Source organism: Pleurodeles waltl, chromosome 6, assembly GCF_031143425.1.
Source record: "Pleurodeles waltl isolate 20211129_DDA chromosome 6, aPleWal1.hap1.20221129, whole genome shotgun sequence".
Lineage (NCBI taxonomy): Eukaryota > Metazoa > Chordata > Amphibia > Caudata > Salamandridae > Pleurodeles > Pleurodeles waltl.
The window spans coordinates 560,865,498-560,937,586 of NC_090445.1; positions in this window are offsets into that span (position 1 = coordinate 560,865,498).

Genomic DNA, 72,089 nt, shown 5'->3' on the forward strand with positions numbered 1-72,089 from the left:
CTTTGCTGGGCCTGCGATAGGCTGGCACAGTCCACACAGTCCCGTGGAAGCCCATGAATGGGCCTCGAGGAGACTCCTGCTTGATGGAGGTCTGGCACAAGAGGGAAGGCTACCGCTGCTCTGCCGCTGGACTCCCAGGTGCCCCAGGCCGTCACGTCATCTGCAGTCTTAGGAGGTAGACAATCCAGAGCCAGAATGCCATCCAGAACTGTGTACAGTGGACTCCCCACTGCTCCAGATGCACCCGCATCAGAAACTGTAAATAGACTTTGACAACATGAGCCCAGGCGGGACTGGATCGACAATATCCAGCGAACTGTGAGGTCGTGGACAAGCGACTGAAGTATCCGGACTTCGTCCACACAGTGTTGGTGCCCAGCTGTACCTGGTGAAATCATGGACTCGTGCGGAGGTGCCCGGGTGCTCCCAGCTGCACCATGTCCACTGCAATTCTGCGGTCTGCCCTTTCGAGGCCGAGAGACTGATTGTGGTGCTTTGTTATTGCTTTCTTTTACAGGTTGGACTTTGTTTGGTTCCTCAATAAGGTTTGGGGGGATGTAGAGTCCAGCTTGACTCGTTCTAGTGTTTCTGCCAGCCACTCTGCTGAGGGCTGGTCTTACATGTACACCCCACACCCACCCAACACAGACGTCACCAGTCAGGTGACCCTGCCAATAAAAGGGGCCGGGCGCATGTGCCTGAGGCCAGTTCATACCATCTAGCTACTGAGTCTGTGTTGCTTATTTCCGTAGCATGAGGGCCTAGGGCCCCCAACACTACAAATACTATGAATGAGCCACAGTTATCTTTTTGTCAGGTCTGGGTTAAGGAAATTGGACAAGGTAGACAATGTTGGACCAGATGGGCATGAGGCATGTGCATTTGTTAATAGTTAATAGTTCACCAATGACATTCTGCTAAGAAAAAACGTCTTGAGCGTGCAGATCAATTCGTTATTTAAACTCAACGAAACAATTTGCCCTCATGCCACAAAAAGAAATGTGAGTAGTTGATTGTGTAATTTAGTCTATACGTAATCTGTCATTAGTGAGTTTATTAGAATGATTTTGGTACTTTTATTTGGGAGTAATAATACAGGAATAGCTTTGAACAGCTTCAGAATATTTCTATCGACTGCACTCCTGTTGGCTTGCGTACATTGGAGGAAACTATTCTGGCGAGTATATTTGAATTCACCCGTTTGTGAGAAATAGTGAAGGGACTGTTTTAGCTAAAGCTCTGATTGTTGTGGCCCTGAGCTGTCACCTCACTTACCACATTTTTTTGGCAACTGAATTAGAGATAGGACATCCCCGGCAATGTTTAAGTCCATTGTTCCTTTTCATAAGGGTGAAGCTGAAGTATCCTTTTGCTTCTTGGTGGTTGCGGCATTACTGTGTGAAGAAGCTGAAACTTCTTCGTAAGTTAGTGCGCATTTGTTTGTCATCTTCTTGCTTGATATCCATCAACTCCTTCTTTGTGAAGCTTAGTTGTGTCGGCCTCTGAGTTCGCTCGATTCCTGAAAAGGCATCTGAGGACTGTGATCTAAAACTTAAGCTATCATCATTTGTAGCATGCACACGTTTAGATGTCGATTTGTCGAGGCTTTATGAGTGCGTAGGTGTCTGTGAGCATTTGCCAGTTCTTGAATAACTTGGTTACTTGGCCTGAGGGCTGCCGGGTTAAAGAGTGAAATGTCGGATATAGATCCGGTTAGGACTTTGCTGTTGTACATCCATCGTTTAAAGCTTCTGTATAGGTTCAGCAGCATTAGACAAGTTTACATTTTGTTTGTTTAACTTCCAGAGTTGCTTCGAGTTTGTTTATGTTTTATTCCAAAATGTGATTTAGATGCCAATGTGGATGCCTTGTTTTCCCCATTACTGGACTGGCCAGCGACTGAAACAGTCTGTTTATTGAAGCAGCCCGGAGGATGATATTACATGGTCTTGGGACATACTAGCAGGATCTATTGCAATCTTTCCTGTGGAAAGTAGTGGAAGAGGAATCTCAGCTTTTTTGTTTGCAGTGGCTTTCTGTGGGGGTTCACATTTGGCAAAGTAGCTCTGGATGCTGAGGGCCTTATTGATGATCTTTGGTCTCAGTTACTACTGATGATAATATGGTTGGATTGTTAGATAGTTTATCAAGTATGACAGCACTTAATGTGCTTGAGTTTCCTGCTTAGGTTTCAGCCCATTTTAAGAAAGAATTTACATCCTCATTTTTTGTTGATACCTGTTAAAGATTTCCCAATGCAGGTTTGTGAGTAATTTTTGGCCATATGTGCAAAACGGTTGCAAATCAGTATTCAGTCGAAAACTAAACTAAACACTGGTTGCAGAACTATGAAAGCGGTATGTAAGCAATGCATTTGAAGCCCTAAATTTAGCATAGCAAATGTTTAACGGTTTGGTAATTTACTGACTTCAAACAGCAATTTGCAAATAAGAAATCACTATTTGTGAATCGCTATTCATATGTTCATCACAGTCGCAAAAAGCAAATAGTTGCAACAACAGCAAATTGCATATGCAATTCACCACCACCTCAACCCAGGTGGTAATTGTAAGGAAATGGCTCCCTGTTGCAGTTACCCCCCACTTTTTGCCTGATACTGATGCTGACTTGACTGAGAAGTGTGCTGGGACCCTGCTACCTAGGCCCCAGCACCAGTGTTCTTTCACCTAAAATGTACAATTGTTTCCACAATTGGCACACCCCTGGCACACAGATAAGTCCCTTGTAAAAGGTACCAGTGGAATTAAGGGCCCTGTGACGAGGGAAGGTCCCTAAGGGCTGCAGCATATGTTGTGCCACCCTAAGGGACCCCTCACCTAACACATGCACACTGCCATTGCAGATTGTGTGTGTTGGTGGGGAGAAAAAGGCAAAGTCGACATGGCATCCCCCACAGGATGCCATGCACACAAAATACTGCCTGTGGCATAGGTAAATCACCCCTCTAACTGGCCTTACAGCCCTAAGGCAGGGTGCACTATACCACAAATGAGGGCATAGCTGCATGAGCAATATGCCCCTACAGTGTCTAAGTCTATTCTTAGACATTGTAAGTACAGTTGTGGCCATATTAAGTATATGCTCTGGGAGTTTGTCAAAACAGAACCCCACAGCTCCATAATGGCTACACTGAATACTGGGAAGTTTGGTATCAAACTTCTCAGAATAATAAACCCACACTTATGCCAGTGTTGAATTTATTACAAAATGCACACAGAGGGCATCTTAGAGATGCCCCCGGTATTTTACCCAATTGTTCAGTGCAGGACTGACTGGTCTGTGCCAGCCTGTGGTGAGGGCCTTTGTGCTCTCTGAGGACAGAAACAAAAGCCTGCTCTGGGTGGACGTGCTTCACACCACCCCCCTGCAGGAACTGTAACACCTAGCAGTGAGCCTCAAAGGCTCAGGCTTCGTGTTACAATCCCCCAGTGCACTCCAGCTAAGGGAGATGCCCGCCCCCTGGACACAGCCCCCACTTTTGGCGGCAAGTCCAGGGGAGATAATGAGAAAAACAAGGAGGAGTCACCAACCATTCAGGATAGCCCCTAAGGTGTCCTGAGCTGAGGTGACCCCTGCCTTTAGAAATCCACCATCTTGGTTTTGGAGGATTTCCCCAGTAGGAATAGGGATGTGCTCCTCCCCTCAGGGAGGAGGCACAAGGAGGGTGTAGCCACCCTCAAGGACAGCAACCATTGGCTACTGCCCTACCAGACCTAAACACCCCCCTAAATTCAATATTTAGTGGCACCCCAGAATCTAGGAAAGTAGATTCCTGCAACAAGAAGACGAAGAAGGACTGCTGACCAGAAGCCCTGCAGAGAAGATGGAGACACCAACTGCTTTGGACCCAGCCCTACCGGCCTGTCTCCCCACTTCGAGAAAAACTGCAACAGCAACGCATCCTCCAGGGTCCAGCGACCTCTGAAGCCTCAGAGGACTACCCTGCATCTAAAAGGACCAAGAAGCTCCAGAGGACAGCAGCCCTGTTCACCAACACTGCAACTTTGCAACAAGGAAGCGACTTTTAAAGACCACACGTTTCCCGTCGGAAGCGTGAGACTTTCCACTCTGCACCCGACGCCCCCGGCTCGACCTGCGGAAAACGAACTCTACAGGGAGGACTCCCCGGCGACTGAGAGCCCGTGAGAAGCCAGATTTGACCCCCCTGAGCCCTCACAGCGACGCCTGCAGAGGGAATCCAGAGGCTCCCCCTGACCGCGACTGCCTGCTTCAAGGAACCCGACGCCTGGAAAACACATTGCACCCGCAGCCCCCAGGACTCAGGCGGCCCTCTTCCTAGCCCAGGTGGAGGGCTACCCCGAGGAGCCCCCACTTGCCTGCCTGCATCGCTGAAGAGACCCCCGGGTCTCCCCATTGAATCCTATTACAAACCCGACGCCTGTTTGCACTCTGCACCCGGCTGCCCCTGTGCCACTGAGGGTGTACTTTCTGTGCCTGCTTGTGTCCCCCCCAGTGCCCTACAAAACCCCCCTGGTCTGCCCTCCGAAGTCGCGGGTACTTACCTGCTGGCAGACTGGAACCGGAGCACCCCTATTTCCATTGAAGCCTATGCGTTTTGGGCACCACTTTGACCTCTGCACCTGACCGGCCCTGAGCTGCTGATGTGGTAACTTTGGGGTTGCCTTGAACCCCCAACGGTGGGCTACCTTGGACCCAACTTTGAACCCTGTAAGTGCTGTACTTACCTGTGAAACTAACATTTACTTACCTCCCCCAGGAACTGTTGATTTTTGCAGTGTCCATTTTCAAAATAGCTTATTGCCATTTTTGACAAAACTGTACATGCTATTGTGATGATTCAAAGTTCCTAAGATACCTGAGTGAAATACCTTTCATTTAAAGTATTGTTTGTAAATCTTGAACCTGTGGTTCTTAAAATAAACTAAGAAAATATATTTTTCTATAGAAAAACCTATTGGCCTGGAATTGTCTTTGAGTGTGTGTTCCGCATTTATTGCCTGTGTGTGTACAACAAATGCTTAACACTACCCTCTGATAAGCCTACTGCTCGACCACACTACCACAAAATAGAGCATTAGAATTATCTCTTTTTGCCACTATCTTACCTCTAAGGGGAACCCTTGGACTCTGCATGTTATTTCTTACTTTGAAGTAGTACATACAGAGCCAACTTCCTACATTGGTGGATCAGCGGTGGGGTACAAGACTTTGCATTTGCTGGACTACTCAGCCAATACCTGATCACACAACTAAATTCCAAAAATTGTCATTAGAAACAGATTTTTGAAATTTGAGCTATTTTTCTAAATTTTTAAAAGTCCTGCTAGGGCCTTGTGTTAGTCCCTGTTAGCATTTCTTTTAGAGTTTAAAAGTTTTGTAAACGTTTGGATTAAGTTTTAGAAGTCGTTTTTAGATTCTTAAAAAGTAATCCCAACTTTTAGAGAAATAATGTCTAGCACAGATAAGATGGTGGTGGAACTCAACCTGACCCCTTACCTGCATCTAAGGATGTCAGAGTTAAGGTCTCTCTGTAAGCTAAAAAAGATAAAAACTGTGTCCAGCGCTACCAAAGTACAGCTCCAGGAGCTTTTGGCAGAGTTCAAAAGGGACCACCCCTCTGAGGATAATCCTTCAGATGGGGAAATTAGTGAACAGGAGAATGACTTCCCCCCTCCTGTCCTAAATAGGGAGAACAGGGTCCCTCAAAACCTGACTTCTCAAATCCTAGTCAGAGAAATTGGTTCTTCCATAGGGGAGTCCAGTACTTCTGAAAACATTGAGGGCAGCCTCAATGAAGATGACCTCCTGTTAGCCAGGATGGCCAAAAGATTGGCTTTGGAGGAACAGCTCCTAGCCATAGAAAGGAAAAGAAAAGATATGGGTTTAGCTCCCAGCAATGGTGGAAGCAACATAAATAGGGTCAGAGAGAATACTGACATGCTAAAAATCCCCAAAGGGATTGTAACAAAATATTAAGATGGTGATGACATCACCAAATAGTTCACAGCTTTTGAGAGGGCTTGTGCAACCAGAAAAGTAAATAGATCTCACTGGGGTGCTCTCCTTTGGGAAATGTTCACTGGAAAGTGCAGGGATAGACTCCTCACACTCTCTTGGAAAGATGCAGAATCTTATGACCTCATGAAGACTACCCTGGTTGAGGGCTTTGGATTCTCCACTGAGGAGTACAGGATTAGGTTCATGGGGGCTCAAAAATCCTTGAGCCAGACCTGGGTTAATTTTGTAGACTACTCAGTGAAAACACTGGATGATTGGGTAACTGGAAATGAAGTGCATGACTATGTTGGGCTTTATAATTTGTTTATGAAAGAACAAATCTTAAGTAACTGCTTCAATGAAAAGTTGCATCAGTATCTGGTAGACCTAGGTCCAATTTCTCCCCAAGAATTGGGAAAGAAGGCAGACCACTGGGTCAAGACGAGGGTAACCAAAACTTCCACTGGGGGTGACCAAAAGAAAGGGGTTACAAAGCCTCCCCAGGAGAAAGTGGGAGACACTAGAAACAAAGAAAAAGAGTCCTCTGTAGGCCCCCAAAAACCAGCCCAGGTGGGTGGGCCCCAAGACACAACCCGAAACAAAGATGGGTACCAGGGTAAGAACTGGGATGCCAATAAGGCATGGTGCCAAAATTGGAGACCGACAGGGCACCACACCAAGGACACTTCTTGTCCCAAAAACAACCCCCCTAGCAAAATCCCTGGGGTGACCAGTGTAGCCATTGGGGATGACTCCTCAGATGAGGAGGTCTTCATAGCCTTCAACTGGAAAAAGGGCCCAACAGGTGAGTTGGAGATTCCAGAGGAAAGTAGACACTTCCACCACCTACTGGTGAATGGAATCCCAGCCACTGACCTGAGAGACACTAGTGCCAGTCACACTATTGTGCATGACAGGCTGGTGTTCTCAAACCAGTGCATCCCAGGGGAGACTGCCAGAGTAAGAGTTAGCCCAGACAGGGTCACTGATAGGCCTGTGGCTTTTGTGCCCATAGAAGTGGGTGGGACTTTTAGCTGGGGAAGGGTGGTAGTCAGTACAGACCTCCCCCTTGATTGTCTCCTTGGAAATGACTACCCAGAGGTTAGTCAGAGCCCAAGAGAGGAACTGGTCCAGTGCCAGTCCACTCCCAAGGTTTCTGGAGGTGCTACCCCTGCAGTAACTGCAAGTAGGCCCCAAAAGAAAAAGAAAGGAAAACAGAGTAGGAAAGGTGGACCACCTTTAGCCAAGGTTCCAGCAAGCCAAGGAGATTCTGCCCCAGTAGGGGAGAACTCCAAAAATGGCACTGATAAAGTCCAACCTGACCCACAAGAAGTCCTGGCCAGTCAGGCAACTGTTAAACCTGAGTGGGTGGCTCCTCAGTTAACAGAAGAAAGAGTGGAAGAAGGGTGTTTACTAGAAGATGTAGTAACCCCCTACTCTAACACAGCAGAACAGACACCCTGAACCCAAAGAAGCCTGTAACTTAGCCCCTTACCTTGTTGGTGAAGAGCTAAAGGTGTGGTTCTGGGCATTGACAGCTGTCAGTGGCCTCTGCTGGGTGTTAGCCTTTATGGCTGCACTATCCTTGGCATGGTGGTCTGACCCCTTGCCAAATAGCAAGTTAGGCCCCCTGACCCTGTTGGTCATGGTGGGGTTACTCCAGCTCTGGGTAACCTCTTTGGGTAAGCTAGGGGTGACCCTGGCTAAGATAAGATTAGAAGAGGTGGATACCTCTAACCCCAAACTAGAGAAAAGGAATAGTTTCTTACCTGTAACTCCAGTTCTCTTGTAGGGGTATTTCCATGATAGTCATAAGCACTGAATAGTTCTGCATGCCTGCGGGGACCCCGGAGCACTGTTCTGAAGTGTCTACTGGGCCTAAGTAGTGCAACCTCTGTACAGGTGATGTCGTGGACTTGGAGAGACTGACCTGAAGGCCCAGTCTCCGGAGTAGTTGGTAGGTCCAATTGAAATGCTGTTGGGTCTCTTGGTATGTGGATGCTTTTATTAGCCAATCGTCTAGGTAGGGATAGACGAAGATCCGATGTTTCCTTAAATGGGCCACCACCACCGCTATGCATTTGGAAAACGTCCTTGGTGCTGACTTGAGGCCGAAGGGTAGCACTGTATATTGGTAATGGCTTTTTCCGACGAGAAATCTTAAGAACTTCCGATGTTTTTTGACCACTGGAATGTGGAAGTAAGCGTCGCGGAGATCTATTGAACAGAGCCAATCGCCTTGATGAAGTTGGGGATAGATTTGTTGTAAGGATAGCATTCTGAATTTTTCTTTGCAAATCCATTTGTTGACTATTCTTAGATCTAGAATGGGTTGGAACTCGTGCTTGTCTTTTTTTGGTACCAGGAAGTACTTTGAGTAGATTCCCTTTCCTTGCTGGTTCATAGGAACAGGTTCTATCGCCTTCTTTTGTAATAGGGTTCTGACCTCTACTTTGAGAGCGTCGAGGTGGGATTTCACCGCTTTGGGTGGAATAGAAGGCGGAGCGTTTATGAACCTGAGACAATAGCCATTTTGTACAATATTCAAAACCAAGGCGTCTGATGTTATGCGTTGCCACTCTTCCAGATGATGCGAAATACTTCCCCCTACCGGAGTGGGTAACGGAAGAGGGGGAAGTAAGGATTCAGGGTTTAGATGCTGGTGTGTGATGTCCTGTTTGGGCGGTTTGTGGTGTGGAGCGACCCCTTGTTTGTTTCCGCTGGGTCGAAAAAGGTCTCTGGTGTTGCTGGTGCTGGGATCTAGGTGGCACCCACTGCGGAGTTTGAAGCCTTTGAGCGAAAAATCTACGGTGGTAGGGACGGAAAGTTTTCCACTGTTCTCTTGGCTTCTCGATGCCCACTGCCTTAAAAGTGTCTAATTCTTCTTCATCCTAGACATCTCATCGTCAGCATGAGACCCAAACAAAGTGGAACCTGAAAAGGGAAGGTTCTGTATCCTCTCTTGCGCTTCTGGCTTGAGTGAAGTAAGACGTAGCCAGGAATGTCTTCTTAAGGATATGCCATGACAATAACTATGAGCAGATAATATGGAGGAGTCCGCAGCCACGCTAATCACCTGGTTGGAGACCATGGCGCCTTCGTTTACAATTTCCAATAAATCCTCCTTTTTGTCTTTGGCAAGGTAATCAGCAAATTGTAGCATAGAATCCCAAAGGGCGCAATCATACCTGCCCAAAAGGGCAGTGGCACTAGCCGCTTTCATGGTGATGGCTGATGTTGAGCAAACTTTGCGGCCTGCGGCATCAATCTTTCTACTCTCCTTGTCTGGTGGAAAAGAGGTCGACGGAGATGTTGAATGTAACTTTTTAGCAGCCATGATTACCACTGAATCGGGCACTGGATCCGTTCTCAGAAATAAAGGGTCCTGCTCAGGAGGACGGTATTTCTTTATGAGTCTGGAAGGAGCAGTCTTGGTTGTGGAAGGTGCAAGGAAAATGTCCATTGCCGGTTCATGTAACCCTGGGACCAGCGGTAGTAATGGTCTAGCTAAAGATCGCTGGTGCAATGTCTCGCATATGACAGAAGTTGTTGGAGTGGGTACTGCCAGAGGGATGTTCAGCTTGGTAGCACCGCAAATTAATACCTCCTGAAAAGTATTCACATCATCTATGGGCGAAACTCTCGGAGACGGGGAGTCCGATAACGTCGGAGAGTAATCTCTTGTGGATGAAGAGGAGTGCCTACGGTGGGAGCGAGGAGACCTGTGATCCGAGTCTAGAGAGGAACGTCTCAAGGAATGACACAATTGTCTTGTGGATTCTGCAGGAATCACCGGGGCGGTCACAGAAAGAGGTACCGGCGGAGGAGCTGTAGGTGCCAGGGGTGTCGGTGGTAAAGGATATGGCTGAGGAGAAGGTGGCAAGAGAATCAGAGAAGCCGAGGATTCCGTGGTGGTATAGACTCTCCTTGGTCTCTTTGAATGCCTTCTCAACACCGACAAGCTTCTCGACGTCGAAGTATGATGCCGACGTGTACCTCTTGATGTTGACTCCTTTCGCCGTTGAGAGCCCCTCGCCGGCGATCTGCCTCGACGTCAGTGGGATGACGTCGATCGTCTACGACGGCGAGCACTGTCTCTCGATGTCGATCTTCCCCTTTGCGTTGACGGTGACCTCGACAGGGAACTTCTCGACAGCGAATGTCTGCGCCGTCTCGTCGATGATAACGCTCTCGACGGCGAGCGATGCCTCTTCCTCGACGGCGAGCTGGTTCTCAACGGCGAGCATGTCGGTGCTGTTCCATGTCTTGACGTCGATGCTCTCGACGTCGTCGGAGACCAGTGACATTTTTTAGCAGATCTGGAAGCTGCTCCAGAGGACAAAGTCAGAGCCCTGGTGGAAGACTGACCTTCCCCTCGCTCTGTGGTGGATTGTGCCCTCCGTCTACTGTTCTCCTTGGCTTGAAGACACATTTTCTCCCTGTCACGAAGGGTGCGCCTGGAGAAAGTTTTGCAAATGTCACAGGCATCAGGTTTATGAGATGACGGCAGGCAAATAATACAGACTTGATGTGGGTCTGTTTTGGCCTTCTTCCTGCCACAGCTAGGGCACTTATCAAAAAGTGAAGTCATGTTGGTGGAATAAAGCCTTAAATTTCTGTCAGAATTTGACAAAAAAAGACAGAAAACATTCACTCTGGTTGAAAAACGTCGAGTGAAAATGAAATCCAAAGGATTTGTGTTGATTTTTAGTCAAAAAAACTATAAATAGGTGGAGCTCAATGCTTCAGGGTCCCGTCAGAAGGAGCCGGAAAAAAGAACTGAGGCAACTGCCTTTTGCTATGCATGATGGGATACAGGAAGTCTTTCTCCTCTTAAAGGCACAGCTCTATTTACATTCTTTATAATGGCAGCCTTTGGGCTACACTGATCTGCATTGTTTCATCCTTATTTTAAAGTTGTAAAAAACTTTGTGAAAGATTTTTTCTACTTAATCTCTAGAATAAACATGTTTTTTAAATGTATATCTTTACTACAATATCCTTTGTAGCCTTTCTTCTAGGCTGCACATTGACATTCTTAAGTGACTTTGTTGAGCCTTCCTCAAGAAAGGCGATCATCTACACTTAAGAAGACACTTCAGAACAGTGCTCCGGGGTCCCCGCAGGCGTGCGGAACTATTCAGTGCTTATGACTATACATGGAAATCCCCTACGAGAGAATGGGTGGAGACATTAAAAGCACAGACAAGAGGCAATTCAGACTAGGTCCTATCACTGTGGAAGTGGGTTAGTTCCCCAGGGGGAATGACCTCAACAGGAGGATGTAAGGCAGAGTAGGCCCTGCACCAAACCAGCCTATTTCCCCTACTCTTCCTCGCCTGACAGACTAGGAAGACTCTCCCAGCTTTGGCTGAGTCTCCTGGCCTGTGGGCTGAGGGGGAGCTTGTGTAAGGAAATGGCTCCCTGTTGCAGTTACCTCCCACTTTTTGCCTGATACTGATGCTGATTTGACTCAGAAGAGTGCTGGGACCCTGCTAACCAGGCCGCAGCACCAGTGTTCTTTCACCTAAAATGTACTATTGTTTCCACAATTGGCACACCCCTGGCACACAGATAAGTCCCTTGTAAAAGGTACCAGTGGTACCAAGGGCCCTGTGACCAAGGAAGGTCCCTAAGGGCTGCAGCATATGTTGTGCCACCCTAAGGGACCCCTCACCTAACACAGGTACACTGCCATTGCAGATTGTGTGTGTTGGTGGGGAGAAAAAGGCAAAGTCGACATGGCATCCCCCTCAGGATGCCATGCACACAAAATACTGCATGTTGCATAGGTAAGTCACCCCTCTAGCAGGCCTTAGAGCCCTAAGGCAGGGTGCACTATACCACAAGTGAGGGCATAGCTGCATGAGCAATATGCCCCTACAGTGTCTAAGTCTATTCTTGACATTGTAAGTACAGTTGTGGCCATTTAAGTATATGGTCTGGGAGTTTGTCAAAAACGAACTCCACAGCTCCATAATGGCTACACTGAATACTGGGAAGTTTGGTATCAAACTTCTCAGAATAAGAAACCCACACTTATGCCAGTGTTGGATTTATTAACAAAATTCACACAGAGGTCATCTTAGAGATGCCCCCTGTATTTTACCCAATTGTTCGGTGCAGGACTGACTGGTCTGTGCCTGCATGCTGAGAGATGAGTTTCTGACCCCATGTGGTGAGGGCCTTTGTGCTCTCTGAGGACAGAAACAAAAGCCTGCTCTGGGTGGAGGTGCTTCACACCTCCCCCCTGCATGAACTGTAACACCTAGCAGTGAGCCTCAAAGGCTCAGGCTTTGTGTTACAATGCCTCAGGGCACTCCAGCTGGTGGAGATGCCCGCCCCCTGGACACAGCCCTGACTTTTGGTGGCAAATCCAGGGGAGATAATGAGAAAAACAAGGAGGAGTCACCCACCATTCAGGACAGCCCCTAAGGTGTCCTGAGCTGAGGTGACCCCTGCCTTTAGAAATCCTCCATCTTGATTTTGGAGGTTTCCCCCAGTAGGAATAGGGATGTGCCCCCCTCCCCTCAGGGAGGAGGCACAAGGAGGGTGTAGCCACCCTCAAGGACAGTAGCCATTGGCTACTGCCCTCCCAGACCTAAACACACCCATAAATTCAGTATTAAGGGGCACCCCAGAACCTAGGAAAGTAGATTCCTGCAACCTGAAGATGAACAAGGACTGCTGACCTGAAGCCCTGCAGAGAAGACGGAGACACCAACTGCTTTGGCCCCAGCCCTACCGGCCTGTCTCCCCACTTCGAGAAAAACTGCAACAGCAACGCATCCTCCAGGGTCCAGCGACCTCTGAAGCCTCAGAGGACTACCTTGCATCTAAAAGGACCAAGAAGCTCCCAAGGACAGCACCCCTGTTCACCAACACTGCAACTTTGCAACAAAGAAGCGACTTTTAAAGACCACACGTTTCCCACCGGAAGCGTGAGACTTTCCACTCTGCAACCGACGCCCCCCCGCTCTACCTGCGGAAAACTAACTCTACAGGGAGGACTCCCCAGCGACTGCGAGCCCGTGAGTAGCCAGAGTTGACCCCCCGAGCCCCCACAGCGACGCCTGCAGAGGGAATCCAGAGGCTCCCTCTGACCGCAACTGCCTGCTTCAAGGAACCCGACGCCTGGCAAACACACTGCACCCGCAGCCCCCAGGACCTGAAGGAACCAAACTCCAGTGCAGGAGCGACCCCCAGGCGGCCATCTTGCTAGCCCAGGTGGTGGCTACCCCGAGGAGCCCCCCCTTGCCTGCCTGCATCGCTGAAGAGACCCCCGGGTCTCCCCATTGAATCCTATTACAAACCCGACGCCTGTTTGCACTCTGCACCCTGCCCCCCCTGTGCCGCTGAGGGTGTACTTTCTGTGCCTGCTTGTGTGTCCCCCCGGTGCCCTAAAAAAAAAACCTGGTCTGCCCTCCGAAGACGCGGGTACTTACCTGCTGGCAGATTGGAACCGGGGCACCCCTATTTCCATTGAAGCCTATGCGTTTTGGGCACCACTTTGGTCTCTGCACCTGACCGGCCCTGAGCTGCTGATGTGGTAACTTTGGGGTTGCCTTGAACCCCCAACGGTGGGCTACCTTGGACCCAACTTTGAACCCTGTAAGTGCTGTACTTACCTGTGAAACTAACATTTACTTACCTCCCCCAGGAACTGTTGATTTTTGCAGTGTGTCCATTTTCAAAATAGCTTATTGCAATTTTTTCCAAAACTGTACATGCTATTGTGATGATTCAAAGTTCCTAAGATACCTGAGTGAAATACATCTCTTTTAAAGTATTGTTTGTAAATCTTGAGCATGTGGTTCTCAAAATAAACTAAGAAAATATATTTTTCTATAGAAAAACCTATTGGCCTGGAATTGTCTTTGAGTGTGTGTTCCTCATTTATTGCCTGTGTGTGTACAACAAATGCTTAACACTACCCTCTGATAAGCCTACTGCTCGACCACACTACCACAAAATAGAGCATTAGAATTATCTCTTTTTGCCACTATCTTACCTCTAAGGGGATCCCTTGGACTCTGTGCATGCTATTTCTTACTTTGAAATAGTACATACAGAACCAACATCCTACAGTAATCATGTGCAAACTATATAAAGAGCGTGAGAATGCATCTGATGTTTCCAAAATGGCTACTCTGTATGTTATGGCAAGGAGAATGAGGATTTTGGCTGGTTTACAGAGAAGGCCGATGTTGGACCTGGCCCTTTTACGGGGTCATTCCCCAGACTTTTTGCCTTTTGCCTCCAAATTTTTTGACCTTTGTTGGCTGACGTTATGACTCTGTGCACTTTTTCACTACAATCAGTGCTAAAGTGCATGTGCTCTCCCTTGTAAAATTGGTATGATTGGCTTATACCTAATTGTCATTTTTACTTTACCTATAAGTCCCTTGTAAATTGGTATCCCTGTACCCAGGGCCTGTAAATTAAATGCTGCTAGTGGGCCTGCAGTGCTGCTTGCGCCTCCCACTGAAGTATCCTTTCAAACCTATCTCAGGCCTGCTAGCGAAGGGCCTGTGTGTGCAGTTCTCTGCAACAGGGACCTGGCATCTAAATTTACTTGCCAGGCCCCGAACTCCCCTTTTACTACCCGTAAGTCACCCCTAAGGTATGCCCTAGCTAGCCGTATGAGCAGGGTGCCATGTATGTAGAAGGCAGGACATGTGCCGGGTTGCGTGGCCTGTCCTGGTAGTGACAAACAGCCTAACTTGGTGTCTCACTGCTGTGAGTGCTGCCTTCTCATAGGATTGCATTAGAAATGCCCTGCCTTATGTGTAAGGGTTATTGTCTGATTTGTGAGGGGTAGCGTAGGCATTTTTGGTATGGTTGTAATGGTGGTAAGAAATGCTGCTTACTGGTGTAGGTGTATTTTTTATTACTATTACAGAAATGCTACTTCTAGAAAGTGAGCATTTCTCTGTGCTTATGATTCTGGTGTTTTGCAGCTTGACTCCAATCCCCGTCTGGACAGACTGACAGTTGGGGCTTGGTGCATACTTTTCAGACAGCCTGTACACAGGAAGAGTGGAGGTGTCACAGAGGTGCATCTACATATTGTATGGTCTTCCTGGGCTGAGAGAAGGGAGAGGCTGGGCACACCTGCATTTGTAAAGGCTGTGCCCTGGCCTCGCACAAAAGGGTCGTTTACCCCCCACTGATGTTTGGAGCCTGTGCTGGAGGAGAGAAGGGGCACTCCCAGAACCAGGGAATTTTCCCCACAATTTGGACATTCTTGAGGACTTACCTGAAACTGGACACTGGATGCTGCTGAGAGGACTCACTAGGACCCACCTTGGACTGATGCTGCTGTGCTGACCTGTGAGCTGCCTGGTTCCTAAGAGGAAGGGCCACCATCTGCAACCCTTGTCGTGGACTGTAGCTGGGTTCGCCAGCCCTGTGCTCCTTTTTAATTTCTGTCCCCAGGGGCAGGGTCCTGTGGCCCCTGACCTCTGCCACTAGGAGTGATGCTTGTAAAAGAAAAGCACCTAGAAGAGCGTTTCCTTGGGCCCCCTTGCACCTCCTGCACACAGTTGCGGGGAAAAAGAATCACCACTGCAGCCCGAGATCCAAGTGGTGCCACTCGCGCTTTTTAAATCGCTTCACGTGCTGCACGAATCACCACCACAGCCCAATTGCATTTTTAATTGTCAGAGCGCGTCGCGCTCTATCCAGTGCCCCCGGGGCACCAAAAGCAGGAAAAGAGGAGCGAGCGTGCTCCAGGCATCCCCCCGGGGCAAAGCACGCTTACAGACGCTCCCCCGGGGCACCAGCAGGCACCGTCCTTGGTGTCTGCTCTGGAGAAACGCAGAGGAAGCCAGGAGAGCGGCTCGCGCACCGTGTTTGGTGCAGCTGCCCTTCAAAGCAGGAGGAAAACCTCATCGGAGGCCCCTGATCCAACTTACCATTGTTTTGACAGCCTCCCCGAGGACGCGGGCAGCTGTCTACAAGACGCAGGGCACGGGAGCGGAAAGGGAGTTCCTTTCCCCCTGGCCACTGCCTTAGGGGCGCGATCACCCGGTAACTTACCTGGCATTGTTTGGTGCCCCCCCCTTGGTGGTAGGGCCAGTGGAGGCCAGGGGGCCCCCAGTGATCACGGGCACCAGGAGGGGCCTGTTGAGTGCACCAAAGAGGGTGCTGACTGCCCCTATCCCCTAGGAGCGCCAGGAGCCCCTACATCGATCTTCCAGGCACTAGGAGTGCCTTGTTCTACAGAATAAGGTATGTTTGGGGACACTGGGAGGGGGGTATGATCCAGGTTTAAGTTTCTAAGGATATATATCTGCTACAAGTTCCTGTTATGGGCACGATAGGCTGATGTATGTTTTCTTTTTTATGACTTGTCATATAATTTTATAAAGTTCCTGATGAACGAGTTACTTACCTTCGGTAACGACTTTTCTGGTGGATACATTAGCTACCTGTGGATTCCTCACCTAATGAATACTCCCATGGCGCCAGCATTCGACGGAAATCTTCTTCCTAGCTTCTGCAAGTCGACGAGGACGTCACTCTAGCCCGCGCGACGCCGTCTGACGTTGTACAGGCAATAAGAGGCCCTCGCCAACGTGCCGACGTCAGTACCAACATTTTTTTACGTGCATGAGAATAATAACCCAATGCAATGAAAGAGCAAGGCAACATCCCATAACATTGTAAATCACACAACATTGCAATAAAATGGCTGTAGATTTAATATGTCTCCCTTTTTTTTTTTTTTCTTTTTTTTTTTATCAAACAAACAAATATATGCAAATCATGTATATACAAAAAGATATATACATATATATATATAAATATACAAGTATCCATATATACAAAATCTATTGCAGCCTTGAAGACCAAGAGGAGCGCACTCAAGGATTACTTGGTAAGACCAGAAAGGCAACGGGGAGGCGGGTGGGACCGTGAGGAATCCACAGGTAGCTATTGTATCCACCAGAAAAAGCGTTACCAAAGGTAAGTAACTTGTTCTTCTGATGGATACAAACTACCTGTGGATTCCTCACCTTATGAATAGAGTCCCAAAGCAGTACGGCACTTGCTGGTGGGTGCCCGTCTAATTACACCAAGAAATCCTGTAAAACAGATTGTGCAAAATGGCCATCCTTCCAAACCTCACCATCCAAGCAGTAATGCTTAGCGAAAGTGTGGAGGGACGCCCAAGTTGCCGCCTTACAAATGTCCATCACCGGGACTCCCCTTGCCAAGGCCGAAGTGGCCGACTTAACCCTGGTGGACTGAGCCCTGATTCCCTCAGGAGGAACTTTCTTTGCCACTGAGTAGCAAACTTTTATACAAAGAATGACCCACCTGGAGATTGTTCTTTTATGGACTGCTCTGCCCTTCCGCTGACCAACATACCCCACGAACAGCTGAGCTTCTAGGAGAAAGTCTTCCGTACTCTCAATATAAAAACTGAGAGCCCTTCTAGGGTCCAATCGGTGGAGTCTCTCTTCCTCTTTAGAGGAGTGGGGAGGAGGGTAGAAAGAGGGAAGGGTAATAGCCTGTCCCATATGAAAAGGAGTGACAACTTTTGGCAAGAAAGCCGCCCTGGTTTTCAGTACCACTTTATCAGGAAAAAACAAGGTAAAGGGGGGGTTTACGGAAAGGGCTTGAAGCTCCCCAATCCTCCTAGCAGAGGTTATACCAATAAGGAATACCGTCTTAAGAACCATATACCTTAAAGGACATGAATGCATGGGCTCGAACGGTGAACCCATCAGAAATGTTATCACAAGATTTAAATCCCACTGAGGCATGTGAAAAGGCGTGGGGGGAAACTTATTAAGCCCTTAATAAACCTATTTACAATCGGAGTTTTGAATAAAGAGGGCTGATCCTGGAGACAAAGAAAATCCGATAGAGCAGCCAAATAACCTTTCACTGTAGCTACTGAACAGCCTTTCTTCGCTAAAGTAGGGGCAAATAACAAAACATTGGAAAGGTGGGCCTTCAAGGGATCTTTCTGCTTCTCTTCACAACAACTAACAAATTTAGCCCACCTGTTGGCATAAATGTATTTAGTGGAGTGTCGCCTGGACGATAGAATAACATCCACTACATCCAGTGGGAAAGAAAAAGAACTCAGGTTGCCCAGTTCAATCTCCAGGCATGTAGGTGTAAGCTCTGTAGGTGGGGGTGTAGAACCTGCCCCTCGGACTGCGAGAGGAGGTCTGCCATGAGTGGGAGATGGAGCGGAGGGCACTTTGAGAGTTGTAGAAGGTGTGTGTACCACACCCTTCTCGGCCAATCCGGTGCCATTAAGATGACTTGGGCCCTGTCTTGGCGAATCTTCCTCAGGACCCGAGAAATCAAGGGTATGGGGGAAACGCGTAAAGCAACTGGCTGCCCCAGGGTATTTGAAACGCGTCCCCCATCGCTCCATGTAACGGATACTGGAGACTGCAGAACGACAGGCAGTGCGCATTCCCCTGAGTGGCGAATAGATCTACCTGCGGAGACCCCCACATCTCGAAGACGTACAGGACTAGATCTGGATGGAAACGCCACTTGTGATCGGCCAAGAAGCGCCGACTAAGACTGTCCGCATGTACGTTCAGAACCCCGGCCAAATATTTTGCTATCAAGCAAATCTAATGGTCCTGAACCCAGGACCAGAGCCGCAGAGCCTCTCTGCAGAGAAGGTACGACCCTACTCCTCCCAAGAGTGGAGGCATCCGTAACAACTGTGGCCACTGGAGGTGGTAGTGAGAACGGCCTTCCTTGGGGGGTTGCCATCTACTGCCCACCATTGGAGATCCACTGCTGTGTCCCTGGAGATCCTTATCGAGTTCTCGAGATCCCGTTTGTGCTGAAACCACTGCCTGCGGAGGCACCACTGAAGAGCACTCATATGCCAGCGCGCCTGAGTGACCAACAGAATGCAAGAAGCGAACAGACCAAGCAGGCGTAAGACCTTGAGGACCGGAACAACCGCTCCATTTCGAAACATTGGAATCAGCGTCTGAATGTCCCGAATCCGCCGAGGCGGAGGGTAGGCCTGATACAATGTTGTATCCAGTACTGCCCCTATGAACAGGAGGCGTTGAGACGGCTCCAGGTGAGACTTGGGCACGTTTACCGAAAACCCCAGGTCGAACAACAACTGGGTTGTCACCTCCAGGTGACGCAGCACCAACTCCATAGACTTGGCTTTGATCAACCAATCGTCCAGGTAAAGGAATACCGCTATTCATTTCCACCTGAGATGTGCTGCAACCACCAACATCACCTTTGTGAAGACTCGAGGTGCTGAAGTAAGCCCAAACGGAAGGACTGCAAACTGGTAGTGTTGCGACCCCACCACAAACCGGAGATACTTCCTGTGCAACTTGAGTATAGGGATGTGAAAGTACACATCCTGCAAGTCAACAGACACCATCCAATCCTCCTTGTTCAACGCCAGAAGTACCTGTGCCAGAGTCAGCATTTTGAATTTCTCCTGCTTGAGGAACCAATTCAAAATCCTCAGGTCTAGGATCAGCCTCAGACGACCATCCTTCTTGGGGATCAGGAAATATCTTGAATAACAACCCTGACCCCTTTCCTGCTCCGGAACCAACTCTATTGCACCCTTTGATACCATGGTCAGAACATCCTGTTGCAACAACAGAAGATGTTCCTCCGAACAAAACGAGGGACAGAGGGAGGGAGGAGGGAACTCCTGAAAGGGGAGAGCATATCCTTTTTCCACAATATTCAACACCCAGGAGTCTCCCACTTGTGGAGAAAAAGATGATGCCTCCCACCTACAGAAGAAGCATGTTCGATAAAGTGGGGAAAACTAGGGCTGCCTTCCTTGCTGTTGTCCACCAGAGGAAGAGGATGACGAAGAAGGGTGTTGCAGGACTGCCCCTCTAGCTCTCCCACACCCTCTAAAGGGTCGATAAGATGGATTGGCAGGCTGTTGGGCCGAGTACTGGCCCCACGATCAAACCCTCTGAATCTGCGAAAAGACCTATATGAAGCACCAGGGGTAGCTTGTAAACCTAAGGACTTTGCAGTCGCTCGGCTCTCCTTAAAACGTTCAAGGGCAGAGTCAGCTTTCTCTCCAAACAGCTGTTCACCATCGAAGGGCAAGTCAAGTAAGGTGGTCTGTACGTCCGAGGAGAATCCGGAGGACCTCAGCCACCCATGCCTCCTTGTAGCAACAGATGTCCCCATCACCCTAACAACCGAGTCAGTGGTATCAAGGCCAGATTGAATAATCTGTTGCGCCGCAGCCCGCGCATCCGAAAAGAGTGTTCCAAAAGGCTTCTGCGCCTCCTGTGGCAGATCCCCGACCATAGCCTTGGCTGAATCCATATGGACATACCTGCCCAGCACACAGGTAGCGTTCACAGCCTTAAGCGCCATGCTGCAAGACGAAAATATCTTTTTTTAAGACTGCTCCATTCGTTTGGACTCCCTACCAGACGGGGCCACAGGGAACGAACCAGGAGCAGATTTGGTGGAGCAAGACGCTTGAACCACTAAACTCTCCGGGTCTGGATGACGTGAGAGGAACCCAGGATCCTCAGGGTGCCCCCCTATGTCTCCTTGCCACCGCTCTATTAACAGCTGGAGCCAAAACTGTTTTCCTCCACAAGTCCATAATAGGCTCCAACAATGCCTCGTTGAAGGGCAGCAAAGGATCAGCTGAGGATGTAGAAGGATGCAGCACCTCAGGGAGCAGATTTGTCTTTACCTCTGCTGCAGATAAAGGCAGGTCTAAATAGTCCGCTGCCTTCATAATGACCGAGTGGAATATTGCTGCCTCCTCCGTAAAGTCCCCCGGAGATGAAATGTCCCATTCCGGGGAAGTATCCAATCCACTGGCCGACCCCAATCCTTAGAATTCCTCCGAAGGCTCCATAAGCTCCCCTTCTTCCAATTGTCGGTATTCTTCTTCTTCAAGAAGACGCAAGGCCTCTCTCCGAGATCTCAAGCGGGATTCTAACCTCGGCGTCGACATCGACTCCATCGACGCCGAATCCCGACCAGGAACAGAAGAAGATGCATGGATCCGAACATCACTCGGACCCGGTGCCGACACGGACTCCAACGGCGCCTACTTCGGAGTCGGCTGGCACGCATTTATTGGAGCCGGCTGGCCAGGGGAGAGCATCGGCTTCGGGTGACGCGGAGATGGCAACGGCGCCACGGATCTAGATGGGAACGCCATACCTCGAGGTGTCTCACTGCTGCGCGTGGCACGAGCCGAACATTCGGCTCGGGCCGCACCACGTGGTCATAAGACACGCCGCACCCCCAGTCTGCTCTGTACCTTACGAGGCCCCAAATTGGGCATGGGGCCTCGTTCTTTCTTAGCGCACCGCGTGTCTCGGCAGGTCTAACACCCCCCACTCACCTGTTCTTTTCTTTTCTTCTTTTTTCTGGACATCTGGTTGTGCCTTCTTTTATGTTTTTCCCCCTTTCCCATAGGACCCTTCTCTTCCCAGCATTCCTTGTTCCCTACTCTCTATGGTTCCTAGTTCATTCTGTTCTATGTGCTTTTCCCTATCTAAGATGGTGTCCTTTTACTTCCTGTTGGTCGTTTCCTGTTTGTTGGTATTTAAGGGCTGTGTTTCTTTCTCTCCTTGCGCTGCAACACTTTCTGTTTGCATGGTGTCTTCGCTCCTGCTTCCTTGTATTCCTGTGCTGGTTCTCAGCGGTTCCAGTGTATTTTCCTGTATTGTGTTCCTGCTGTTACCTATTCTTTTTGTTCCTGTTGCAGGATTCTATCTTTTTGGAGGTTTTTTCCCCCTTTCAGGGTTTTTTTCCCTCTGGCACTACTTCTGAGGGACATGGCCTGCTCTTGGCGTACCCATTGCCTGCAGCACCGTGGCTACCAGAAAGAGTCACCCCTACTTGGGCCAAGGCCGAACATTCCAGAACAGGATCCACGCCACTCGCTCTGTGGCCTCCAGGGTAAAGCAGCACGTAAGTCATGACAGATTGCAGCGCCTAATACTCCCGACGTCGTCTAACATCATGGATGATACAGTGGTGGCTGCTGCAGATCCTGACCAATCTCTTCTGGCAACAAGCTCAGGAACTGCAACAATTACGCAATGAGAATGCTGCTTTACGACAAGCTTTGGCCTTTCGCAGTGCGGATGTTCCGGCCTTCTCCACCTCTACTCCTCGTTTCTCCGGTGAACCAACTAAGCTGCGAGAGTTCCTCGATGCATTGACTGTGTATTTCGCCTTCCGACCTACCCAATTCTCCCACGACAAGACAAAGGTGGGATATCTTATCAGTGCGTTATCCGGTCCTGCCTTGGCCTGGGCAACCCCGAAGGTATCCTCCAATGACCCAGTATTATCGGACTATTCCGCTTTCGTGAATCGGTTTAAACAGATGTTCAGTCGTCCAGGATTGGAGGCCTCTGCGGAAGAAGCCTTATGTGGCATCCAACAAGGCTCACAAGATGTCCTCCAATATATTACCCGCTTTCGACAGCTAGCAGCTGAGACCACTTGGGGGGAACAAACTCTGGTGACTTTATTCCGTAGAGGACTGAAAGAGGAGATTAAAGATGAGTTAGTACACTCCACCCGAGGTGAATATCTTCGTGGTCTGATGGATCAGGTTCTTTCCATTGAATACCGTCTCCAAGAACGACGTATGGAGAAGAGAAAGAGTAGAGGATCTTCTCAGCCAAGCACTTCACGTGTCTTTATGCCTCGTCCAGAGGAACCTCATCCTCCCGCCAGAGACACCAAAGGCGAACCTATGCAAGTGGATAACACTTGAGGCCCACTTTCCGTTAACGAGCTGGAAGACAGACGTAGGAAAGGATTGTGCCTGTATTGTGGTGCTGCCGGCCACATGCTTCGTACCTGCCCCGTTGGTCCTCAAAGGGCATCGGGAAAACACCATTCCCGTCCTCTGTAAGAAGGGAGGGGACGGGATCATCGGCTATACCTTCCATCAGTTCATTCAAGGACAATGCCACAACTTTGTTTATGTTACCTGTGATGCTACATTTACCGGACGGCCGTCAGGAGAGAACAATGGCTTTACTTGACTGTGGTGCCAGTGGCATATATATGGATAAAACTTGGGCCACGACTCAACAAATACCAACACGACCCAAAGAAACCCCAGAACAAGTTCACACAGTGGATGGGTCCTTAATATCCTCTGGTCCAGTTGATACCACCACCATGACACTGAGTTTACAATTCGGAAACCACCAAGAACACATCTCATTTGATTTAATATCATCCCCCAATCATCCTATCATTTTGGGAATTCCGTGGTTCATAAGACATAACCCTTATGTAAACTGGGAAACCCGGACTATTTCCTTGTCCTCACAGTTTTGTCATGAGAACTGCTTTGCTTCAGACACTTATTGGTCACCCAAGAGGTTTATGCCTACGGAAATTATTACCAGATGTTCCATCAATACAGTTCAAGGTGTCCCCGATCACTATCTAGAATTTCAAGATGTGTTCCGGAGCTATTGTTCCCTTTGGGAGGATGTATTCACTCACAGAACCTGAAAGGGAAGTTCTAAAGGAATATCTGCAAGAAAACTTACATAGCGGGCTTATTGTACCATTGTCCTCTCTGGCAGGGTCTTTTTGTACCCAAGAAGACGAAGGGATCTTTGTCCCTGCCTGGATTTTTGAGGTCTAAATAAAATTACTATAAAAGACCGTTATCCTTTGCCCCTCATCAAGGATATACTAGAGGCAATCAGAGGGGCTCAACAATTTACCAAATTGGATCTTCTTGGAGCCTACCACCTTTTGCGTATTAAAGAAGGAGACGAGTGGAAGACTGCCTTCCGGACCCATTTTGGTCATTATGGGTACAGAGTTATGCCTTTTGGTCTCACTAATGCCCCCTCCATTTTCCAAAGATTTATGGACTCTGTGTTCTCTGATCTCTTGAACCATACGGTCGTCATCTATTTAGATGATATCCTTATTTATTCTAGACGTCCTGAACTTCATTCCTCTCACATGAAACAAGTCCTCCAAAGGCTCCGGGAACATCAACTGTCCTGTAAACCGGAAAAGTGTGAGTTTGACAAGACAAAGTCAAATATTTGAGATATCACCTTAGTCCCACTGGAATAGCAATGGAGCAAGGTACAAGCCATCCTAGACTGGCCATCTCCTTCCTCTATTAAGGAAACGCAATGTTTTCTAGGATTGGCTAACTTTTATCGGCAGTTCATCTTAGACTTTGCAGAACAAACCAGCCACATAACTCAAACATTAAAAAAGGAAAATTTAAAGAAAGGCTTTGTCTGGACAATGGCGGCTGAAAAGGCTTTTCAGAGTCTAAAAAAGGCCTTCACTCAAGCACCGATATTGAGACACCCAGATACTAACAAACAATTTATTGTTGTTACTGATGCTTCCGAAAGAGCCATCGGAGCTGCCTTACCCCAACAACAAGAAGATGACGGTCTTGAACATCCTGTGTTCTATTTGTCCCATGTTCTCTCTGCATCGGAACAACATTACTCAGTACTTGAAAGGGAGTTGATAGCTCTGAAAACAGCCTGCCTACAGTGGAGACAGTTTCTTATGGGTTCCAAAGAGCCATTCGAGGTGAGAACAGACCATCGTAATCTACAATGTTTACGTAATTTTTTATGCCAGAACAGTCGTCAGGCTCATTGGGCCTTTTTCTTCAGTCAGTATGACTTTTATGTCACCTATATTCCTGGATCCCAAAACATTCTGGCTGATGCTCTGTCTCGCCGTTATCCAGATTGTACTTCTACCCCATCTCAGTATCTACTTGAGCCCAGTAAAATCATCGGAGTAGCTCAGTCTTTCCTAGATGAGGTACAACTGGAATATTCTAACCTGACTGATCAAGAATTAAAGAAACTGAACATTTGTAAAATGCAAGGGTATTATTATTATAAGAACTTGTTGTTTCTCCCTACTAATGGAGTAAGAGAAAAGGCACTACAAATGTGCCATGATTCGCCGGTCGCTGGTCATAGAGGCATTAAAGCCACTCAGGAACTACTCTTGCGATCTTTCTGGTGGCCTACCTGGAAATCGTATGTCGAAAAATACGTGCAGGCTTGTCCCATGTGTGCTCAAGTAAAGATCCCCCGAACCAGACCTGCAGGATTACTACAACCATTACCTCTTCCACCGGCTCCCTGGCACACCATTTCTACAGATTTTATGTGTTCATTACCTCCATCAGCAGGAAACCAGGTTATCATGGTCACCATAGATTCCTTTACTAAGATGGCTCACTTCACTGCCCTGAAAAAACTAGCTACGTCCCCAGAACTAAGTCAGATATTTATCCATCATATTTTCCGTCTCCATGGACTTCCGCACAGCATTGTATCTGACAGGGGACCTCAGTACATCTCCCGGTTTTGGAAACATTTTTGTAGGACACTGAATATCAACATAGCACTATCATCGGGTTTCCATCCTCAAACCAATGGACAGACTGACACGTCTCAACCAAGGATTGGAGCAGTACCTTTGCTGCTTTTGTAATTCTACCCAGAGCAACTGGAACACTTACCTTCCTATCGCTGAATTGTCTTACAATAACACTGTCCATAGTGCCTCCAAGGTCACTCCTTTTTTCTGGTCTTATGGCTATCATTCTACCTCTTTTCCTACTACTCCTCAGTCTGCCTCTTCTCTTCCTGCTGTTACTTCATTCTCCAGACGACTTTTACAGATCCATAAATTGATTCGAGCTAACTTGTTGAACACCAAGAGATATATGAAGAGAATAGCAGACAAGAAGCGTAGGGATGCTCCAGAATATCACCTTCAGGATAAAGTCTGGCTTTCGTCAAAATATTTACCTTTATGCCTTTCTCAAAATAAGTTCACACCTCGTTACTATGGTCCTTTCCGTATTCTTCAGCTGATTAATCCTGTCACTGTCCGTCTTCACCTGCCTCGTACCTGGAGAATTCACCCGGTCTTTCATGTTTCTCAGCTCAAACCCTATGTCCCTGATCCTTAATCTCGTCAGTTTTCCTGTCCTCCTCCTGTGTTAGTGGATGATGTACCTGAATATGAGGTACAAGAGATTTGTGACTCTCGTATCTTTCACAAACGTCTTCAGTATTTGATTCATTGGAAGGGTTACCCTCTCAGTGAATGCTCATGGGAAGATGCATCTTCTGTTCACGCACCTCTTCTGATTCACCATTTTCACTGCTTGTTTCCGCACAAACCTGGACCTTCGGGGGGGGACCTACTGTTGCGTCGCTGCGCGTGGCACGAGCCGAACATTCGGCTCAGGCCGCAGCACGCGGTCAGAAGACGCGACGCGCCCCCAGCCTGCTCTGTACCTTACGAGGCCCCAAATTGGGCATGGGGCCTTGTTCTTTTTTAGCGCACCGCGTGTCTCAGCAGGTCTGACCCCCCCACTCACCTGTTCTTTTCTTTTCTTCTTTTTTTCTGGACATCTGGTTGTGCCTTCTTTTATGTTTTCCCCCTTTCCCATATTACCCTTCTCTTCCCAGCATTCCTTGTTCCCTACTCTCTATGGTCCCTAGTCCATTCTGTTCTATGTGCTTTTCCCTAAGATGGTGTCCTTTTACTTCCTGTTGGTCGTTTCCTGTTTGTTGGTATTTAAGGGCTGTGTTTCTTTCTCTCCTTGCGCTGCAACACTTTCTGTTTGGATGGTGTCTTCGCTCCTGCTTCCTTGTATTCCTGTGCTGGTTCTCGTCGGTTCCAGTGTATTTTCCTGTACTTTGTTCCTGCTGTTACCTATTCTTTTTGTTCCTGTTGCAGGATTCTATCTTTTTGGAGGTTTTTTCCCCCTTTCAGGTTTTTTTTCCCTCTGGCACTACTTCTGAGGGACACGGCCTGCTCTTGGCGTACCCATTGCCGGCAGCACCGTGGCTACCAGAAAGAGTCGCCCCTACTTGGGCCAAGGCCGAACATTCCAGAACAGGATCCACGCCACTCGCTCTGCGGCCTCCAGGGTAAAGCAGCACGTAAGTCGTGACACGAGGAGACATCATCGACGTCGACCCGGCACCCTCAACCGGGCAGAACGGCATAAACGGATTTGTCTGATATGGAGCCGGGGAGCCCAAAGAAAAAGCTAATGGCCCCATGGGATCCAGCAGTGCACCAGCAGGGGCCACAGCCTGGAAAACACCATACATGGCATTCAGAAATGCTGCCGGATCCGCTCCCAGAGCCGGGAAGGCAAGATAAGGCTGTTCTTGATCCTGCTGCTGCACATCAGGCTCTTGCGGCGCCGGAGAAAAGTGAGAGCTATGAGGAGCCACCTCATAGACTGACGGCGCCGGAGATACTTCTGGGCTCTGGGGCTGCGGAGTCACAGTAGGGCTCACCTCCCAATTACTTCAACGTCGAGTTGATGGAGACCTTGTCCCAGATCGGCTCCGTGTCGATCAGCGCCATGAACCATGGCGGCGCCGAATGTCAGGCCGACGCCTCTTCTTATGCCTCCTGGAAGAGGTGTGAAAAGAAGCCTTCTTGTGGTCCTCCTTCTTAGCCTTCGCTAAGAAAAGCTTGGCCTCTCTTTCCTTAAGTGCCTTAGGATCCATTCTCTGGCACGAACCACACCCCTCGACATTGTGTTCAGAGCTAAGACACCAAAGGCAGTTCTCATGCGGATCCGTGACTGACATCCTACCGCCACACTCACTACAAGGCTTGAAACACGAGGCAGGAAAAAATAATTTGGCGTCGAAGGCACGGAAAAAAGGCAACTGACGTCAGCACTCCTTAGAGGACCTCTTATTAGCACAGTGATGTCAAACAGAGTCGCGCGGAGCCGTGCAATTGTGACGTCCTCAGCGACGTGGAGAGCTAGGAAGAGAACTTTCAGTCGGATGCTGGCGCAAGGATGAATTCCTAAGGTGAGGAATCCGCAGGTAGGTTGTATCCATCAGAAGATATGGTGCCTAGTGATGCAGTGGGAGATGGCATTGGCAAGTGGTTTGCTGCTTATGAAGTTGCACTAAGGGCTCATGGGGTCCCTGAAGAGTAAAGGGGGGCAGGCTTGTGGAAACACATGACAATATTTGGGAGTGACACACTTCTCACTTTAGAAGCTAAGGACCAGAACACGTACCCGCTCATGAAAGCCATTTTAATTGCCAAGTTTGGACTAAGCCTTGAAAAGTATCGGGACAGTACCAAATTCTCCAACCAAACTTGGGTAGACTTTTATGATTCTTCTATCAAGGCACTGAATGGATGGGTGCAGAGCAGTAAAGTAAATGATTATATTAGTTTATATAATTTGATCCTGAGAGAGCATATTTGCTTTTCAGAGTTGTGCTGGCACTTGATTAAAAATAAGCTGAATGGTCACAGGAAGCTTGCAAAGGAGCCGGACCTCTGGGCTAGCACCAGTGTCTAAAAAGGTATGTGGGGGGGAGGGGACACCCACAAAGGTGGTCAGGGTTCCCACCATAAGAAAGAAGGAGCAGAAAAACTCAAAATAAGGAGTTCTCAAAAGGCCTCCAAAATAATTCCCAGGGGAATAGTGGTAACCAGTCACAGTCTGAGTCTAAAAAGAAAGGGTTCTTTGACAGCAAGACAGGGAGGTTTGTACCCCAGTGCATAGAGTGCACTAAGTACGGACACTCTAAGGGCAACTCCAAGCGTAAAAAGAGGGCACAGCCCCCCACTGGAGGACAGACACCTGGGCTGGCTAGTGTAGCGCTCAGGGAAGAGGTAGTCCCAGTTAGTTTTGGGGAACAGATAGACGTAACCCTAGTGTCCCTGAGGATGCAGATATAGGGGGTGATTCCGACTGGGGCGGGCGGCGGTAGCCGCCCGCCCCGCGGGAACCGCCAAATGGCCGCGGAGGCCATTCAGGCTTTCCCGCTGGGCTGGCGGGCGACCGCCAGGAGGCCGCCCGCCAGCCGAGCGGGAAACCCCTCCCCACGAGGAAGCCGGCTCCGAATGGAGCCGGCGGAGTGGGTATGTGCGACGGGTGCAGTTTGCACCGTCGCGTATTTCAGTGTCTGCATTGCAGACACTGAAATACACAGTGGGGCCCTCTTACGGGGGCCCCTGCAGTGCCCATGCCATTGGCATGGGCACTGCAGGGGCCCCCAGGGGCCCCGCGGCACCCCCTACCGCCATCCTGTTCCTGGCGGTAGGGGGTGTCAGAATCCCCCATGGCGGCGCAGCAAGCTGCGCCGCAATGGGGGATTCCAAGGGCAGTGGAAAACCGGCGGGAGACCGCCAGCCTGTTGGCGGTGCTCCCGCATCCCCGGCCGCCGGGGTCGGAATGACCCCCATAGTGCCAAAAGCCCACATGCCTGCAAATACTTCCAAGTATAGGCAGTGGGTCACCATTAATGGGCAACGGGTGGAGGCTCTGCGTGACACAGGAGCCAGCATGACTACTGTCAGGGGTCAGCTGGTGTCAGCAGAGCAGGTCCTCCCAAACACATTCCTCAAAGTCATAGTTGCTGACAATCGTGAGAGACACCTACCGGTAGCTCTGGTACTCTAAAAGTAGCTGTGAGTTCTGCCATGCCTGTAGATTTTGTCTGTTAGGCAATGACCTTGAGAACACTGCCTGGAAGGAGGAAGAGCTAAGGTCTCACTTGGAAATGTTGGGATTGCCTGAGTGGGTCTGCATGACCACAAGGTCCATGGCTGCCCAGGAGGGCATTCAAGGGCGGCTGAAGCCTGGAAAATTGGCCCAGACAGCTGCCAAGGAGATGGACAAGAGGTGTGAGAAACCAGTCCTAGAAGTTCCCGCAGTGGTTGATGGGGTCCCTGAGGAGGAGGCCCCTTAGCCAACCGGGGAGGACATTGTTGCCCTAGGTGACATACCTCAGCTTGTTGGCTGGCAAGTTGAGGGTGGGCCCACCAGGGAAGAATTCTGAAAGGCACAGAAAGAGTGCCCGACTCTTGAAGGTTTGAGGCAACTGGCCTCAGACCATGCAGCAGGTGAAGCCTCTTGTGATTGCCTGATCTCCTCTACAGTGAGCCTAAGGTACCTGAGGCTGGGGGAGCACGTGTGCTGGTGGTCCCCCAGTGTTACCTGGCCTTCTTATAGGGCATGGCTCTTGACATTCCTCTGGCAGGACATTTAGGGCAAGACAAGACCATTGCCAGGCTTGTCACCCACTTCTATTGGCCCCGAATGCGGCTAGCCTCGGATGCATTCTGTAGGTCCTGTCCCACCTGCCAGGCCAGTGGGAAGACAGGGAAAAGGCTCAAGGCCCCCCTGATCCAACTCCCTGTCATTGGCACCCCCTTTGAAAGCACGGGTATCAACATCATTGGTCCATTGGTCCCCAAAACTGTCCCAGGCAACAGTTTAGCCTGGTTTTGGTGGACCATGCCACCCGCTAACCAGAGACAATCACCCTGAGAACGGTAACTGCACCAGTGGAGACCATAACTCTAATGGGGATCTTTAACCATGTGGGGTTCCCAAAGGAGATAGTGTCTGACAGAGGCACAAACTTCATGTCTGCATACATGAAGTCCATGTGGAATGCCTGTGGGTTGACCTACAAGTTCACCACACCCTATCATCCTCAGTCCAATGGTCTTGTAGAAAGATTCAACAAGACCTTGAAAGGCAAGATCAGAGGCCTCCCTGAGGCCAGGCGGCGTAAGGTGGGACGTCCTCTAGTCATGCCTTCTCTTTGCTTACAGAAAGTTACCCCAGAAAGGGGTAGGGTTCAGTCCCTTTGAACTTCTCTATGGGTACCCTGTCGGGGTCAGCTACATGTTGGACCTCCGCAACCAGATGCAATGTTTCTGGAAAAAGGCCAAGAGCAACCTCGAGGCCATTCAAGAAGTGACCAGAAGGCACCCTGGTGGAGTTTCAGCCTGGAGACAAAGTTTGGGTGAGGGAGCCAGTAGAGCGTAGGGCTCTCCAGGAGCGCTGGACTGGCCCAGTTGAGATCAAGGAGCGTAAGGGGGAGGCCACTTACTTAATGGACATCCAGTCCCCTAGGAACACTCTAAGGGAGCTCCATGTGAACTGACTGAAGCCTCATTTTGAGAGGAGTGAGATCAATATGCTTCTGGTGACAGATGAGGGTGTGGAGGAGGAGAGTGAACCTCTCCCCCATCTCCTCTCTGCCAAAGAAGGCGATGGGTTAGTGGAGGGTGTCAATCTCTCTGACTCCCTGACCCTGGACTAGCAAGGGGACTGCTACCAGTTACTGGAGCAGTACTCCTCCCTGTTTTCCCTCACCCCTGGACTCACACACTTGTGTGTCCATGACATTGCCACAGGAGACAGTCCCCCTGTAAAGAACAACATTTACAGGTTGTCAGGCAGGGGGAAGGCCAGCATCAAGGAGGAAGTTGCCAAGATGCTGGCTCTTACGGTGACTGAGAAGTCCAGCAGTCCCTGGTCCAGCCCTGTGGTGCTGGTATCCAAGGCTGCTGCACCCGGTGCCAAGCCAGAACTTAGGTTCTGAGTGAACTACCGGGGTCTCAATTCTGTCACAAAGACAGATGCTCACCCAATTTCCCCGAGCTGATGAGTTCGTAGACAGGCAAGGCGCTGGCAAATTCCTCAGTATTTTTGATCTCGCATCAGGGTACTGGCAGGTCGCCTTGACTGAGGGGGGCAAAGAGAGATCTGCTTTTTCCATTGCTCAGGGACATTACCAGTTCAGAGTGTTTCTATCTATGCAAAGGGAATTCATAGCTTCATCAAAATTGTCAAACTTTGAATTCATGTTATGTAGCTTATCAGATAGGTTTGCTGCAATGTTTTCTAATCCTATAGTGACACTTTTTTCAATGTTTGTAAGTTTTTGGTTGACCAGATTTATTTCCCTCTGTTGCAGACACTGACCTTTTAGCATTGATACCTCCAAGCCACCAAACACCAGCACATTTTGGAGATGTCATCATTTTCAATGTTTGCATGAGATGTAGTACTGGACGCACAGTGAGTGCGACGTCTATGTCTTCCCCACAGTTCTCGTAGCCTGACTACAGTTCCTGGCTCATAGTATGTGTTTTTCCTGCACCACTACAATTGCTGGCCGTAGGTGTAGTTGCAGTGTGGGACTCATGGGTTTGAATTAGGAGTTTGTGTTATGGTTCCCGTTGCGCAGTGGCTCATCAAGCTGCATTTGTGAGTCCTCAAGCCCCTCACCTTCAGATACGTCACTTCCATGGGCATGGACATCTTTTTGAAAAAGGAATCATTATTTATTCTGAACCGTGGCTAAGTAATGTGTGTTGTGTTGTAAAAATTTCCTTTGAGTAAATCACATTAGCCTTTAGTGAATGTACTATATCTCCCATGATACACTGTGTATGTGCAAGGGTAATTTAGTTACACTCCCCTATTTTATAGGTATTTGCTGTTTGATATACACTCATTTACACAATCCTATGATATATATAATGTGTTTATGAAAAGCCTAATAAGGAATTGGTGTAGCTATTAGATCTCTGTAGCTAACTTACCTTGAAAGGTACCAGAAATCTCTGATGTGTCAATTGTGCTGCAGGCTTCCACTGGCTCTGGTTCTAAAGTTGATTCCACTAGTTCCTCAAGAACACTGGCACCTCCTTCAGTTGCTCTGGCATCAGTAAGACAGCTTGCTACCTTTTCCTTGGCCCTGGATCTGAGGTCATACCACCTATTACGGAATTCCTCAGTGGATCTCTGTGTGACTCCCACTGCATTCGTTTTCAGCTGTATTGCCTTGCATATTTTTTTGAGACTCTGCCACTGCAAGTGAAGCTTTTCCAAATAATTTGTCATGGTGGGAGACATATTTCTTGGTAAGTACCTTCAGTTCTTTTTCTAAAAAATGGCATGTTTTGTTTTCTGGCCCCTGCCTTGCTCTCTTTATTTTTGTCTATACGTAATCTGTCACGAGTGAATTCATTAGAACTATTTTGGTATTTTAATTCTGAAGTAATAATACAGGAATCGCTTTGAACAGCTTCAGAATAGTTCTATCGACTGCATTCCTATCAGTTTGCATACATAGGAGGAAACTATTCGGATGAGTCACTATATTTGAATTCACCCGTTTGTGGGAAATAGTTGAGGGATTGTTATAGTTAAAGCTCTGTTTGTTATGGCCCTGGACTGTCACATCACTTACTACATTTTTTGGAAATTGGATTAGGGATGGGACATCCCCTCAATGTTTAGGTCCACTGATCTTTTAGATAAGGGTGAGGCCGAAGTATCCTGTCTTGAAATTTTCTGTGACTTTAGGGGTGGATGGCTCACCCTCAGGGAGATGGAGAGTTATCTGAACACTTATTAGGTTGGGAGGCACTAAGTTAGACAAGGGTATTTAATTGAGTACTATTAAGATCTCTAGTGTTGTTAAAGGTCAGAGACCTAGTAGGTATTGCAAGACTTTTGGTTAGTGCTCTCAAGCCTAGTGGACTTTGGACTAATATTTTCCTTTGATGGTGACTCTATTGTAGGCAAGTTCTTAATTAACAGTGGTTATATCATAATATAAGGGTCCCAGGTTTGTACTTGAAGGCTAGTCGCTTGTAGGTTTTTCATGTTACTGATCGATGGTAGGCTTGTACTTTTATTATTTGGGTATAAGCTGGGAGCCTGTAAATCCATGCTTTATAAACTTGCCACAGGCTTGGTGTTCGAGGTGAATGATCAAGTGACCTTCTCAGTTTTGGCATAATTAATACTTTATGGGAATTCCTCAAGATGGTGGCTAGTAGGGCCTGCTTAAGTCCATGCCTATTTCGTAATATTCTCCGGTTTACTATTGCTTTGTCAAAGTGTTTAAGGGCTTGCTTATGTCTTTGGTTATTTTCTAATATTCTCCTGTTTGCTATTGCTTTGTAGCAGTGTGTAAGAGCGTAACCTCTGGAACTGGGAGTTGTTGCAAAACCATTTTTAATTGAATGAGAAAACTTTATTTAAAAAAAAGAGGTTATTAGAGCAAGTTTGCTTGTGTCTTGCGAGGTATAAAAGTACAGAAGAGTAGATAGCAAATGAGGATACATCATGAGTCAGACTCTAGATCAGGTGTCTCCAACCAGTCGATTGTGAGCTACCAGTAGCTCCCAGACACCTTCAGAGTAGCTCGCAGCCTTGAGTTCATTTTTGAATTAGTACATGGTCATATTTTCCTTTTAAAGTTAACAGAAGGCTGTGTTTATTTTACATTATTATCATCAGGCTGCAGATAGCGAGGCCTGCTAATGAACAGTGCTCAGTCAGATCTTTGACAAATGAATACTGACTCGCTAATTAAACCACAACTTACTTCATACATTCCAAATTGCAATTATCGATTTGCAAATAGGTAGTTGCAATTCAAGAATTTCATACACATGCCCCTTTGTTTCTCTAGCTCTGGGGCTGCAGCACAGTGGTGAACAACTGAAACACTGAGGTATTTAAATCTTAAATAAAAGTTGTTGTCAACTCAATATTGGAGCTGTGAACAAATTGATGCTTCTGAATGCTTTTAAATGGGAGAAAATTAAACAGCAGGCCACTTGCTCCCAGTGGCCAGTAGACACCGTCTAAGTGAAAAATACAGCCATTTTTTTAAACAATAGAAAATTTAAGTGCAGAAAAATGTTCCATATAATGATCATTTTTGAAGAACCTTTTTCTACACATTACCTCTCATTTAAAACAATGGAGTGTATGTTAGTGCAATACACACAACAGTGCCACGTATGCAAAAGGTATGTCTTGGGCTGCAAGTACATACAACACAGGCTGTCACTCACCCATACAAATATATCCCATTCAAACGCACACATGTTCATACATCCCCAAAGACCACGCTTTCACTGACACACATGGCAGCCCTGTCATAGTGCCGCTAGTCAAAGTATGTTGTTTAAACCATAGTACCTGGCTCTTTGCACATTATTCTTAAAGTCAGTGAAGCTGTGTATGGGGTTGTCTTGTAACAGTGCACAAGTTGTTCAGCCTTCAGTAGCTCATGATGATTTCCACTAATCAGAAGTAGCTCTCATTACAGAAAAGGTTGGAGAACCCTGATCTAGTATATGCCGTACCAGAATGTTCAAATGAAACCTTGTCCAAGGTAAAGGAATGTTGTGGCTGCCAAATACCCTTGAATCTGCAACCACACCACTACTATTGGTTTCTCTGTCATTATTAAGGACTGTAGATGGCCAAAGAATTTGTGGGCTACCTTCACTGGCAGAATCAGTAGTCCTAAGACTGCCAGACTCGTATTTAGGCCCTTAGTTAGTTCTTTATGAAGAGCAGTCGTCTGTTCACATGCAATGTGAATGAGACAATTGTCCAAGCAAGGAAGTAGTCACCCCTCAAAGATGTTACACTGCAACTACCTTGCTAAGAAGTCTCTAGCTGAAAAAAACATAATGATTTGTTAAAGAGTAATTCTGTAACAAATAGCCTTCATATACTTCTGAGACCTAGTACAGGTCTATACTCCTGACACCGCTGATTCTAAGGCACTAGTACAGTTGTGTTTTTTTCTGAAAGGGCTTGAATCCCGAACCACAAACAATGGTATTTTAATTGGGTCAGCTGGCATGACTGTTGGAAGAACCCCGGACTCTGAAGGAAGAGCAGTGCATTCTAAGATAAATCCTTTTCAAATATTACTAAGAACCCACTGGTCTGTGATGCTTGTCCTCCATTTCTTGAAATATTTTTATAAACACCCGCCTACTGGGAACTTTTTCTGGAGAGGAAGTTGATTGTGTGGAGCACTGTTTGTACGAACCAGCCTAACTGGCTCACTCAGGGCTTTTGAATGATTGTTTAGATTGAAATCTATACCTATCCAAATGGAAAGACTTCACATCCTTTTTGTAGTCCTCCTTAGTGTCCTTCTTCCATGATTCCTAAGAGCTTACGGAAGACCCCTTGTGAAGATGAGTATACTTATGATCTGTATGTGACTTAGTGAGCAGGGCACCAATCTGTCTTTACAAAGTTTACTATCTCCGAATAGAATTTTGAGGATAACAGCTTTCTCAGCAAAATCCACTTTTCTCTCTCTTGTAACCATAAGTTTTGAATTGATGCTACTGATGCCAGAGCTGTAGGTCAAATGATGTCTGCTGAGATATCAGTAAGATATTTAGCTTGTTGCTCCATTTGTGCTGACAGCTATGAAATGTTTATGTCCTCCTGGACTGTCTCAGACAGTTTTTCCAAATCATGTAACAAAGACTGATCCGCAAAAGCAGCATATGTGGAGGCCCTCAAAGACAACCTATCAGCTGCAAAAAATCTCTTGATCGCACTATCCATCTTTGATCAACAGCAATGAAGGGGGTGCAATCATCAGGATTAAGAGTTGCTCTCCCAACCAGGGGAGCTAATATTGAATTCTGCAACGCCAAAAATTCCAGTTGCAGTCCGGTACTATGGATAACCCAGTGGCAAACACGGAACCTACTAACCAGGACCTACTGGCGACGATACAACAACAGGCTCAAGAACTCCAGCAATTACGTACTGAGAATACTGTTTATCGACAAGCCTTTGCCTCCAGGACCACAGATGTCCCTGCAGTAGCCGCCTCTACACCTCGATTTTCCGGGGATCCCACCACATTAAAAGAATTCCTGGACGCCTTGACGGTGTACTTTGCCTTTCGCCCCTCGCAATTTGTACAAGATAAGACCAAGGTGGGGTATTTGATTAGTGCCTTATCAGGGCCAGCCTTGGCTTGGGCCACACCTCTAGTAACCAGAAACAATCCCTGTCTATCTAATTATTCCACCTTTATCACTACTTTTAAACAGATGTTTGAACGCCCTGGACTCAAGGCATCAGCAGAAGAGGCTCTTTGCGAAGTCCAACAAGGGAGTCAAGATGTATTACAATACATCACCCGTTTCAGACAATTAGCAGCAGAAACAACCTGGGTGGAACGTACCTTGGTGACACTCTTCCGTAGAGGTCTCAGAGAGGACATCAAATATGAACTAGTGCATTCTGCCAGAATAGAAAACCTCAAAGGATTGATGGACCAGGCACTAACGATAGAATATCGGTTGAATGAACGAAGAATGGAGAAAAAGAAGAGTCGTTTGCCTTCTCACTCAGTACCATCTCGCCCCTTCGCCCATCGTACCGAGGAAGTCCATCCTGAATCCAAAGGGAATACCGAGGAAGAGCCCATGCAGATTGACACAGCCCGCGGACCTTTATCCGCCAGTGAAAGGGAACATAGACGAAGGAAGGGGCTTTGTCTATATTGTGGTGCAGCTGGTCACCTAATTCGCGCTTGCCCCATTCGTCCAACCAAGCCCTTGGGAAATGCCAACTCCCGTCCTCAGTAAGAAGGGTGAGGACGGGATATCGTGATATACCTTCTATTTGCTCTTCCAGGGAGGAAGGAACTGCTCTTTTTCTCTTACCAGTTACCCTCCATTTAACTGATGGCCGGGAAGAAAGAACTTTGGCCTTATTGGACTGCGGAGCCAGTGGCCTCTATTTAGATGAAACCTGGGCCAAAGAACGACAGATAACACAAATCCCCAAAGAAGTACCAGAACAGGTACATACCGTTGATGGGTCACTCTTGGCCTCTGGACCTGTACAATATACCACCCCTACCTTCTGTTTACAGTTTGGAAAACACCAGGAGATTCTCTCGTTTGACTTAATTTCATCACCACACCACGTCATGATCCTGGGGATTCCATGGCTTACACGGCACAATCCTTACATCAACTGGGAAACGAAAACCATTTCGTTATCCTCCCATTTTTGTCAACACCACTGCTATCCGGCCGGGGATTATTGGTCCCCAAAAAGTCTCTCAACAGCACCTTCTCAGGTGGGAGGATCCATTAATGTCCTACAGGGAGTTCCCAGACATTATCAGGACTATATCGATGTATTCCAGAAGCCAGAAAAGCCTGAATTGCCACCCCACAGAGAATACGACTGTGCCATTCCTTTAGAACCAGACACAGTAGTTCCTTTTGGCGGATGTACTCTCTCACAGAACCAGAGAAACAAATTTTGAAGGAGTACCTAGATGAGAATCTACAAAGTGGGTTGATAACTCCCTCCTCTTCACCCGCCGGGGCTCCTCTTTTCTTTGTACCAAAGAAAACCAAAGATTTGCGTCCCTGTATTGATTTCAGAGGGTTAAACAGGATCACTATTAAAGACCGGTATCCGTTACCCCTCATAAAGGACATCTTAGAAGCAGTCAGAGGAGCCAAGAGGTTCACCAAGTTGGATCTCCGAGGAGCTTATCATCTGCTAAGAATCAGAGAAGGTGATGAGTGGAAGACCGCCTTTAGAACACCTTTTGGTCACTACGAATATAGAGTAATGCCATTCGGACTCACTAATGCCCCGTCCATCTTTCAAAGATTCATGGATTCTATCTTTTCTGATCTTTTGCAACAAACAGTGGTGGTGTATCTTGACGATATCCTAATCTATTCGGTTCATCCAGAGGAACATTCCAAGCACGTTCGCCAAGTCTTAGAGAGACTCCGACAACATCATTTGTTCTGTAAGCCTGAAAAATGCGAGTTTGATCAGATAGAAGTAAAATACCTGGGATACTGTATAAACCAGACCGGAGTTGCCATGGACTCAGACAAAGTACAGGCTATATTGAATTGGCCATCTCCTTCTTCCATCAAGGAGACTCAATGTTTTCTGGGACTAGCCAACTTCTACCGACAGTTCATAGCAGACTTTGCCCAGAGAACCAGTTTCATTACTCAAACCCTCAAAAAGGAACATCTAAAGAAAGGTTTTTGTTGGACACCAGGCGCTGAGTCAGCCTTTCAGGACTTAAAGAAAGCCTTTATTCAAGCCCCTATTCTTCGACACCCAGACACCAGCAAACAATTCATTGTTGTCACAGACGCCTCAGAAAGAGCCATTGGGGCTGCCTTGTTACAAAAACAAGACGATGATGACCTAGAACACCCTGTATTTTATCTATCACACATTCTATCTGATTCTGAGCGAAACTATTCCGTGCTAGAACGCGAATTACTCGCCTTAAAAGTCGCGTGCACCGAATGGAGAGACTTTTTGATGGGATCAAAGGAACCCTTTGAAGCCCGGACCGATCACAGAAATCTACAGTGCTTAAGAAACTTTCAGTGCCAAAATAGCCGGCAGGCTCGATGGGCCTTCTTCTTCAGCCAATATGACTTCTATATCACCTACATCCCTGGTTCCCAGAACATCCTAGCGGATGCCCTGTCCCGACGTTACCCTGGGTGCGGTGATTCCGCAGTTCAAAACTTATTTGACAACAATAAAATCATAGGGGTAGCACAGACTTTTTTAGATCAAGTCAAGTCCGAATATGCCCGTCTACACGAAACAGAACTAAAAAAGTTACGTTCGCAGCTGCACACAGATCATGACTATTATTATCGTGATAAGGCCCTGTTTTTACCCACTAAAGCAGTGCAAATCGAAGCTTTACGCATGTGCCATGACTCCGCTATCGTAGGTCATCGAGGAATGAAAGCCACTCAAGATCTTTTGCTTCGCTCTTTCTGGTGGCCAACTCTCAAGGCTGACACTGAGGCATATGTGTTATCCTGTCCTACGTGTGCTCAAGCCAAGACACCCCGAACCAGACCTGTGGGGTTACTTCGCCCATTACCTGTTCCCCCAGGCCCATGGCATACCATCTCCACCGATTTAATGTGCGCATTACCTTCCTCAATGGGAAACCACGTCATAATGGTAACTGTGGACTCCTTCACCAAGATGGCCCACTTCACGGCCTTGAGAAAGTTACCAACGGCAAAGGAGTTAAGTCAGATCTTTACTCAAGAAATCTTCAGGCTACATGGGTTACCCCAAGTTATTATATTGGACAGGGGTCCTCAATATATCTCCCGATTCTGGAATCAATTCTGCAAGACCTTGGGGATCCAGGTGGCCTTATCATCCGGGTTCCACCCTCAAACCAATGGACAAACGGAATGACTCAATCAGGGTCTCGAACAGTACTTACGTAGCTTCTGTAACGCTACACAAAGTAATTGGGCTCCCTACTTACCGCTTGCAGAATTCTCCTATAACAACTCTCTACACAGTGCCTCTAAGGTCTGTCCTTTCTATGGCTCTTATGGTTTCCATCCCAGGGCCTTCCCAACTCCCCTGAGAGACAACTCCAATCTTCCCACCATCTCCTCCTACGTTCGACAGCTACGGGGTATACAACGAATTATCCATTCCAACCTTGTGTCCTCCAAGTCCCGCATGAAGAAGATAGCAGATAGGAGACGCTGTGCGGCTCCTCTATATCAAGTCCATGATAAGGTCTCGCTCTCCTCTAGATTCCTACCTCTCCGACTCACCCAAAACAAATTCAAACCCCGCTTTTATGGCCCCTTTCTAATTCTCAAAAAAATCAACCCAGTGTCTGTGCGTCTCCGCCTACCTCGGACATGGAAGATCCACCCGGTATTTCATGTCTCGCAATTGAAACCTTACCGTCCTGATCTTTTTCATAGGCAGTTGCCCTGTCCCCCTCCTCTGTTGGTTGACAATGTGCCTGAGTACGAAGTTCAGGAGTTCTGTGACTCTCGGTTTTTCCATGGGTGCCTCCAATACCTTATTCATTGGAAGGGATACCCTTTGAGTGAGTGTTCCTGGGAGGATGCCTCTTCAGTCCATGCTCCTCTTTTGCTCCGCCTCTTTTTTCGGCTCTTCCCTCACAAACCCGGGGCCTCGGGGGGGGCATACTGTTATGCCGCGACGCTCCCCGCGGCCGCAGGCTCCGGTTACCGCGGCGCGGCACGTTTATTCTGCCGTGGCCGGCGCCCGGGTCGCGGAGAGCGCCGTGGCCGACGCTCAGGTCGCGGGGGTTGACGCGGCCCGGGCGGGAGCCATGGAGGCTCCAGGGAGCCGGTCTAGGGGTCGCGGCACTCGCCGCTTGCCCTATTTCAAGTTCTGCCGTAAGGGCAGAAGCGGCAGAGCCTGAGACCCCGAGGGGGTTCAGGCATGGCCGCATCAGCGCAGTTTGCGCTTAACATTTATCTTCCTTGCATGTCCTTTACCTGCCAATCACTTACCGATGTTCCTGGATCAAACCGAACCCTTACACTTGGGGTACTTTATACTTGTCTCTCTTCTTCCCAGCATGCTGACCACTTCCTGTCTGCCCAGCATGCATTGTTAAACACACATACCTCATTCACTATTGTTGTCTTCTCTCCAATCCAAGATGGTGGTGTTCTACTTCCTGTTTCCTACTTCCTGTCCAGGGGTATATAAGGGGATTCCAACTGCTTGTCCATTGCGTTGCAACACTCCTTGGTGGTAGTCATGCTCCGATTGATCTCCTCCTGCGAATCCTGTCTGTTCCTGTCCTGCCTTGTTTTCCAGTCTTCCTGATCCTCGGTCCTAACGACCTGGTGTCCTCCTTTCATTTCAGGGAGTTCCTGTGGAGGTTTTTTACCCTACTGGGGTTTTTCCTCTGGGACTCCTTCTGGAGGGCACGGACTGTAGTGGTTTGCTCATACCAAACAGCACCGTGGCTACTGGAAGGGGTCGCCCCTACCTCGGCCAGAGCAGAACCTACCGGAACAAGGATCGTTCCCCTACGCCTCTCAGCTTCGACGGTAAGACCATTGAAAACCGTGACAAATTCACCTTGATCTTTGGAGGCAGAACCTCTTCACTGTTGGGCAAAGCATAAACCTTTTGCTAAAAAGCATGGCACAGAATTCTGTTCTATATCCTTTCATTGACGATAAATTATGTCCTTGGTTCTGGAGAGACAGGGAAACCTTCTCAGGATTACCATGCTGAGGCAATAATTGATTCCCCTCATCGAGCTGCAGAGTGCTATCAAACCCCAGGGATAACCCTAATAACAGGTGAGTTCCTCTATGGAAATGTATTTATTGACGTTTTAATACTTGGGCCTTCCAAAACTGTATACGAATTATCAAAAGGAGTAGTACCCAATCCTTTCCTGCCCTTATCCTGTGATGAGATGGCCATCGCCCTGGAAAATGCATCCTTTATTATGTGCTGGTCCTGAGAAGCAGTTAACTACCAGGGCAGTTCGCCCTCATATGCCTCTTGGATGATCTCTCAACCTCCCTCTCGGAATATGAGAGGGAAGCCCTATGAATCTTCCTTTTCTCAGTTCTCTTTCACTCTCACATCTTGTTAGCACAGGGTAAAGTATACAAATAGTCTGGAGTCCACCTTACGCTTAAATATCTGCAGCTGACCAGAACCTGTGATAAAAAATGTCAAATCAGCACTTGAAGAGATTAAAATACAGGGTTCTTAACTGGCCCTTCTTTGCCCCTCTGGCAGTCAGGGAAAGTGCTTGCAATCTCTATGGACTTCTCCGCAGTACACTTCTCCTGTGACCTCTCCCAAACCCAGAAGTCGCACTGTGCTGCATTGTGCAGGCACTCTCAGTCCCACGATAGCTACTGCATCTCCTCCCTTGCCTAAGTCTTGCTATAGACAAGAGGACCAAATAGAAACCGGCCACCGGCCTGCTTTGTGAGGCCGTTTGCAGTTCTGTGAGAGGAGGAAAAACAAGCATTGGCAAAACCAACAGAGCTATTGGCATTGTAAATAGACAATGGCGGTCATTACAACATTGGCGGTAAAAGCCGCTTACCGCCGTGCAGAAGACCGCCAACACACCGCCGCGGCTGCAGAATTCTACCACAGCTATTATGACCCACATCTCGGAACCCACCAAAATTCAGACACCCACACAAGTCGCCACACCAAAGGTCAGTGATAAACTAGTGAAAACAAAACCGACACCGTCACGCCAACAGAAATACGCCCACACTATCACGACACACAAATCCACGCGGTATTCCATTGGCGGTACACACCGCCGCGCTCAAAATACACACACTCTTACAAAAGGACAATTCAAAATACACACAGCTGATACACATACACACACCACTCCCACACACCCAATACAATATAAAACACCCACCCACATCACCCACAAACCCCAACGATAAAAATTGAGAACGAAGCACACAGAGATACACCACCAGCAAGTACAACAGCATCCACAGGCACATAACACCATCACCCACACAACTTCCACGCACCTCACACAATACACCACTACATATCACCACACACACCACCGCACACATCACCTACACCACCCCATGGCACGGCAAAGACACCCCAGGTTCTCAGAGGAGGAGCTCAGGGTCATAGTGGAGGAAATCGTCCGGGTAGAGCCACAGCTATTTGGAGCACAGGTGCAGCACGCCTCAATTGCAAGGAAGATGGAGCTATGGCGAAGAATAGTGGACAGGGTCAATGCAGTGGGACAACACCCAAGAAATCGGGAAGACATCAGGAAAAGGTGGAACGACCTACGGGGAAGGTGCGTTCCGTGGTCTCAAGACACCACCTGGCGGTTCAGCGGATTGGCGGCGGACCCCCACCTCCTCACCCACAACTAACAACATGGGAGGAGCAGGTCTTGGCGACCCTGCATCCTGAGGGCCTCGCAGGAGTAGGTGGAAGAATGGACTCTGGTAAGTCAAATCTTAACTATTACATCCCCTACCCTACCTGCATGCAATCACATACCCCAACCCTCGCCTCCACCCCTATCACTCCAACTCCTCACAAATGTACCAATATCACAAACCACACATTCCAACACCAAGCCCTGCATGCAACAACAAAGCATGGACACCCATCACCAAAGCATGCACACTGCACATACCCATACACACCCCTAAACCATCATCACACAGGCTCCCACACAGGAATGCCAGCACTGGGGTACACGGTCACCCACCCATTGCACACCATGCCACACACAGATGCAATAATCATGCTTTTCCACCCCTGCAGGACCCCTGCCCAACATCACCAGACAGGAGGGTCCAGGCATGTCCACTCCACCCACAGAAGAGGTCCACAGTGATGACAGCACCTCTGTCCAACTGGATCTAGATGACCAGCCCGGACCATCTGGGGCCTTGGGACAGTTGGTTCCCCTCACACACACACAGGCCACCACAGACCTTCCCCCCTCTGGAAACACCAGCACAGCACCCACCCAGCAGGCCCATACCTCCGTCCCCAGGACACGTCAATCAGCTGTGTGCCCACCACTACAGGGAACCCAGGATAACCCACCACCCCAACAACAACAAGGACCTGGGGGCAGTGGCAGTGGGCACACGGTCCAGGGGACGGAGTCCCAGGAACACATGGGAACTGGGAGGGCTGCCGTGCAACAGGGGGCGGACAGGCCAAGGGAACCCACTCTACACGTGGGAGCATACCACCACTCCCAGGAGACGATGGCAACGGTACTGGCCAAGTTTCATGAGACCCAGCGCATGCAGGAGGAACAGTATATGGGCTTCAGGGAGGAACTCAGAACCATCAGCTCCACCCTGGGCACCATCGTAGGGGTGCTGAAGGAACTACTTAACACCAGGAGGGACACTGTGGCACTCCAAGGGGCCCCTGACACTAGCATGTACGATGAACTGCCCACCACCTCCGCCGGCGCTAGTAGACAGGATGCCCCGCCACAGGACCACCACACCAGCACCCCACCCCCTGCAGACGGAGAACCACCCCGCAAACGGTCCCTGAGATCGAGGAACAAGACACAGCACGATGCCAAGACCCCGCCAAGAAATTAGACCACCCTGATTGTCATCCCACTGTCCCACTTTGTCACCCTGTCCATAATTAAACTGCCCCAGCTCCACTTCCTATGCCCATATGGGCAATGTACCTGTGAGACTAATAGACTGGACTCTGCCATGGACACTCCTCCGCCATCACCCCTCACCATTTTACTTACCCCTCCAACATTTTGCATTTAAATAAACACAACTAAAGCACAAAATGATCTGGAGTCTGTCTGTGATTTTGAAATAGTGTATTTGCAATTACAGTGACCAAATGTTCTTGAAATAGTAATGTCAACATACCTATGTCACACAGCTCTAGTCCATGAGGAATCTCAGCTGATGACACACGTTGGGACCCACATCTGTGAAACCGTAAGGGAAAATGACAACTCATTGACCATACACTGGGTGAAAACGACAGACAGTAGAGAGGTAGTAGTGTAAAAGTACATGTACTAGGCAGGAATGTATTCTCACTGTGTTTCACTGGAAATATTGCTGGATCACTGAGTCCCTGTTCTGCATGTCTTCTTCCTCTGCTTCATCCTCATCACTGTCCACAGGCTCCACAGCTGCCACAACACCGCCATCTGGACCATCCTCCTGCAGAAAAGGCACCTGTAATCGCAAAGCCAAGTTGTGAAGCATACAGCAGGACACGATGATCTGGCACACCTTCTTTGGTGAGTAGAATAAGGATCCACCTGTCATGTGGAGGCACCTGAACCTGGCCTTCAGGAGGCCGAAGGTCCGCTCGATCACCCTCCTAGTTTGCCCATGGGCCTTATTGTAGCGTTCCTCTGCCTGGTCCTGGGATTCCTCACTGGGGTCAGTAGCCATGACAGGTTGGGGTACCCAGAGTCACCTGCAAATGGCGAGGGACAACTGTTAGACACACATTAACCTGTAGGGATAACCCCAGACAACCATTCCCACTGTCTTGCTTTCAGGGGCTCACCTAATAGCCACACACAGTGCCTCTGGAGTTGACCCATCACATAAGGGATGCTGCTATTCTGCAGGATGCAGGCGTCAGGCACTGAGCCAGGGAACATGGCATTCACATGGGAGATGTACTGGTCGGCCAAACATACCATCTGTACATTCATCGAATGATAACTCTTCCAGTTTCTGTACACCTGTTCACTCCTGTGGGGGGGACCAAAGCCACATGGGTCCATCAATGGCACCTATGATGCTGGGGATATGTCCCAGGGCATAGAAGTCACCTTTCACTGTAGGCAAATCCTCCACCTGAGGGAAAACGCTGTAGCTCTGCATGTGTTTCAGCAGGGCAGACAACACTCTGGACAATACGTTGGAAAACATAGGCTGGGACATCCCTGATGCCATGGCCACAGTTGTTTGAAATGGCCCACTTGTAAGGAAATAGAGCACCTGCACTTGAGGGGGGATTCCTGTGGGATGGCGGATTGCTGACATCAGGTCTGGCTCCAACTGGGTACACAGTTCCTGGATTGTGGCACGGTCAAACCTGTAGGTGATTATCAAATGTCTTTTCTCCATTGTCAACAGGTCCACCAGCGGACGGTACACCGGAGGATTCCGCCATCTCCTCACATGTCCCAGCGGACGGTGCATATGAAGGACAACAGCGACCACAGAGTCAAACAACTCAGAGGTACATACCCACAGTTTACACGGAACACCAATCATGCACAAAAGGTGGCCTGTATGTGTGTTGAGACTAGGCCTAGGTATGTGTGACGCAGTTGGAAATTAGGCCATGTGGGCCCATGAAATGGCGGCTGCCTGACCTCTAAAGTGGGACAATGGGATGTGAGGTAACTGCGCTGGCGTTGCACACCGTCGCGGTAGGCGGTCGGAGACCGCGGAGCAATGCTGCATTGGTTAACATTGGACCCTATGGGTCCCAGGAGCCAATGACGATGTACGCCGGCGGTGATGGTATGCACCGCCGCGGACGTGACCGCCGCGGACGTGACCGCCATTTTCTATCTGTTGAATCACTCAATACCTGATCTTCGACAGGAGAGGACCTACACTGCAAGTGCTGCTGTGACCTCGGTCTGGAAGAGACAATGGCTTGTGCGTCTGGGGAAAGGGCCCCTGCCTTCACATCGGAGGAGTTGGAGAAGCTCGTTGATGGGGTCCTCCCCCAGTACACACTACTCTACGGTCCTCAAGACAAACAGGTAAGTACACAGGGAGCATGTTGTATGGGCTATGCCTGTGTGGAGAGGGCTGGATGTAAGAAGGAAGGGGGCAGAGTTCTGCGTGCATGAAAGACGGTGGGTGCATGTGCCACATGGCAAGGCTAGGGATGGGGGCCACTCACTTTGACGTTGCAGTTGGTAATGACTTCTCTTCTTCCCCTGTACATTTCATGTAGGCCAGCACCCACCTGAAGAAAGATATTTGGCGTGCCATCGCCAAGGATGTCCGGACCCTGGGGGTCTACCACAGACGGAGCACCAACTGCCGGAAAAGATGGGAGGACATTCGCCGCTGGAGCAAGAAGACGGCGGAGGCTCAGCTGGGGATGGCCTCCCAACGTGCGAGGGGTGCCCGTCGATACAGGACCCCCCTGATGTTCAGGATCCTGGCGGTGGCCTACCCGGAGTTGGATGGGAGCTTGAGGGCATCACAGCAGACACAAGGGGATGAGTACACTCTCATTCAGCTGACTTGCGCGCAGTAGAGTTGTCTGGGTGGGGGAGGAGGGCTGTGGGTTTCCCTAGGCCAGGGCGAGTTCCGTAGGCTAGGCCCCACCATAAGGCATGGCCCTGTGGCCCCCACCCCACCTCTGTAGAGTGCCAAGTACAGCTATTCATGCCCCTGTGTCATCTATGTGTGCAGAAGTCGTCCATAGCCTTGTAGGCCATTTCCCAGGAATTGCACTGTAGACCCCAAGAGCGCGGCGTAGTGCAGGGGGCTTCTGTGTCTGTCTTGTCCGCCAACGGTAGCGGTAATCCATGCACTCAACATGCCTTTATTCTGTTTCCCCCCCTCCTTTTTGTGGTCTCCCTGTTCTTGTGTGCATTAGCATCATCAGGCGGAGGATCAGTGGCACCGGAGCACGAGGGAGCTGCATCCCACATGGCCATGGAGGGACACACTACGGACTCTGAATTCACCAGTGGGACGGAGGGCGAGGGGAGCTCCACCGTGGGGACAGAAGCTGACACCAGCGACACGGACTCGTCCTCTGATGGGAGCTCCCTTGTGGTGGCGGCAACATCTGTGCCCCCCGCATCTATAGGTACAGCCGCCACCCCCCCTACCAGCACCCCCTCAGCCTTCGCCCCGTGCACGCTCACCCAGGAGGGTGGACATCACCTTCGCCCCAGGCACCTCAGGCCCTGCCCCAGTCACCCCTTCGGCCCTCAGTGAGGAGGCCATTGACCTCCTCAGGTCCCTCACTGTGGGGCAGTCTACCTTTTTGAATGCCATCCAGGGTGTAGAAAGGCAGTTGTAACAAACTAATGCATTCCTGGAGGGCATTCATTCTGGTCAGGCGGCCCTTCACCGAGCCTTTCAAACTCTGGCCTCAGCACTGATGGCAGCCATTGTCCCTGTGTCTAGCCTCCCCCCTCCAACTTCCTCCACCCAGACCCAATCCCCTGTACCTCTGCCTCTCCCAAGCACACCATCAGACCAGGCTGCACACAACTCACCACACAAAGGAAGCTCAGGCAAACATAAGCACCACACATTCCACAGGCACTCACGCAAGCATCACACACATGCAGACACACCAACATCCACTGCCTCCATTGTGTCCCCCTCCTCGTCGTCTCCCTCCTCCCTCCTCCCTCCCAGTCTCATCTACAAACACACCTGCATCCACTACCTCTACAGCCACTACGTCCCTCACCAGCACACCCACCAGCACACCCCGCTCACGTGCAGTCACTACCATTTACACGTCCCCTGTGTCCTATCCCAGTGTGTCTGTGACGCCCCCTCCCAAGATACACAAACGCAGGCACACACCCACCCAACAGCCATCCACCTCACGACAGCCTCCAGTGCATGCACCTGCACCCAAAGTCACCAAACGTACACCTCCTACTACCACCACCTCTTCCTCCACTCCCAAACTCCCTCCAGCCTTGAACTTTTTCCCACACCTCCCCCACCTCGTCCATCTCATAGGTCCTGAACTAGCACCTCAGCCACAACATCTAGTCACAGGTATGTGGAGTGCACCGGCCACCAGGACAGCCAGTGTGACACAGAGCCACAGCACAGCCAGTCCCCCCCGTGAAGCATCAGAAGTTGGCCAGTGCCCGGTGGGAGAGAGGGAAGACTCCAGCCACCAAAGCCGCTCCCAGGGGTCCCGGTGGAAGTGTGGACTCAGCTGTGACACCTCCCAGGATGGTGAAGGGCCACAAGAAACCCGGTTAGTCTGGGAAGAGCAGCAAGGAGGAGAAGACTGCCATCATCCCCGCTGCCCAGGAGGCCACTGCCAGCCCCATCCCAGCTGCCCAGGAGGGCCCCGCCAGCCCAATCCCAGCTGCCAGGAGACCACCCCCAGCCCCATCCCAGCTGCCCAGGAGGGCCCCGCCAGCCCCATCCAAGCTGCCCAGGAGGCCACCGCCAGCCCCAGCCCAGCTGCCCAGGAGGGCCCCGCCAGACCCATCCCAGCTGCCCAGGAGGCCACCGCCAGCCCCAGCCCAGCTGCCCAGGAGGGCCCGCCAGCCCCAGCCCAGCTGCTGATGAGGCCACCGCCAGACCCAGCCCAGCTGCCCAGGAGGGCCCCGCCAGCCCCATCCCAGCTGCCCAGGAGACCACCGCCAGCCCCATCCCAGCTGCCCAGGAGGGCCACGCCAGCCCCATCCCAGCTGCTCAGGAGGCCACCGAAAGCCCCAGCCCAGCTGCCCAGGAGGCCACCGCCAGCCCCATCCCAGCTGCCCAGGAGGCCACCGCCAGCCCCAGCCCAGCTGCCCAGGAGGGCCCCGCCAGCCCCAGCCCAACTGCTGATGAGGCCACCGCCAGCCCCAGCCAGCTGCCCAGGAGGGCCCCGCCAGCCCCAAACAAGCTGCCCAGGAGGCGACCGCCAGCACAAGCCCCACTGGGCCATGAAGGACCACCAGCACAAGCCCCGCTGGGCCATGAAGGACCGCCAGCACAAGCCCCGCTGGGCCATGAAGGACCGCCAGCACAAGCCCCGCTGGGCTAGGAAGGACCACCAACTCAAGCACCGCTGAACAGGGCACCGCCAAATCAAGCACCTCTGAACAGGGCACTGCCAACTCAAGCACCGCTGATCAGGGCACCGCCAAATCAAGCACCGCTGAACAGGGCACTGCCAACTCAAGTACCGCTGAACAGGGCACCGCCAAATGAAGCACCGCTGAACATGGCACCGCCAAATCAAGCACCGCTGAACAGGGCACCGCCAAATCAAGCACCGCTAGCCCATGAGCGGCAAGGGCACTGACGCAACTGGGACCGTCACGGGGTGAGTGATGCACTCTGGGCACCAGTCCCCCTCCATAACCAGTGGCGACATCCATCCACTACCTCTGTCCTTCACAGGATGAAACACTCTGGGCACCAGTCCCCCTCCAGAACCAGTGGAGAGATCCATCCACTACCTCTGTCCTTAACAGGATGAAGCACTCTGGGCACCAGTCCCCCTCCAGAACCAGTAGAGACATGCATCCACTACCTCTGTCCTTCACAGGATGAAGCACTCTGGGCACCAGTCCCCCTCCAGAACCAGTGGAGACTGTTATCAACTTGAGAGACTGTGGCTTTGCACTCCCCAGGATTGAACAGCGGGCAAACGACTCACTGGAGAGACTTGAGAGACTGTGGCTTTGCACTCCCCAGGATGGAACAGTGGGGAAACCACCCACTGTAGAGACTTGAGAGACTATGGCTTTGCACTCCCCAGCATGGAACAGTGGGCAAACCACCCACTGGAGTGACTTGAGAGACTGTGGCTTTGCACTCCCCAGGATTGAACAGTGGGCAAACCACCCACTGTAGAGACTTGAGAGACTGTGGCTTTGCACTCCCCAGGATTGAACAGTGGGCAAACCACCCACTGTAGAGACTTAAGAGAATGTGGCTTTGCACTCCCCAGGATTGAACAGTGGTCATGGAGCCCCCTCGTGGATCTGGCGTCGAGCACTTATCCGGCTGAGGTGCCCCCCCTTCCCTTCCCCATGAGGTGCCTGTTGTATTTCTATCTGATGCCCCTGCAGTGTTCTCTCTGTTTTGATCTGGTATCGAGTGTGGGCCTCGCCCATGCATTTTGGGCCCAGTGGTCCACGGACTATAAATGGTGCAATACCTGGACTTGTATTATTGGTGTATATATTTTTTGATAGTGTATATATATTTTATAGTACTGTATTTTAATAGATTACAATGGTTACAATCATTTCCTTTGGTCTTTGCATTCTTCCGGGGGGGTGGGGGGTGTAACTATAATATATAGATATGTATTAGTGTGTGTGTTGTAGTGGGTGATGGTGGGGGTGGGGGTGGGGGTGTTGTGTGTGTGTGTCCCTGTATTTTGCCTCCCCCCGTGTCGTAGGTGCAGTACTCATGTGGTCTTTGCCGTCGGTGTTCGTGCTCCTGGTACAGGAGCAGGAAGACTATCGCAGGTAGAATTTGGAGTTCCAGGTCCATGGTGTCCTCGTTCCTCGTGGAGTGTGTAGAGGTGAGCGTTTTCCCTTCGAAATTCCTGTTTTCACCGTGTTTTTATCTGCGGTGAATCCGCCCCGGAAAAGGTGGCAGATTGGCCTGTCATAATACTGTGGGCGGTACATTGTCTCCCGCCTGTCTGTTGGTGGTGACCGCCGTGCTGTTTGTTTGTACCGCCGTGGCGGTCGGAGTGTTAAAGTGGCTGTCTTTGTTGGCGGTTTCCGCCACGGTCGTAATTGCAAATTTTTTACCGCCGGCCTGTTGGGGGTCTTACCGCCGCTTTAACACCGTCTGCCAGGGTTGTAATGAGGGCCAATGTCTTTTGTCCATGTGTATTGGAGTGGAATGGACGTATGTGGTGTGTTATATGTTATGTTATGTTATAATTGTTTATATAGCGCCTAACTGCCCGAAGGCCTCGTAGCGCTTATGTTGCCATAGCGGAAGTGTACTATTTATGTTCATAAAAGAGTTTAGGTTTTAAATAGCCAGGTCTTCAGGTCTTTCCTAAAGGAAGTCTCTTGTGAATTAGATCTTATATTGATAGGCAGGTTATTCCAGAGCAAAGCACCTTGATATGCCAGTGATCTTCCTCCCCATCTTGCTTTCTTCACCGACGGTACTATGATCAAGTTAGCTGATGAGGATCTGAGTGGCCTAGCTGGAATATAGACCTGTGCCAATGTTTTAAGCAGTTCAGGACCCTTATCAAATATGGCTCTATGAATATGGCATAGGGCCTTGAACTGAATCCTCTCCTCTACCGGAAGCCAATGTAGGGACACGATTCCTGCTTGTATAGAGTGTTGCTTGGGAATGTTTAAAAGCAGACGTGCAGCAGCATTTTGTACCCTTTGTAGTCTTTGGATCACATATTTAGGTGATCCTATAAACAGGGCATTGCCATAATCAATCCGCGAACCTATCAGGGCCTGAATAACCAGTATTCTAGCCAGAAACGGTAGCATCGTTAGAACCTTCCTCAGAGTCCTAAGCAGGGCAAATTAAGTTCCTGCTACTCTGTTGGCATGTTGGGCCATTGACAGTAGAGGGTCCAGCCAAACGCCCAAGCTTTTAATAAGACATTTAGGAGGAGGAAGGGTGGGAGCTCCTCCTAATAGGCTAGAATTAACTGGGGGCATATTTCTCCCAAAGAACAACACCTCAGTTTTTTCGTCGTTAAGCTTCAGTTTGCTTCCCGACATCCAGGTCGCAACTGCTTTCAGGCAGGGTCCTAGAGCCGTACCCATATCTGGGTGAGCTTTAGAGAAGGAGACGACCAATTGTGTATCGTCTGCATAAGAAACCAGGTTGAGTCCAAAAGGCTCCACGATACCTGCTAGAGGCCGCATGTAGACATTAAAAAGTAGCGGACTCAAGGCCGACCCGTGAGGGACACCACAAGTACTGAAGGTACACCTAGAAATATATGATCTATCCAGCACCTGAAAGGATCTACCATGTATAAATGAGCGAATCCATTCTAGTGCGAGTCCACATCCCTGCAATCTAGCTATGAGGATATTCAGATCAACTGTATCAAATGCCGCACTCAAATCCAAGAGGATGATTGCGGTTTCAATTCCTTTGTCCATCCTCTTTTTTGCTTCCTCTGTAATGGCAATCAGTGCGGTTTCTGTCCCATGCTTAGGCCTAAAACCCATCTGAGTGGGATGTAGAAGCTTTCCTTCTTCCAGAAGCGTAGACAACTGAAGGTGTTCCTGCTTCTCCGCAAGTTTAGCCATTAGAGGCAGCAGTGAAATTGGTCTATAATTACTCAATAGCCTGGAATCCAAATAGGATTTTTTTAGAAGAGGCTTAACAATAGCCTGTTTCCAGGATTCTGGTACCATACCAGAAACTAATGAGGTGTTAATAAGTTTAGTGATTATTGGGCCTAAAACTGGTAATCCCATAGCTAAGATCTGGGGAGGAGCAGGATCCAAAGGGGAGCCTGATTTCATTGAATTCAATGATTTTATAACTCCATCCAAACTAATGGGAGTAAAGTTTGTTAGGAGGATTTCCTCCTGAATCTCCTGGTACCTTGTCCCCTGATCTTTAATTCAGGAAATTAGAAAAGCTTCATAAATATTCTGAAATTTGCTTAAAAAGAAGCTTGCCAGATCCTCTACATGTTGCTGTGGGAAGTCCCTACTTTCTAACTCCTCAGTGGGGTGAATAAGGTCTTTTAAAGCATTGAATATCTCTTTGGGAGAGTTAGCTGCTGCTTCAATTTTTTCAGAATAGTATGCCGCCTGTGTTTTTTTAATTGCTAAGTGGTAATCTCGAATCATAATCTTGTAATCCCTTTTTACAGAGTCATCATGGGTATATCTCCATTTCCTTTCTAGCTTCCTGCAACCTCTTTTCTTCTCAAGGAGGCTAGCATTAAACCAGGGAGACGATTTCTTTCGGGGTGTATTTTTGGTATAGGAGAGGGGTATGATTTTGTCCAGACTATCCTCTGTCCATTTATTCATGGATTGCGTAAAATCTGATATATTGTTTATATTTATATTTCCTGGTCTCTTTTTTTCCAGTGCGTTAATAAACTCAGTGGCCTTTAATTTGTGCCACTTTCTTCTGCGTGAAGGGGCAACCGTGTTCATGTTCTTGTAGTGCACAATGGATAGTTCTAGCTCTAAAAGGTAATGATCCGACCATGCTAGCGGGAGTGAAGATAGAAATTCTAGACATGGTACATTAGAAAATACCAGGTCGAGTGTATGTCCTCTATTATGTGTGGGTCCCTGAATTAACTGCACTAGGTCACATGCATTCATGTCTGCTATCAGCATCTTAGTCGAGGCATTATCCAACTTTTCCGCATGTAGGTTAAAATCTCCCAGCACTAAGGAGTTTGGTTTAGTATATATTGATTGCGAAATATGTTCTGCCAGTGAGATCCTAAAATCTCCCATAGGTCCTGGTGGACGGTAAATCAAAACACCAGATAGAGTGTAATGAGGGTTCACATTAATGGAGAAAGACATACTTTCGCAATCTTTAATTAAATTGGGTGCTGTAGTAATCTTACATGTGTCTTTATAAATGACTGCTATACCACCTCCTCTATTAGGTCTATCAATTCTGCTGATCTTATAGCCAGTAGGGAGTGCCATTACAATATCTGGAGCAGAGCTCTCATCCAGCCAAGTTTCAGTCAGAAACAGGGCCAGAGGTTCTCTTTGTTCCACCAAAAGGTGAATATCCATTATATGAGCTCCGCTGCGCGCCGCGGTCATGGAGTGTCTAAATAGCTCTCTAGCAAAAAAAGCTAGAGTGCTAACCCTAAAAAAATGGCGGCGGATTTCTTGCTCTGTATCAAAAGGGAGAGTCCTGTTATTAGTGTAGTTTTTCCCCGATAGTTGTGTGGGGGATAACTTATTATCAAGAATAAATTATTTGAATCAAATCAGTTTTAAGCAAACGATTTCATATAACTAAAAACGATTAAAAAACAAGCGTATAAATTGAGCAAAGTGCAAAGTGCATAAACATATTAAATTCAATCCATCAGATTCAATGTTTGGCTTTTGACAATTTCACTCAGACCAACAAACAATAGCTTGCCGCAGGCACAAAAGCGTAGGTAGTTGTGTGGAGTGGAATTATGCAGATCGGATTGAAATTGTTAGTTGTGTGGTGTGGAGTGGATGTTTGCAGTGGAATTATGTGGCATGTGTGCAGTAGAATTATGTGGATATTAATTATGTGGTATAGAGTGTACTGGAATTATGTGGAATGGGATGTTGTGTCATGGAGTACAATTGTGTGGAATGGTATTTTGTTGTGTGGAGTGGCATGCAGTGGAGTTTAATTATGTAGTTATGTAGTTTTCTGTTGAACTTTGTAGCATGATGTGTAAATCTGTAATGTGGATTGGATGTATGTGGTGGATTGTGTTATTTTGTTTAATTATGTGGTTTAGTGTTGAATTATGTGGCATGCTCTGGAAATGTGTTGAGATGAATTGTGTGTCATAGGAATACTTAATATTTGTCCAGCTGGCCTTTGGATTAGGCCTAAAGTTTATAAAATGTGTTTAACCAATGAATACATAGTCGCTAGTGCAAGTGAAGACAAAAGTGTGCACAACCATAAATAAGTTTGCTTATAGGATAATGAAGTAATACAGGTAGTCTCCAAGAGTTGTTCCAGCTAAACGAACAACACTTCGACACTCAGCAGATTTTATCAGAAAAATCTTTTTTCAAGGCTGTAGAAGTATGTTATTGAAAAGATTAAGGTGGTTATTATGAACATGGCGGCAAACGCCACCCCGCCGGCGGTGGCGGTAACTACCACTAACAAGCTGGCGGTCCAGACCACTAAATAATGAAGCACATGAGAAACAAGTAGCAGTCCATCCACACACCGCCATTATTGTATTGGCGACAAGGACGGAGGAGGCCGCCCCAGCCCAGAGGAAAGGATCCACCCACCCACCAAATAATGAAGCACAAGACCGCCGTCAGTTCCGGGGCGGGAACACTCACTGGCGGTACACACAACACACCCACGCAGACATGGAGAGAGAGTTGGAAACAATGTCAGTGCTGCTCCTTGCCATATAACTCCACGACTGTGACCGCCGACGAAGATGACAATGGTAACTACCGCAACCTAGTACACATGGGAAGGAAGGGCACAGTTACATATCCAACCTACCCACCCTGCAACGCACTCCCAACCCCTCCCACCATTCCATACCATACACACCAGAACAAGATGTACTTACCCGATACACAGCAACAAAGACCTGCACCAAAGTACACACATGTGCGCACCACACCCCCACAGTGAAACGATAAACAACATCACCATATTGTGCCAACAGCACCACTGGGCACTCTAAGTTTAATGAAAAGAGAATTGTCCAGTCCATCATAAATACCCTCAAGTGCCAAAATAGGCCGGACCTGACTCCCACATGTGCACAGGGTACTCCACTGTAAAGGGACATCAATGGGGCAGCCAGGCACCTCAGGGAAGAGGGGCAGGAGGTGGCGGGATGGGGACTTACGTCTGGAAGGGGGGGTGCTTGGGCTTAGGTTTTGGAGGTAGAGGAGGTTTTGGCTTGCCCTTGGAAGGAGGGCGAATGGGCTTGGACCGGGGGGTGGCAGAGGGACCTGGGACAACACTGGGCTTCTTCCTCCCTGGGTAAGGGGCACGGGAATGGGAAGGGTGGACTGGGGTGAACTTGGGCATAGATCAAGTAGACTGTGCAAGGAGATGGGCACGTCTAGGGACGAGACAGGGTGGGCCATGGGTTCAAACAGGTCTACACAGGAGAGGAAAAGCTTCTTAGGGGCAGTTGGGTGGGATTTGGAGGAAGGTCTGGGAGTGGAGGGTGAGGGAGTGCTTGTACCAGGTTTAGGTGTGCCGGATGTGGATGCAGGTGCCTGTAAAGTATGCTGATGTGTGGTGGATGTGTGTTGTGTGGATGTCTGCAAATGTTTGAGTGTTTTGGGAGGAGGGGGGTGGGGGTAGACACAGTGGGACAAGACAGGCTGCCATTGTACATGGATGTTGTCTGGGTGTCTGCAGGTCTGGTGAGTGTGCTGCAAGTGTCTGTTAATGTAGTTGTGGTGAGTTCAGGTGTGGTGTATAGAGTGCATGTCAGATGTTGTGGTGACTGCAAGAATGGGGGCAGCAGCAGTGACTGAGGGTGTAGTGCTTGTGGGTGTGCATGGTGAGGTGACATACAGGGAGGCGGGAGAAGTTGACACAATGGGAGAAGTGGATGTTGTTGTCTCTGCTTTGGTATGTTGGGTGTGTGCATGCCTGTGGTGGGAAGTGTGGTGCTTGTGTTTCTCTGTGTGCTTCTTGTGTGTTGATCTGTGTGCATGGCTTTCTGGACGTGTGCTTGAGATGGGTGAAGGGAGTGGGGTGCTGGAAGGGGTAGAGGTTGTAGGAGGGGGGACGAAAAGACCAGGGACACCGGCTGCCGTCAAAGAGGGGGCCTCTGTAGGCCAGACATGGCACCTTGAATGCCTTACAGGTATGCATTGCATTGCTACATCTGGGATGCTAGCCCCTTGATGGCCTTCACGATGATTGTCTGCCCTACAGAGATGGTTCTCAGGAGGTCGTCAATAGCCTTTGCCATTAGGGCAGCAGGGCTGACTGGGGCAGGAGATGAGGTGCATGGGGCGAAGGAGACGCCCACCCTCCTGGGTGAGCGGGCACAGGCAACTAGTGGGGAGCAACTGGGAGGGCAGTGATGGTATAGGGAGTGGCAGAAGATGACATAGAATGGGTGGTCCCAGTAGGGTCTGCCACCACCAGGGAGCTGCCCTCGGAGGAGGTATCAGAGTCACTGTTAGTTGCCTCCCCCGTGGTACTCCTCTCGCCCTCCAACCCACTGGTTCCCCTGGCATCCGCCGACTCTGCTTCCTTGGAACCGTGGGCCGCTGCATCCCCACTCGCTGATGCCACTGCTCCCTTGCTAGATGATGCTGATGTACACAAAGGACACAAGAGCATAGGGGTGGAGATACAAAACATGGGAGAACTCTGTAAATACCTGAATGAATGTACATCCTTGGCTCACACACACTCCCATCCAGGTCACACATCACCCACAGGAAACACAGACCTGATAAACTTTGTGGAGTACACACATGGCCATGCCCAGCGAATGCACCCACTAGTCAATGAGCCCACAAAGAATCTAAGACTACAGAAAGGTGACCCCCCCATGGGCCTATTGGGACCGGCCAAACATGCCCTCACACCATCCCCGGGTCTATGGGGGCAGGACTGCAGGAACACACCTGTCCGAATGCCTGGCACTAGACAGCATACATACCACTGCACCCAAACACATCCACCAAAGAAGTATTACAAAAGTGTGGGTACTCACCCCCTTGTGCTGCTGTGCTGCCTCAAGCACCCATCCAAATCCAGATAGGCCATCACCAGAATGCGGGCCATTAGGGGGGTTAGGGTCCGACGGGAACCCCTTCCTCATTGGGAGGCCTTCCCCAGCTGGGTCTCTCTGGTCTTCCTGGCCCAGTGCCTCAGGCTCTCCCGCTGCTTCCTGCAGTGGGTGCTCCGCCGGCTGTAGACCCCCAGGGTCCCCACTTCTTTGGCAATGGCTTGCCACAGTCCTCTCTTCTGATGGGCACAGACCTGCATGGGACACACAGAGCAGAAAAACAGATGTCAGTATGTGTGCTCCTAATACAGATGACATGCCGTCCCCTATGGAATGGACATTTTACAAAGCCATGTTACTAACTCACATACAGTACATGTCAGACAGTCCACGTCTGGGCAGTCACAAATCGAACAGACATGCATACAGGCATCCACCACCATCACACACATCCAGGGAAGACAGCCACCAACTCACCTGCTCCTCTGGTCGCCCTTATAACTTGGCATACAGATGTAAGACCCCGTCCACCAGCTTCTCCAGCTCCTCCGTGGTGAAGGCCGGGGCCCGTTCCCCTGTGACTCGTGCCATCTCAGGGACCAGAGTCAGGACACAGTAGCACACATAGTGGAGTACTGCCCTGCACAGGAATCAGGAGTCAAGTGGCAAGGGTCTGACGACATGGCGTACGTTCCACCGCAGTGTGCACCGTCACTGCCGGCGGCAATCATGATAGGCCCAGGTTCCCCATTGACAACCATGTAATCCAATGATTTGGAGCACAGCGGTGAACCCCGCCTTCCGCCATGACGACTACCGCCAGCAGAATGATGTCACTTCCCCTCCCTCAGATCTGGATGGCAGGAGGCTGCCATCTTGCTTCCACCACGTTACCATATCCTGGCCAGAGGCCGCATTCAGGGCCTCCAAGTATCCGACCTTAGTCACTTGCTGACATGAGTTTCTGATCCTCACAGACACCTTATCTTTGGAAATGTGTCTACAATGGGATGCCATTACAACAGAGTTGACTCTGCACACATGTGCCTTACGGTGTACTAATACAGAGGCCCTCATTACAACCCTGGCGGTTAATGTTAAAGTGGCGGTAATACCGCAAACAGGCCAGCGGAGAAAAAAATGGGATTACGACCGTGGCGGAAACCGCCAACATAGACAGACACTTTAACACTCCGACCGCCACAGCAGTGCAAACAAACAGAGCGGTGGACACCGCCAACAGACAGGCGGAAGACAATGTACCACCCACCCTATCACAACAGGGCTATCCACCACCTTTTCCGGGGCGGAACCAACACAAACAAAAACACGGCGGAAACAGTACACAGACGGAAAAACACTCACCTCTCCACACCCCACGAGAAACCCGGACGCCATGGAGCCCGAATTGCAGATACTGCCGATGATGGTCTTCCTTCTCCTCGATCAGGAGCTCCAACGACAGCAGCGACGACCACAGTGAGTACTGCACCTACAACACAGGGGAGGGGGAGGGAAAAGAGAGTGACACACACACATGCAACACCCCCACCCTCACCCACAGCACCATACACACAAATACATGCTGCAACATTACATATACACCCCACCACCACCTGGAAGAACGCAAGGACAAAAGGAATTGATTTGTACGAATGTAATCATGTGAAATATCATTATCAAAATTCAAAATTCAGTATATACAATTATGTACACCAACTACACAAGTCTGGATAGTGCACCAATCATTGCCCGTGGACCACAGGGCCCAAAATGCATGGGCAAGGTCAACACATGATACCTGACCCCAAACGGAGAGAACACTGGAGGGGCATCAGATCGAAAATATACAGGCACCTCAGGGTGGGGGGGGCACCTCAGCCTGATGAACGCACGATGCCACTGCTCCACGAGGGGGCTCCATGCCCACAGTTTGGTCCTGGGGAGTGCAAAGCCACAGTCTCTCAAGTCTTTCCAGTGGGTGGTTTGCCCACTGCTTTATCCTGGGGAGTGCAAAGCCACAGTCTCTCAAGTCTTTCCAGTGGGTGGTTCGCCCACTGCTTTATCCTGGGGAGTGCAAAGCCACAGTCTCTCAAGTGGATGTCATTCTCCTCTGGTTCTGGAGGGGGCTTTGTGCCCAGAGTGCTTCATCCTGCCAAGGACTGAGGTAGTGGATGTCATTCTCCACTGGTTCTGGAGGGGGCTTTGTGCCCAGAGTGCTCCACGTGCAGTGTGGCCGGTACAATACACTCACCTGGGTGTGTGTGCCACGAGATTACAGAGGTACAGGTAGCATGATACGCCATGGAGGCAGAGACATACCCCACACTGCTGCGGCTTCGAATTCCATATGCAGGTGACAACTGTGATGACAGTGATGCTTCATGGAAGCTGCCTAGGGTCCATGAACTCACCTCCATCCTCGGACGACTGACCACTGGGTATGGGAGCCATGTCTGCGCTAGTGCCACTGTCTGAGGACGTCGCAGGGCCGCAGGTGGTGCTTGCGGCGGTGTCAGTCGTGGCGGTGCTTGCGGCGGTGTCAGTCGTGCCAGTGCTTACGGCGGTGTCAGTCGTGGCAGTGCTTGCGGCGGTGTCAGTCGTAGCGGTGCTTACGCCAGTGTCAGTCGTGGAGGTGCTTGCGGCGGTGTCAGTCGTGGCGGTGCTGGCTGCGGGGTCTGTGGTGGCGGTGCTAGCTGCGGGGTCTGTGGCGGCGGTGCTGGCGGCGGGGTCTGTGGAGGCAGAGCATGTGTCAGCACCAGCTGAGTGAGAAAGCAGGATGTCTCTTGCAGCCTCGGACGGCTGCCCACCAGGGAAGAGGCTGGGGACTGTCGCAGCGGCTGTAGACATGCCGTAGGTGGTGCAGGTAGCAGTGCAGGTGGCGGTGCAGGTGGCAGTGTTCGCCGCCGTACAGGTTGGCGTGGACGTGGACAGAAGGTGTGACTCTGGTCCCTCAGTAGGTGCCACCATGCCCTCTCCTGACGTGCCCTTCAGTTTTTTGCCCTTCCTCACCTTTGATGGTGGTGCAGTTGTCTTGCCACTATCCTCTTTCGTTTTCGCTGACCCCTTGGTGGCAGGTGTTTTCGGCTTCTCCCTCCAGGATGTGGGCACCTTTTTAACCTTGGCAGGTGGCGGAATGTCCTTGCCCAACGCTCCGTGGCACACTGGCAGCCCTGATGGTTGGTGCACTCCATGAACCCGCAGTTGCTGGCACCACTGTGCCTGGGGATGTGGTGGCTGAGGTGCTGGGCTGGGACCTGGAAAGCCTTGCCCTCGGGGAAGGACAGGGGGGAGGTGAAGGGGGGAAGAGGTCAAGGTTTGACAGGAAAAGTTTTTTAGACACACTGGGACGGGTAAATGGAGGGGGTTTGGGAGTGGAGGAAGAGGTAGAGGTTGTAGGAGGTGTACGTCTGCTAAATTTGGGTGAGGGTGCATGGGCTGGAGGCTGTCGTGAGGTGGATGGCTGTTGGGTGGATGTGTGCCTGCGTATGTGTACTTTGGGAGGAGGGCTCACTGACACACTGCGAGAGGACACTGGGGATGTGTGAATGGTAGTGGGGGTGGTGAGTGCACATGAGCGGTGTGTGGTGATGGGCGTGCTGGTGATGGAGGTAGTGGCTGAGGATGTTGTGCATGCAGGTGTGAGTAGAACGATACTGGGAGGGAGGAGGGAGAAGTGGAGGAGGGGGACACAGTGGAGGCAGTGGATGTTGGTATGTGTGCATGGGTATGATGCTTGTGTGAGTGCCTGTGGCATGTGTGGTGCTTATGTTTGCCTGAGCCACTTTTGTCTGTTGATGTGTGTGCATGCTGGTCTGATGATGTGCTTGGGATAGGCTGAGGTACAGGGGATTAGGTCTGGGTGGAGGAGGTTGGAGGGGGGAGGCTGGACACAGGGACAATGGCTGCCATCAGTGCTGCTGCCAGAGCCTGAAATGCTCTCTGTTGGGTTGCCTGGTCAGAATGAATGCCCTCCAGGTATGCATTTGTTTGTTGCAAATGCCTCTCAACACCCTGGATGGCATTCAGAATGGTAGACTGCCCAACAGTGAGGGATCTCAGGAGGTCAATAGCCTCCTCACTGAGGGCAGCAGGGCTGACTGGGGCAGGGCCTGAGGTGCCTGGGGCGAAGGAGATGCCCACCCTCCTGGGTGAGAGGGCACCGAACACACGCTGAGGGGCTGCTGGGAGGGCAGTGCTGGTAGGGGGGGTGGCAGCTGTACCTGTTGATGCGGTGGGCACAGAGAGGCCTGCCACCGCAAGGGAGCTCCCATCAGAAGAGGAGTCACTGTCGCTGGTCTCTGCTCCTGTCCCCGCCGTGGAGCTCCCCTCGCCCTCCGTCCCACTGGTGCCTTCAGGCTCCGTTGCTTCACCCTCCAGGGCCAAGTGAGATGCAGCTCCCTCCTGCTCCGGTGCCAATGCTCCTCCGCCTGATGGTGCTATTGCACACAAGAACAGGGAGACCACGAAAGGGGGGGGAGACAGGAGAAAGACATGTTCAGTGCATGCAACACCACTACCGTTGGTGGACACAACAGACACAGCAGCCCTCTGCACTACGCCATGCACTTATAGTTCCTAGATTAATCACATGCCCATGGGGTACAAGGCCTGAGCCCGATTGCAGCACACCTGGAAGTCACAGGAGCCTGACTAGGTGTACATGGCTCTAACCACTAGTGGGGTTGGGTGCCTCATGGCCTGCATCACAAGGGACCTTGCCTACCAAGATCGCCCTGGCCTAGGGGAACCCACTGCCCACCTCCCCCACCCAGATACCTCGTAATGTGTGCAGAGTCAGCTGAATGAGAGTGTACTCACCCCCTTGTGGCTGCTGTGATGCCCTCAAGCGCCCATCCAACTCCGGATACGCCACCGCCAGGATCCGGAACATCAGGGGGGTCATGGTGCGATGGGCACCCCTCCCACGTTGGGAGGCCATCCCCAGCTGAGCCTCTGCCATCTTCTTGCTCCAGAGGCGCAGGTCCTCCCATCTTTTACGGCAGTGGATGCTCCGTCTATGTGGACCCCCAGGGTCCGGACGTCCTCGGCGATGGAACGCCAAATAGCCTCTTCTGGTGGGCGATGACCTAGAGGAATAGTACAGGGTGAAAGGAAATTCTTTACCCCTCCGGACCGTCTGACTCATTGGCCCCCGTTCCCACTCTTGCCATGACACACATACACTCACCATCCGCACATGCAGGCCTCAGCCCCCCCATGTATCTTCCATCCACACCACTCAAAACAGGCATTGCCCATGCAGCATGATCACAGTGTACTCACCTGTTTGTCTGGAGGACCGTACAGTTGCGTGTACTGGGGGAGGACCCCATCCACTAGTTTCTCCAACTCCTCTGAAGTGAAGGCAGGGGCCCTTTCCCCAGTCACCGTAGCCATCACTTCCAGACACAGGTCACAGCAGCACTTGCAGTGTAGGTCCTCTCCTGTTGAAGAACAGGTATCAAGTTAGCGTACAGACAGAAAATGGCGGTCACGTCCGCGGCGGTGCGTACTGTCACCGCCGGCGTACATCCTCAAAGGCTCCTCTGACCCATAGAGCCCAATGTTAACCAATCCAGAATTGTGCCACGGTCTTCGACCGCCCACCGCGACGGTGTAGAATGCCAGAGCAGTTACCTCATATCCCCTTGTCCCACCTTAGAGGTCAGGCAGCTGCCATTTCAGGGTGCCACATGGCATTAATAATAACTGTGTCACACCAATGTAGGCCTTGAATACACACAGTTACAGGCACATTGCGGATTAATAAATGTGTGCAAATGACATTTGTTGGATGACTCTCTGCTCACTGTTCTCCTCCATATGGCACGTCCGCTGGGGCAGGGGATGAGATGGCGGCATCCTCCGGTGTACAGACCCCTGGTGGACCTGTCGACAATGGAAGGTAGACACATCATAGTCACAGACAGACTTGATCATGCAACAATCCAGGAACTGTGCGCCCAGTTGGAGCCAGACCTGATGTCAGCTATCTGCCATCCCACAGGGATACCCCCTCTAGTGCAGGTCCTGTCAGTACTCCATTTCCTGGCAAGTGGTCATTGCATCAGGGATGTCCCAGCCAATGTTCTCTAACGTGTTGTCCAGAGTGTTGTCTGCCCTGCTGAAACACATGCACAGCTACAACGTGTTCCCTCAGGTGGAGGATTTGCCCACAGTGAAAGGTGACTTCTATGCCCTGGGACATATCCCCAACATCATTGGTGCCACATGTGGCATTGGTACCCTCCCCTGCAGTAGTGAACAGGTGTACAGAAACCGGAAGAGCTACCATTCTATGAATGTGCAGATGGTGTGTTTGGCAGACCAGTACATCTCCCATGTGAATGCCAAGTTACCTGGCTCAGTGCATGACGCTTACATTTTTAGGAATAGCAGCATCCCTTATGTGATGGGGCAACTCCAGAGGCATCGTGTGTGGCTAATAGGTGAGGCCAAGGACCCTATACAGTGTGAATAGGTGTCTGGGTATGGGGTTGTCCCTAAGGGTTAGTGTATGTCTAACAGTTGTCCCTCCATATTTGCAGGTGACTCTGGTTACCTCAACCTGTCATGGCTACTGACCCCAGTGAGGAATCCCAAGACAAGGGCAGAGGAACGCTACAATGAGGCACATGGGCGAACTAGGAGGGTGATTGAATGAACCTTCGGCCTCCTGGAGGCCAGATTCCGGTGCCTCCATTTGACAGGTGGTTCTCTCTAATACTCACCAAAGAAGGTGTGCTAGATCATCGTGACCTGCTGTATGCTGCACAACCTGGCTTTGTGACGCCAGGTGCCTTTTCTGCAGGAGGATAGGCCAGCTGGTGGTCTTGTGGCAGCTGTGGAGCCTGTGGACAGTGAAGAAGAGGAGGCAGAAGAAGAGGATATCGACAACAGAAACAACATAATCATGCAATACTTCCAGTGAGACACAGGTAAAAAGATGTCACTGCCTCCCATATCTCATACTCTTATTGGAGCTAGCATAAGTATGTCATTTACACTCAGTGTTTTGGACACTGACTTGTCACTTTGCCTTTCCATTTCACAGATGTGGGTCCCACTTTGTGCCCTCTGCTATATTTCCTCCAGGCCTACAGCTGTGTTACATCGGTATGTGCACAAGTAAATTGACATTGCTATGTTCATTGGTTATTGCAATTACACGTTTGTGAAAGCACAGACTGACTCGAGATTGTTTTGTGATTGAAGTGTGTTTATTTCTGTGCAAATAAGTGGAGGGGGGTGTAAAACGGGCAGGGGGGATGGTGGAGGAATGTCCATGGCAGAGTCCAGTCTATTAGTTTCGCAGGTGCATTGTCCAAAGGGGCATAGGAAGTGGAGCAATGGCAGTTGACGGATGGACAGGGTGACAAAGTGGGACAGAAGGGTGACATTCAGGGGGGTCTATTTCCTGGCGGGGTCTTGGCAATGTTCTCTGTCTTGTTCCTGGATCCCAGGGACTGTTTGCGGGGTGGTTCTCCATCTGCAGGGGGTGGGGTGCTGGTGTCGTGTTCCTGTGGCAGTGCATCCTGTCCACTAGCGCTGGCGGAGGTGGAGGGCTGTTCATCGTCCAGGCTAGTGTCAGGGGCCCCCTGTTGTGCCACAGTGCCCCTCCTGGTGTTGACAAGGTCTTGCAGCACCCCTGCAATGGTGACCAGGGTGTTGTTAATGGACTTCAGGTCCTCCCTGATCCCCAGATAGTGTTCCTCCTGCAGCCGCTGGGTCTCCTGAAACTTGGCCAGTACCGTTGCCATCGTCTCCTGGGAATGATGGTAAGCTCCCATGATGTTGGAGAGTGCCTCGTGGAGAATGGGTTCCCTGGGCCTGTCCTCCCCCTGTCGCACAGCAGTCCTCCCAGCTTCCCTGTTTTCCTGAGCCTCTGTCCCCTGAACCGTGTGCCCACTGCCACTGCCTCCAGGTCCCTGATTTTCTTGGGTTGGTGGGTTTGTCTGGGTTCCCTGTAGTGGTGGACACACTGCTGATTGATGTGTCCTGGGGACAGAGGTATGGGCCCGCTGGGTGGGTGCTGTGGTGGCGTTTCCTGAGGGGGGAGGCACTGTGGTGGCTTGTTCCAGTGTCAGGGGAACCGACTGTCCCGAGGTCCCTGATGGGCCGGGCTGGTCATCTTGATCCAGTTGTGCAGAGCTGCTGTCATCACTGAGGGTCTCTTCTGTGGGGGGCCTGGATATGTCTGGTACCTCCTGTCCGGTGACGTTGGGTAGGGGCCCTGCAGGGTTGGAAAGGCATGGTTATTACATCTGTGTGTGCCATCGTGTGCAATGGGTGAGTGACCCTGTACTCCAGTGCTTGCATTCTTGGCTTGGTCCTTGTGTGATATTTGGTTTGGGATCTGTGTGGGTATCTGTAGTAGACATGCTTTGGTGATGGATGTCCATGCTTTGGTGTTGCATGCAGGGCTTGGTATTGGGATGGGTGGGTTGTGATAGTGGGGCATATGTGAGGTGTTGGAGTGATGGGGGTGAGGATGAGGGTGGGAGTATGTGATGGCATGCAGGTAGGGTGGGGGGGATACGGTAGTAAAGATTTGACTTACCAGAGTCCAGTCCTCGTGCTATTCCTGCGAGGCCCAAAGGATGCAGTATTGCCAAGACTTGCTCCTCCCATGTTGTTAGTTGTGGGGGAGGAGGTGGGGGTCCACTGCCAGTCCTCTGTACAGAAATCTGGTGTCTGGAAACCACTGAACGCACCTTCCCCCGTAGGTCGTTCCACCTCTTCCTGATGTCATCCCTAGTTCTTGGATGCTGTCCTACTGCGTTGACCCTGTCGACAATTCTGCGCCATAGCTCCATCTTCCTTGCAATGGAGGTGTGCTGCACCTGCGATCCGAATAGCTGAGGCTCTACCCGGACGATTTCCTCCACCATGACCCTGAGCTCCTCCTCAGAGAACCTGGGGTGTCATTGAGGTGCCATGATGTGGTATGGGTGATGTGTGAGGTGGTGTGTGTTGTGATGTGTGAGGGGATGTGTTGTGTGTGTTGTTTGAGGTGCGTGGATGTTGTGTAAATGATGGTGTTGTGTGTCTGTGGATGCTGGTGTTGTTTATGGTGGTGTCTCTCTCTGGCGTGGTTTCAGAATTCTGGTAGTAAGGATTTGTGGGTGACGTGGGTGTGTGCTTTATATTGGATTGGGTGTGTGGATGTGGTGTGTGTATGTGTATCAGGTGTGTGTATTTTGATTTGTCCAATGTGGTTGTGTTTTGTATAGGTGTGTATTTTGAGCGCGGCGGTGTGTACCGCCAATGGAATACCGCAGTTGAAAGACCGCTGCATTGATTCGTGGGTCGTGATAGTGTGGGTGTATTCATGTTGGCGTGACGGTGTCGGTTTTGCTATCGTCAGTTTATCACTGACCGTTGGTGTGGCGGATTTGTGTGGGTGTCTGTATTATGGCGGATTCCGAGCTGTGGGTCGCAATACCTGTAGCGGATTTCCGCTGCTGCAGCGGTATATTGACGGTCTTCTGCACGGCGGTAAGCGGCATTTACAGCCAGGGTTGTAATGAGGGCCATAGTGTCTGTGTGTGAATCCTACGTGTTGCACATCCATTGACAGAGTAACATCATGTGTTGCAGGTGTATGTGTTACCCTTCATATGTGTTCTTTCTCACAGGCAATGTTTAGCCTCATCCTGTCAAAATTCCTGGACGCATTTGTCCAACACCTGCAGACATATGTCCAGTTCTCCCAAAGAGCTGAACTTCCTGCCATCAAATCAGGATTCTATACCTTTGCTAACATCCCTCACGTGATAGGTGCCATTGATGGAACCCACATTGCTCTGATAACCCCAAGAGTAAATGAACAGGTGTACAGGAATCAAAAGAACTTCCACTCCATGAATATACAATTGGTGTGTACTGCTGACCAGTACATATCACATGTCAATGCCAGATTCCCAGGATCAGTCCATGATTCATTTGTCCTGAGAAACAGCAGTGTACCACACTTGATGGGACAACTACAAGGGGACAGAGAATGGCTCATAGGTGAGTGTGTATGACAATGGTTCTGTACATAGGTGACAGCCAGCCAATATGTATGTGCAGTCAGTTCATTATGGTCCTGTTTATGTCCACTTTTGCAGGTGATTCTGGCAACCCCAACTTGCAATGGCTCCTGACACCTTTGAGGAATCCCAGGACAGATGCAGAGAGGAATTATAATGAGGCCCATGGACGTACTAGGAGGGTGATTGAGTGCACTATAGGTGTCCTGAAGGCTATATTTAGTTGCCTTCATCACTCTGGGAGATCCCTGTGATATGTCCCTGACAAGGTGTGTAGGATAGTGGTGGCATGATTCATACTGCACAACTTATGGCTGTGAGGAAAGCTATCCCCCTTCTAGAGGAGGATGGTGCTGTCCAACCAGCCCAGTAACCTCAGAGAGGGGATGAGAGTGATGGTGAGGAAGAAGAGGGGGAAGATGTAAACTCCAGAAACCAGCTGATCCGCCTATACCTCCAGTGACTATGAGGTACTGTTCAATTATGCTCTTGTCTTCACTGCATAGTTTCAGTCTGACTCATGTAACTGGTGATGTGGTGTCTATAGACATTGACACTGTTAACTGAGTACTGAAGTGGCATGTGCCAGGGAACCCAATATTGTGTGCATTGTGACTCATTTCAGACACTACAGTGCATGGGATCCCCTCCTGCAATAAATATATGAATATGAAATTGACTGGCTAATGCATACACACTCACAATTTTGTAACTCATAATGATGAGGAACATGCGATTTGGTGCATATGTGTTTTTATTAAGTTACACAAATTTGGAATATCGTTGTACAGTGAAAGGGAGTGGGCTCATGGTGCATATCCATACTCTGGTGTATGGGTTCAGCTGTTGGTGGCAGTGGGTATGGGTCCACTTGTCCCTTGGTAGATGGTACATTGGTAGTGGCAGGTCAACAAGGTAGCACAGTGGCACAAAAGGGAGAAAGTTCAGGGCAGAGTCACTTCTTAGCGGGGGTCTTGGTCTTGGCTGGTGTTCCAGTGGCATGTCTGGGTCTGAGGACACGTTTGAGTGACTGGAGCTGGGCTGCAGGGCTAGGGGTGCTGGTCTCCTGTGTGTCCTCTGGCAGTGCCACCAGTCCACTAGCTGCTGCAGATGTAGATGGCAGGGCAGTGTCCTGGCTAGTGTTAGGGGCTTACACGTAGGTGGAGGTCTCAGGCTGGCTAGGGTAGTGGTGCTGCAGCCCCCCTGCAATGGTGACCATGGTGGCATTGAGCTGCTTCCATTGCTCCATGGCCTCTTGGTGGTGTGCTGTCTGCAGCCTTTGATTCTGCTCCAAGGTGGCCATGATCTGCCCCATCCTGTCCTGGGTATGGTGGTATGCTCCAAGGACCTCAGATATCACCTCCTGGGCTGCAGCATCCATCCTTTGGCCATCCCCCTGGGCCACTGATGCCCTCCCACTGGTCCTTGCCCCCTGTGCCTGTGTCCCCCTGCACAGGTCTGGCAGTCCCACTGGGGCCTTCAGCATCCTGCCTGTTGACGGCTGGAGACTCTGGCCTCTGTACATGTGGGCCGCCAGTCCGTGGCCGGGAGACACTGGTGTGGGGTCGTTTGGCCAGAGCTTATGGTGGTGGCTGGGTGGTAGGGCTGTCAGTGGTATCCTGGGTGGGGCTGCTGGAGGGTGACAGTCCAGGACTATATGACGGGCCAGGGTATTCCTCACTTTCCATACATCCCTCTCCAGTCTCCTGAGTGGGGTCACTGTCTCATTGTGAGGCGCTGGCACTCCTTGGTCTTTCCGTCCGGGTGGCATGGGTGGTGGTGCCTGTGGGGGGGAATGGACATGTACATGTCATGTACTAATTTGGAAATGGATGCACAGCTCTGCCCTATTTTGTGCTTTTATTCCCCTGTCGTGCCATGCAGGGGCCTTTCGTGTGATTATCTTTTCATTTTGTGTGGGGGGTGAAGTTCCATTGTGGGTGCTGTAGTGCCACTGTGAATCCTTGCAGGGGTAGGTGAATGTGCACAGGGGGCAGGATGAGGGCCTGTTAGTGGGATTGTGGGCATGCAGGGTAACAGGAAGTGGGTGTTGTGGACTGGGTGGGGATATGGTTCTGGTGATAGTAAGAGGGGTGGGGTGCTGCATGCATTATAGGTTGGTGACTGTTAAGAGACTGTAGTCGACTTACCCGAGTCCAGTCCTCCAGTGAGTCCAGTGAGGCCCTTTAGGTGCAGGATAGCCAGTACCTTCTCCTCCCAGTCGGTGTAGTTGGGGGTCTTCCACCAGTCTTCTGTACCGCGATGTTGTGCCTGGATGCCATTGACCTCACCTTCCCGCGCAGTTCGTTCCATCTCTTGCAGATGTCGTCCCTTGTGCGTGGATGATTTCCCACTGCGTTGACCTTGTTGACAATCGTCTGCCATAACTCCATCTTCCTGGTGATGGTTGTCTACAGCACCTGTGCCCTGAATAGTTGTGGCTCAGCCTTTAGTATTTCGTCCACCATGCTCCTTAGCTCCCTATCTGTGAAGCAGGGGTGCTTAGAGGGTGCCATGGTGTGTGTTGTGGGTGTGGTGTTGTGGGTGTATTGGTGAGGGTGCTGTTGTGTGGTTGGGTGTGTGGCTTGTGATGGTGTTTGGGGAATGTATGGGTCTTGGTTGTGTATTTGGGTGTGTGACTTGTTATGTTGTGTTCATTGTATGCGTGTTGTGTTCTCAGTCTCATTCATGCTATTGGCAATGCAAAGGATTGTTGGGGTATGTATTTTTGGGTGTTGTGGATGTGTGTCAGGTGTGTGGGTTACAAACTTGCCAATGTGTGCATTTGTTGTTGTTGGGTCCCATTGCTGGCCGTGGCGGTCCATACCACCAATGGTTGTTCGGCATCCACTATCCGCCACTGTGATTTGTGCATCATTATTTGGTGGGCAGAGGATTTGTCTGCATGGCGGTGGCGGGTATGGGTGTACTGCCTTTATAGGGAAACTATTGCAAGACCAGGAAACCTGCAGTAATTGGGGATTCAATTTAAACATACCTTTACATATCACTCATTCAATGCAGTAAATTAACATTAGGAGGTACAGACAAACCATGGGCCATTGTTTATTCGCCCCAGGAGGTTTTGTCAATTCCAAATATTGGACCACTCAACATGCAGGCATAATTTTACATAACATATACTAGTGGTTCCCAACCTGTGGTCCTGGGACTGTTGGGGGTCCGTCAAGCTCCTCAGGGTGTCTGTGACTGCTTAGAAAATTACATAATACTAACAGATGAATAAAGTGTACATAAATTAAGTGGCTAACTGTACAATTGAACATTTTAAAACATACTGTAAATGTCAAGAAATTTGAAGTTGGAGGCAAAAAATTAAATTTGTATCCTCAGATTAAGTTGTGGGAGTAGTGCAGTTGCATCAAACAGAATATAGAATGGATGATGTGGGCCTTCATTTAAATCTAGAAAAGCTCTAACCTTCCTATTAAAACTAATGTTTTTTATGTTTTTATTTATATTTGTTTGCAAACTAAATAAAAGGTGTTATTTGTGTATGTGTTTGATGAAATGCATGTTTCTGTATTTCTGTGTATTATTTTGCAGTTCAAGTCATCTACAGTGTTTAGGCTAGGGTCCCCAGCTTCCAGTAATGACTCAGTGGGGAGCTGGGGGGTCCCCAGGATTCCAATAATGATTCAGTGGGGGTCCCTGGGTTCCAATAAAGATGAAGTGGGGGTCCATAGAAGTAAAAAGGATGGGAACCACTGATATATATATCATTTTGGGATGAAACCAGCTTGTTTAAAGAGCTAGAAACATACTCAGTACAGAGATTCTCCACCCCTCTCACCACACCCACACGCACACTCACACAATACAGTTCATTTGTCAGTGGTAGTCCATGGCCCTCAATTTCACTGGAAGACACTTGAAAGGGATGAGCATTTTGAAACGCACTGTGTAAGGGACAGGAGCAGCAA